This window comes from Neodiprion pinetum, chromosome 6 (genome assembly GCF_021155775.2).
Source record: "Neodiprion pinetum isolate iyNeoPine1 chromosome 6, iyNeoPine1.2, whole genome shotgun sequence".
NCBI lineage: Eukaryota > Metazoa > Arthropoda > Insecta > Hymenoptera > Diprionidae > Neodiprion > Neodiprion pinetum.
Genome location: NC_060237.1, coordinates 13,595,565 through 13,667,653, shown reverse-complemented (window position 1 = coordinate 13,667,653; position 72,089 = coordinate 13,595,565). Strand labels below are relative to the sequence as shown.

Sequence of the window (72,089 nt, the reverse complement as noted above, 5' to 3'; positions counted from 1 at the left end):
ACCTTCGGGAAATTCGACATAGATATGTTCGCATCGAACGTAAATGCAAAGTGCAGAAAATTCGTCTCATGGCACAGAGACCCAGAGGCGTGCGCGGTAGATGCTTTTAACATACCGTGGACAAATTTATATTTCGACGCTTTTCCACCATTCGCTGTCATCCTCAGAACAATTAGAAAAATAATTGCTAAGAAAGCAAACGGGGTGTTGGTTGTGCCTTTCTGGCCAACACAGCCGTGGTACCCCCTGTTTCAGAAATTGTTGGTGAGCCAGCCGATCCTTTTTCATCCAGAAAATGATTTGTTAATTGATAATTGCAGGCAATTCCATCCGTTGCGAACCTCGCTTTCCCTGGTTGTCGGGAAGTTATCGGGAAAGCGTTTGTCATGAAAGGCGTTCCTCAGGAGTCCGTACCGGTTGTGATGGCATCGTTGTCCGAAGGAACCATTAAGCAATACCGGAAGCCATTGAGCCTCTAGTGGGATTTTTGTCAAAGGAAGAGAGCCAACCCTATCAGGCTCCAGTTTCATCTGTTCTCGAGTTTTTAACCGTCTCTTTATCCCACGTAAAAACTTATGGGACGTTAAACTCGTATAGATCAGCCTTAGCGTTAATAGTTATAGGCGATATAGGGTAACAGCCCGTTATGAAGCGATTCTTTCGAGGTGTGGCTCAGCTACGCCCGCAATCAGCAAAATATGAAGAAATTTGGGACCCTGATCCAGTTTTATGTTATCTAAAAACTCTTTGGCCGCACGACACTCTGTCGTTTGAGGATTTAACAAAGAAACTAGTCATGTTATTAGCGTTAGTGACAGCACAAAGAGTGCAAACGCTGTCAAAAATTAGATTAAGCTGTATCGATAAGACTGACACAGAGATTAAAGTCAAGATCATAGAACGTATAAAAACTTCGGGACTGGGGAGAAAGCAACCCTTATTGTGTCTGCCGTTTTTTGAAAAACAACTTAAGTTGTGTGTAGCTACGGTCTTAGACTGTTACATTAAGCGTTCGGCAAGTTTGCGACCTAATAACGAAGATTTCTTACCGATAACATGTAAAAAACCTCACTGCGTGGCAACAACGCAATCTATACAAAGGTGGATAAAGGAAGTGATGGCCAAAAGTGGCATTGATACAAATACTTTCGGTTCACACAGTACTAGAAACGCGGTTACCTCCGCGGCATATCGCAGGGGTGTAGACATCGAAACAATCCGAAAAGCTGCTGGTCGGACGGAAAAATCGAGGGTGTTTGCGCGATTCTATAATCGACCTCTGATAAAAAATATGAAGATATCCAAATCCATAATTACTTGAGTACAAGAATGGCTGTGAGACAGATGTTGTCAATGTCAACTTAAAGTTTATAATTATTATTGTACGCACCAAATTATCCTTAAATACAAATTGCATAAAACTTTGAACAACTACCATTGATCAAGAGGACAAGACCAGAGATGAGTAGGGAGATCTCCAACGCTCGGCTTTTCGTGATACCAGCTAGATTGGAGCGTCGACGTGACACCTAGGCGGCCACGCACCGAAGGTGGCCCATTTCCGACCTGACACCTAGGCGGCCATGCACCGAAGGTGGCCCACAATCGTGTATATATAGATATACTCGGTCCCTCGAGCAAGTGGTTGCCAATCGCATCCTTGTCCCCGCTCGCACAGATGGTTCCAGGAATGCAAGAATTGGGATTTTTTTGTTTCAGTTATGAATGTCAGCGAATAAAAGTATCTCCAGATTTGATAAATCTTGGAATCAATTAGCGGACGCTAAACCAAATTAATTAACTATTCCCAGTCCGAATACTTTTTTTTTTTTTTTTAATATATATTATTTTTTTATTGATATGAAAATATGTGACGCCTGGTATTCTCGAATATTTGTGCACGCAGTCTATGGAAAAATATACGAAGCCAGCTCGATAACATTTATGCAAAATGTGCAATGGGCAAGTGGTTGGGGAAAATTTTTTTTTTCTCGAACTGAATCTTCCAGAGAAGCATCAGCGAATTCCAAGCAAGCTCCATAAACATACCGAGCAAACACGCGCTCACGGACGTAGCTGTGGTGTGGCTGAGTGGATACCACATGAGGATGAATTTTCAATCACAGGTTTTTGAGCGAAGTTTTCCTGTATTTCAGTTAATTACTGCTGCCTTTGTTATAATACTGCATTCAAGTCGTAAACAAAACACTAAAAAATAAGTTAACCACTTAATGTAAAACAAAATGTTAGATCGAGCTTAAAATTTAAGCCGGAGTTACATAAACTAAGATAATTACAAGTGCAACATTGTAAATATTGTACATTTATTGTTCACCTAAATAAATATGGTTTCCTCCTCAAAAAAAAAAAAAAATGAGGATGGAGTGATGCGGGACACGGGTTCGATCGCAGTTCACTCTTTTTATTTTTTTTTAAATTCAATCCCGGCTTTTGTTTTAGTATTTTCGGAGAGAAAAAACAAATGAAAGAAAGAAAATTTCCAGAGCCGGTCGATTTTTTCCTTCTTTCCTTTTGCTTTTTGTTTTACTGAACCCACCCTTTTTGTAGTGGGGGTAACCCAGAAGAGAACAAATAATTGAAACAATAAAATTCCGAGTGTGAATCGATTTGTTCCTCGTTTTTGGCGCCTCTTTTTTAATAAGGAAAAGTTTTGACAGTAATGAAAAATAGAGATTACTAAAAACAAATGTATTGTTTTTTAATAACACCGGCCCACAAAAAAAAAAAAAGTGGTCTGTACTTTTGACCGGACCTACCTATCTTTATGTATTTTGACGCGCTGAATCCGAATCTGGAGTCAGTTTTGCCCGTACACCCTCAAAATTTTGAGTAAATTGCAAAAGACCATAAAAATCGCCAAAAATTAGCAGTTTTGGTAAGAAAAAAATTTGTGGAACTATAGACCAAGTATGATTTTTATGCATTTTGGTCCGCTAAACCCAAATCTGAAGTTTATTCAACCATAAGCCTTTTAAAATTTAATTGGGTCAGTGTTATTAAAAAACAACACATTTGTTTTTAGTAATCTCTATTTTCCATTACTGTCAAAACTTTTCCTTATTAAAAAAAAAACGCCCATTTTATATCAGTCTTGACGAGCATTTCTTAGGAATTCTGAGAGATGCGAGATCGGAACGACAAAATTAATTCAGTAGCAACAATGTATGGACCCCTCTCCTCTTCGGATATTGACAGCCAGTTAAGAGGCTTCACAGTGTTTAGTTTAGTGCCAGCAGCTCTCGAGGTATCAAGATGGTAAGTGAATTACATAATTATTTTACATGCATGCAAAAACCGGCAGGTTTGACGCTCGTCTATTTACTTTATAGATTAAAAAGAGAAAAAATGGGAAGGACCTGTAGTCGTATTTTATACTTTATTTAATTTTCCTTGAATTGTCAAACGTTTTTATTTTTGATTGTATAGGAAGAAGATGTGTGGGGAATTCCATTCTAGTGCCCAAGAATGTAGTACACATTTTCGATCGTTGTAACTTTTTTTTTTTTGGGAAAACATGTTCCTCAATTTCCAAATTTCCTTAATTTTTTGGTATTCAAATCGATTCTTAACAATTTTGCGCACAGGTGGGATTTCTTTAATTATTTTTTCCCTAAACCTGAGGATATTTCCTATCTGAGATCACTGTCGATAGGCGAGATTCCGGAAATCATTAATTACCTTTTTTTCTAATTAAAAAGAAAATCACATAAGGCCACTAAGAGCTCGAAATGAAAATCTGAAAAAATGAGAGATGGTTTTTTGTATTCGAAGCCATTAACGTAAAAAATCCGTTTAACGACCATCCTAATACAGATACATTTTATGTTGGGCATTCCACGTCAAATTTGCAACCCATGTACCTCACCCTCTTCGCTTTTGATAATTGTTTGGTATGATGTTGCAACCACGGTTTTAATCGACTTAAAACAGCGTCGGAATTTTTTGCAGATTTCTTTAGCCACCACTGAAATAGAAAAAAATTGAAAAACCAATTCCGAAAACGCTTCTTTCAAAATTCTGAAAAAATTCACACTGATTTTATAATTAAAAATATGATTCTTGAGCACGAGACGATAATGGGATCTCTACATTTACTATAGTTTTCGCAAGTTTTTAGTTTTCTTGGATCTTTGAATAACTTGAAAAAAAAGAATGAAATGGTATGAACTATATTCAGGCCTTCTGGCATTCCTCTAGATTTCAGAAAAATTGAAATCCATTAATAATAGAGAAATTTATGACCGAATAAATAAATAGCAACTCCAATTCCGGCATGAGAAAAAAAACTTGCTAGAAAAGTAGTGATGTGACTTATGTGATTTTCTTTTTAATTAGAAAAAAAGGTAATTAATGATTTCCGGAATCTCGCCTATCGACAGTGATCTCAGATAGGAAATATCCTCAGGTTTAGGGAAAAAATAATTAAAGAAATCCCACCTGTGCGCAAAATTGTTAAGAATCGATTTGAATACCAAAAAATTAAGGAAATTTGGAAATTGAGGAACATGTTTTCCCAAAAAAAAAAAAGTTACAACGATCGAAAATGTGTACTACATTCTTGGGCACTAGAATGGAATTCCCCACACATCTTCTTCCTATACAATCAAAAATAAAAACGTTTGACAATTCAAGGAAAATTAAATAAAGTATAAAATACGACTACAGGTCCTTCCCATTTTTTCTCTTTTTAATCTATAAAGTAAATAGACGAGCGTCAAACCTGCCGGTTTTTGCATGCATGTAAAATAATTATGTAATTCACTTACCATCTTGATACCTCGAGAGCTGCTGGCACTAAACTAAACACTGTGAAGCCTCTTAACTGGCTGTCAATATCCGAAGAGGAGAGGGGTCCATACATTGTTGCTACTGAATTAATTTTGTCGTTCCGATCTCGCATCTCTCAGAATTCCTAAGAAATGCTCGTCAAGACTGATATAAAATGGGCGTTTTTTTTTTAATAAGGAAAAGTTTTGACAGTAATGGAAAATAGAGATTACTAAAAACAAATGTGTTGTTTTTTAATAACACTGACCCAATTAAATTTTAAAAGGCTTATGGTTGAATAAACTTCAGATTTGGGTTTAGCGGACCAAAATGCATAAAAATCATACTTGGTCTATAGTTCCACAAATTTTTTTCTTACCAAAACTGCTAATTTTTGGCGATTTTTATGGTCTTTTGCAATTTACTCAAAATTTTGAGGGTGTACGGGCAAAACTGACTCCAGATTCGGATTCAGCGCGTCAAAATACATAAAGATAGGTAGGTCCGGTCAAAAGTACAGACCACTTTTTTTTTTTTTGTGGGCCGGTGTTATTAAAAAACAATACATTTGTTTTTAGTAATCTCTATTTTTCATTACTGTCAAAACTTTTCCTTATTAAAAAAGAGGCGCCAAAAACGAGGAACAAATCGATTCACACTCGGAATTTTATTGTTTCAATTATTTGTTCTCTTCTGGGTTACCCCCACTACAAAAAGGGTGGGTTCAGTAAAACAAAAAGCAAAAGGAAAGAAGGAAAAAATCGACCGGCTCTGGAAATTTTCTTTCTTTCATTTGTTTTTTCTCTCCGAAAATACTAAAACAAAAGCCGGGATTAAATTTAAAAAAAAATAAAAAGAGTGAACTGCGATCGAACCCGTGTCCCGCATCACTCCATCCTCATTTTTTTTTTTTTTTGAGGAGGAAACCATATTTATTTAGGTGAACAATAAATGTACAATATTTACAATGTTGCACTTGTAATTATCTTAGTTTATGTAACTCCGGCTTAAATTTTAAGCTCGATCTAACATTTTGTTTTACATTAAGTGGTTAACTTATTTTTTAGTGTTTTGTTTACGACTTGAATGCAGTATTATAACAAAGGCAGCAGTAATTAACTGAAATACAGGAAAACTTCGCTCAAAAACCTGTGATTGAAAATTCATCCTCATGTGGTATCCACTCAGCCACACCACAGCTACGTCCGTGAGCGCGTGTTTGCTCGGTATGTTTATGGAGCTTGCTTGGAATTCGCTGATGCTTCTCTGGAAGATTCAGTTCGAGAAAAAAAAAATTTTCCCCAACCACTTGCCCATTGCACATTTTGCATAAATGTTATCGAGCTGGCTTCGTATATTTTTCCATAGACTGCGTGCACAAATATTCGAGAATACCAGGCGTCACATATTTTCATATCAATAAAAAAATAATATATATTAAAAAAAAAAAAAAAAGTATTCGGACTGGGAATAGTTAATTAATTTGGTTCAGCGTCCGCTAATTGATTCCAAGATTTATCAAATCTGGAGATACTTTTATTCGCTGACATTCATAACTGAAACAAAAAAATCCCAATTCTTGCATTCCTGGAAACATCTGTGCGAGCGGGGACAAGGATGCGATTGGCAACCACTTGCTCGAGGGACCGAGTATATCTATATATGTATACACGATTGTGGGCCACCTTCGGTGCATGGCCGCCTAGGTGTCAGGTCGGAAATGGGCCACCTTCGGTGCGTGGCCGCCTAGGTGTCACGTCGACGCTCCAATCTAGCTGGTATCACGAAAAGCCGAGCGTTGGAGATCTCCCTACTCATCTCTGACAAGACGACGTAGCATAATTAGACGATCAAACGAACTTACCTTAAGTGATGTTCGATCGTGATTATGCTCGGCGTGTTGTCCGAATAGATCAAACCCTCCCTGTTTCTTCCCCCCTTTTTCATCAATTCAAGATGCAATTTGTCGGCTTTCAAATGTAATGGCGTCGGGGCATTAGGCGCAGGGGTTTCTGGGGAGAGTGGCACTGCCATCTAGAGGCGTAGGCGCGAATTTTTGGTTTAATTGAAAAATCTGTGACGGATCGAGCAACTGACGTTACTACCATTGATCTATTCGGACAAGACGCCTAGCATAATCACGATAGAACATCACTTAAGGAAAGTTCGTTTGATCGTCTAATTTTTCCTCATAGATATTTCATTATTTTGCCTTTTTATATAAAAATTTGACCAATTTAAATTATTTTTTTAGGTATATTATTTGGATTTTATGTTTATTATTCAAATGTTGAAATGTTTAAATTGAAGTTTCATTTTTTAAATTTATTTTTTAGAACAATATGGTTTTTACCTGTTATTTATACTTATGGTTTAATTAAAAATATTATATTTATAAATAAAGAATTAACATTGAATTTTAACCAAAATTGATTGGAATTTTATAAAAGACGAATTATTATAATTTTTATGAAAAATTTTTATACATTTATGGATTCATTAATTTTTTATTTTAATAACATTTTAAATTTATTTTTATTATTTGCCTTTTAATTTTTTTATTATTTATTTATATTATAAATGTTTAAATAGCTTAAAATTAAAGTATATAATTGAAGATAACATGATGATTTATTTAAATCCTTAAACATTCAATTTATGAAATTGAATAATTTATTTTCACAATGAAAATGTAATTTTTTTATAAACTATATAAATTAGAAATATAAATGAATTTTAATCATTTAATAAAAAGTTAGAAGCTGTTTCATTTTTTATTTTTATTTAATTGGAATTTGTATTCATTCTTATTATCAACAATAATAAGCCTCTTTTTGGCTTCAATTAATTTTTAAAATAAATTATTTAAGATAAATTAATTAATATTAATAATTTTTGAATGCAGATCAAATGTTATATTTAACTATTATCCTATATTGAAGTAGAGTTATTAATAAAATAACTATGATTTCAGGCCGAAACTGAATATAAAATTTATTTCAACTTTATAATTTTCAAATTCAATTTAGTGTTCCAAACTTTCATTTATAGTATAATCCTAACAATGAAATTAAGATAAAGTATGATGCTAAAAAAAGTCAAATTTTTGTATTTGAAATTGTTAATGTTATAATTATTGGTAATAAATGTTACTTCTACATCAAAAATTAAGAAAATAACTGCAATTAAAAAAAAACGATTAGAAAATGATATACGAGGATATCCTTTTGGGTCAAATCCACATTCGAAGGGCGAATTTTTTTCGAATTCATAAGATGTTTTTTTTGATAAGATTATTGAAATAGGTAATATAATAATAGTAATTATTATAATTATTATTGGGGTATTAAATATTAATTTAATTATTTATACTAAATTTCATTAGACTTATTGATTGGAAATCAATTAAACTTAAATTATATTACATAAATTATATTAGTAAGTTCTTCATCAGTAAATAAAAATATAAAGAAAAAGTTAAATTACATCTACGAAATGTCAGTATCATGCTGCTGCTTCAAATCCAAAGTGATGAAAATTAGAATAATGATTTAAATATACTCGAAATAAGTGAATTATAATAAATGTTGTACCAATTAAAACATGAATTCCGTGGAATCCTGTATCAATAAAAAAAGTTGATCCGTAAACTGAGTCTGCTATTGTAAATGGTGCTTCTAAATATTCGTATCATTGTAAGATTGAGAAAGTAATACCTAAAATGATTGTTAATAATATTCTTTTAATTATTTCCTTTTTTATATTATTTATTAATCTATGGTGGGCTCATGTAATTGTTGCTTCTGAAGAAACTAAAATAATTGTATTTAATAAAGGAATATCATAAGAGTTAAATGGTGTAATATTTTTGTGGGGTCATATTCTCCCAATTTCAATTGAAGGTGAGAGGGACCTATAAAAAAATGCTCAAAAAAAAAGATAAAAAGAAAAAAATTTCTGAAATAATGAATAAAATTATTCCTAATTTTATTCCTATTATTACATTTGATGTATGTAATCCTTGATAAGTTCTTTCTCGAATGATGTCTCGTCATCATTGAATTATAATTAAGATGGTGATTAGAATTCCTAAGATTAATATATTTTTTATTTTGAAATTGAATCATTTAGTAGAACCTAAAAGTAGAATTATTACAGCTAAAGATCCTAATAAAGGTCAAGGTCTGTAATTAACTGAATGAAATGGATGTTGAGGAAAGGATATACTTTTATTTGACATTAATTTACTTCTCTAGAATATAAGGTGATTAACACTATAAAAACATTAGCTTGAATAATTGAAACAGCGAATTCTGAAATTTATAAAGAAATTTGTCTACTAGACTACAAGTAGTAAATTCTCCTTTTTTCGAAAGTTAATTGAAAATTATAATAAATATAAATGAAATATGAATAATGAATTTATTTATCATTTTTTTTATTCCATCAATTATATACATATATATACAAATTACACATAAATATGATTGATTATGAATGTAGGCAGATAAATTAAATAATTTAATGATACAAAAAATAATAATTTGAATAAATCATTTTTCTTTAATTGAAGAGTGAATAATTTTTGAAAATTAAAAATATGAAATTAAACAACTTATCATTTATCCATCTGTATGTTTTATCCAGACGTTTCAATAAGTTCCAATCCTTTGTATAGATGTTCTAAATTACAGTCCATAGAGGTCATTAAATGGCATTTTTGCAATGAATAACATTTTTATTTTAATTAATATGTAAGCAAATGAGTAAAAACTACATAGGATTTTTTTAATAAGTGTATTTATTTTGAAAGAATTTAATGTATCCGAAAATATTTTTTTTTTAAATTCCTCTTTTTTCAAAAGTCAAGTAAAAATTATAATATGAATGAATAAAATATAAATAATGAATTTATTTATCATTATTTTTATTCAATCAATCATATATATACACAAATTATACAATAATATGATTGATTATAAATGTCGGCAAATAAATTCAATAATTAAGTGATGTAAAAATGATTATTTGAATAAATCATTTTTCTCAAATTGAAAAACAATTATTTTCGAAAATTAAAAATATGACATGTAATGACCAATCAATTATCTATCCGTATGTTTTCTTCAGACTTTTTGATAAGTTCGAATCCGTTGTATGAATGTCCCAAATTCCAATCCATGAAGGACATTGAATGGCATTTTTCGAATAAATAGTATTTTTATTTCAATTAATATGTAAGCAAATGATTAGGAAATGTGGAAAATTTTTTTAATACTTATATTCATTTTTAAAAAATTTAATCAAAGTGAAAATCGTTTTTTTTCCTAAATTCTCCTTTCTTTGAAAGTAAATTGAAAATCATGATATATATGCATAAAATATGGATGATAAGTTCATTTATCATTTTTTTTATCCAAACAAAGATATATATATGTATAAATATGTATATATATGTATATATATACATATATATATATATGTAGATACATATATATACACAAATTATACAATAATGTAATTGAATGTAAATGGAGGCAATGAAATTGAATAATTAATTGATAATAATGATATTCAATTTGAGTAAATTATTTTTCTCAAATTAAAGAATAATTACTTTTTAAAAATCAAGAATATGAAATGGAATGACTAATCGTTTATTTATCTGTATGTTTTCTTTAAACTTATCAATAAGTTATGATCTATCGTATAAATGTTCCAAATAACATTCTATAAAGTACATTGGATGGCATCTTTGATTGAATAATATTTTTATTATAATTAATATGTGGGCGATTAATTGAAAAGTATATAAAATTTTTTTGTTGATTGTCTTTATTTTTAAAAAATCTAATTTACGTAATAATTTTTTTCTTTTAATTCTTCTTATCTCGAAAGTTAATTAAACATTATAATATATATGAATGAAATATGAAATATCAATTTTTTTATCATCATCGTTATTCGATCAATTATATATATATACAAATTATACATTGCTTTAATTGAGTATAAATGATGGCAAATAGATTACATTATTTGATCATGTAGAGAATAATAATTTGAATGAATAATTTCTTTTAAATAAGGGAATAATTCAGTTTCGGAAATTAAAAATGTGAAATTGAATAACTCATCATATATCTAGTTGTACGTTTTCATGAAACTTTTCAATAAGTTATGATACATTGTATAAATGTTCCAAATTACAATCCATAAAGTACATTGAATGGCATTTTGTGATTGAATGATATTTTTATTATAAATAACATGTGAGCGAACAATTAAAAAGTATATAGAATTTTTTCAATGATTGTGTTTATTTTTAGAATATTTCATTCGAGTGTTACGTCCCCCAGACTTTATATTCCTTTCCCACGCTCTTAGTTACTTTACGCTTTGTAGTCTACTCTTATCGTTCGCGAGTCAGCAGGTTCTCCTGTAACTCGCGGCTAGCTTGCCTGCTACATCCCGCAAAACCAGGCAGATCTATCCCAGCGCTCAAGCAAGACACCTATCCCTCTTAACCAAGACCATACCTTTTTCCCTTGATCGACTCCGCTGCATTGACCACTAATAAACAATCATATACTCTAAATCGTTTACCTTCCCTTAATACCGATTCCTTTCTATTCTATTCGCTTCCTGCATTGGGAGTAGTAGCACGCGAGTGCATAGTCGACGTGAACGGACCCTACAATAGCCAAATAACACCTTGGCTGGGCGTGGAGTAAGCTCCGATTACCGCTCATCGGAGCCTATGCAGTCTACCCCGTAACATTTTTGTGGCAGCGGTTTTGCCCGTCGACCTACTTGTCAGTGCAGTGCTGCATGTTATTTACGAAAGTGTTCAGTGCTTAAAATTTCTAACGCCGTACCGATCAGTGATAGCCGTGTTACGAACGAACTCTGGGCCACAAAGTACTGTGACAGGCACGTAGAACCTATTCAACTCGCCACGGATACAGGCTCTGCAAAGAGTCCCCAATTTCAATAACTCCGTCACATTTTGGTACTATTGAAATTCATCAATAGATACGACGTCGAATAACTGTGTAGCGAGTGGAAATTCAGTGCGATAGCCAAGTTAAGCCGCACACCGCATCTGAACACATCATCTCTCGAACTGACAAATATCGAATGGACCCTTTTCGCTCATTCGGTCTCCTGCAACCCTGTTAAGACGAGAATCTGGACCCGAAAGGGCATCACCCTAAGACCTGGATTACCACACTTATTTATCAATACGCCACGGAGTACCTCATCTATACCCTCCTCGTGCCGACGCATGACGTGTATCGCCTCTTCCAGTTTCACCTGCGTCCAGCTGCCTAGAACCATGCTGTACTCTGTTTTTGCGTTCACCCTAGCCCTGTAAGTCTACTCTGAGTCTTAGTGTTGAGTTGATATTTTTATTCCTATACTTGCAATACCCTGCTTAAATCGACATGGCACCAACTAACGAAACCGGTTCAAACTTTTGGTCAGTAAAAGATGTCTTGCCGACAATCCCCCCTTTCGACGGCCACAACATGCCCTTTGACTCATTTGTAGAACAATTACGTCACGTAGAGACTCTTATGAAAGCTTCGGATGAAATGACTTTCGCCAAATTTGCGCAATCAAAGGTTACAGGCCCCGCTTCCCAATATTTAATAGGCATAAACTGTAATAACGTCGAGGACCTCATAACTGCCCTTAGCCGAGCATACCGCCTGGATATCCCCAGACGCCAGTTATCTGCTCAATTAGATAGAATTACGCAACAACCATATGAGCGCATCATAGATTACTCGTGCAGAATAAGAGCAATATCAGAAGAAATAAGCACAGCGATCATAGCCAAGCAGCCACCAGACTTAGCAACGCTTCTACTTAACGATCTAAAGAAGGATACCTCTAGATCGTTTATTAGAGGGCTTCGGCCAGAATTGGAGTGAAGAATCCCTACTATCAGACTATTACCAACCTTCGAAACTGCCATTAGCATCGCCGAAGGTGAAGAAGCCGAGCTGATTAACCGTCAGATGCAATTTTCTGCACATTATTTTACCCCCTCTACACCCATGTGTCTGCCGTTACCCCCCCCCCCCCCCCCCCCTCCATACTGCTCCACCAACTCAGGTGCCCACCGCGGCCTCCTCTATCCCCCCCCTGATGTCACTGCCCACACCTGGTTACGTTTATCAACCAGCGTCTCGTACCGAACCCGGAACCTACGCCCAAGCGCTCCATCCGAACACCAGTTCTGCTGACCACGTTAATGCTCTGCCCAGCACTTGTCAATTTTGTAACCACCAGGGTCACTCCATCACGGAATGTCACCGTTTGCAAAGTAAAAGATATTGTACTAAATGTCGCAGAATGGGCCACTTCCACAATGAATGCAACAGGACCAACAGAAATCAAGAACTATACTGCGACAATTGTAATCGCAAAGGCCACACAGTAGACCGATGTAGATCCTGTCCGCGTAATAACCAAGGCAATGCAGGCTCAAATAAACATTTAAACGGGAACATCGCCCGCGGGGAGAACGCGCCCGCGAGCAATGCAAACAACTAGCGTTCCGATCTTCAAGTCATATCCTCATAACAGCTTCAGCTGACCCTCCACTTATTTCGATCGACACCCCCGAGCTAATAAAAATATCTACATTTATTATTGAGACCGGTGCAGACGTCAACTTGGTCAAAGAAAGTTCCGTTAGGCCCCTCGTACGACGAACAACCGACGAACGTTTGACGCTGACTGGTATAACAGACAAAAAGACGCAAACTATCGCAAAAACGGAAATACGTTTTAACAATAAATCCCATACCTTTCACTTGGTCCCTGACTCTTTTCCGATTTCGCACGACGGCATCTTAGGCCAACCATTCTTACGAAAAGAGAAAGCAACTATTTCTTTCAACTTAAACTCGGTGATGTTTGGATCCTCATTGCAAATCCACTTTGATAAATTCGATAAACCCTCGTTCGCGCCCGAAAAAACGCGCGTAATTACAATACAAGCCCGTACCGTGAAAGCCATCCCACTAATAGTTGCGAACCCAACACTGAAGTAGGTTACCTTAAACGCATCGATTTAGGTAACAATGTTCTATGTGGTGAAGCGTTAGTTGAAAACCAGAACGGCATCGCTTACTCGTACGCGTTCAATTGTAACGAATCTGCCGTAGAGATAAGACTCCCAACAGTAACTCTAGACGACTACGACGAGCCACTGATTGCAGTCATACCCAACGCTACGCCCACTGCACCGAGTAACCACCACAGCGATGCCCGCGCCAAAGCCCTCGTTTCGCACCCAGGCCCTCACCTCAGCAACTCATTAAATCTTTCTGCCGCCAAGCGTACATCGCGACTGACTAATAATCTCCCCTCCTGCCCCATCCAGTCCACTGACTTCGCGCAACTGCAATCCGATCCTCCTATCTCTGACGACAGTACACCCTGTCCCGGTGCCGCAACAGTGCTCTTGACTGACAGTAGGTCAGAAAGATTGGACGTCCTAAAGAGCAGCTTACATCTTGATCATTTGAATGAGACCGAAAAACAATCTATTTAACCTCGTAACAGAATTTAACCATCTGTTTATCTCCCAGGTGATAAATTAGGCCACACCAATTCATCTCATCACACTATCCCCACGACGGACAATACGCCTATTTATACCAAACAATACCGTTTTCCCAAAATTCACAAAGACGAAATCGAATCCCAAGTTGATGAACTACTCAAACAAAATCTTATTAAACATTCCTCATCTCCGTATAATTCCCCGGTGTGGATCGTTGCAAAAAAAACCGAATAGTGATGGCAATAAACGATGGCGTATGGTAATCGACTACAGAAAACTTATCGAAAAAACAGTCGGCGACGCATACCCCATGCCCGATATCACGGAAATCCTTGACCAGCTTGGCTCAGCTAAATACTTTTCCACATTTGACCTTGCTTCCGGGTTCCACCAAATTCCCATGCATCCGGATAACAGCACGAAAACTGCATTTTCGACACCTAGAGGCTATTATGAATTTTCTCGAATGCCCTTCGGGCTAAAGAACGCCCCCGCCACGTTTCAAAGGCTCATGGACCAAGTCCTCCTAGGCCTACAAGGCAACGAGATGTTCGTATATTTAGATGACATAGTTATTTACGCTCGAAACTTGCAAGAACATGAAATTAAATTTCGGAAATTAATAAAGCGACTAACCGCTGCTGGTTCAACTCTACAGCCAGACAAGTACGAATTCTTGCGCAAGGAAGTCGTTTACCTCGGACACCTCATAACTGAGTCAGGAGTAAAACCTGACCATGGTAAATTGATAGCTGTAAAAGAGTATCCTGTCCCCAAAAGTCCCAAAAATGTTAGACAGTTCCTTGGCCTTTTAGGTTATTACCGAAGATTTGTTCCAAATTTTGGGAAAATTGCTAAATGCCTTAACAATTTAACGAAGAAGGATACCCCTTTCATCTGGACGTCCGAACACCAGTCTGCCTTTGAAACCTCACGCGATTGTTTATGCAAAGAACCACTTCTACAACACCCGGACTTCAACAAACCATTTACGCTCACTACAGACGCGTCAAAATTCGCAATAGGTGCAGTTCTCAGTCAAGATAAAGACGGTGCCGACCTACCGGTAGCATACGCATCCCGAGCCCTCAAGCCCGCTGAATTAAACTACTCGGTACCTGATGAAGAATTCTTAGCCGCCTACTGGAGTATGAATCACTTCCGCCCCTACATCTATGGTCAGAAGTTGACTTTAATTACAGACCACGAGCCACTCAAATGGGTAAAAAGCGTCAAGAAGCCTAATTCCCGTTTATGACGATGGAGCTTAGAACTAGCAGAGTACGACTTCGATACGAAATACAAGTCCGGAAAATCTAATACCAACGCTGATGCTCTGTCCAGGAACGCACCGCCCGACACCGCTCAAATTCTTCCTATAGATGCAAAACGCCCCCGTCCAACGACTGAAGCCTCTAGCGATAAACCAAAAAAACGCACTAAAAAGACTTATCAGTACCCCAGACACCCTTGACAGACCACAGACGAGTCCACCAACCCAGCTCCGCTGAAACACCCTAAAATCTCACAACCGCGTAAGATGATATACTCCTCTGATTCCTCTGATTCCTCTGATCTCTCCGACGATGAGTTCAGCGACAAAGAAACTCCATTGCTCAAATCCCCCCTCGTTACCCCGGCACCGATCCCAGTACACCGCCATCCTAAACGCCATCGCGAAACAAATTCTTCAACAAATCCTGGGCTTCATAAAAGACCATACCTGAGCTATTTTTTAGATTCTCCCTTTAGCTCGGATGACTTACAGACCCCAGAAACTGAATCAGGAACCGATGACTTTTGTCCAGCCACCGATTCACCGGGCCCTTCTTATAGCGATTTCCTCATAGAAAGCGAAACTTTTCCTCTCATGCGTAATAGACGTATCAAAGAAATAAAAGCTGACTTTTTACAGCAGAAGAATAACTTGGCTCATTGCATATTGGCTGACTGCCAAATGTCAAAAGGAATTGCTTCAGAACTGACAGAACGTAAATTCATAAACGGCGAACAACTTAGAGAATTCGACCCGACTGTGACTGACGTTATTTCTGTGGTACATGGAAACCGGAAAATCTATAACCTATTTACAAAGTCCAAATACAGTGACAAACCTTTGCCCCACGTTTTATTTTTGACACTTTGGTTAACTTTAGGAAAACCTTGCAAGAAGATGGCGTAACATCCGTCTCGATACCATTGATAGGTTGCGGACTCGACAAATTAGAATGGAGCGCGGTACGCAGAATGATCCATTATGTTTTCAAAAATTCCAAAATAAGAATCACCGTTTGCCGCCTCGACTCTCCGCTTCCTGCCACCGTGCGCCCCTGCATTACACCCCCACCCGTTTATACTAACCTCCCTGACCCTGTCCCTTCCACATCTGGATTACCCCCCCGCCGCCATCTGCGAAAGGAATCGGAACGTCCGACTAAACCTGCAGCACCTCGTCCGATTCCACCTCCACCCCCACCCACTGACGTCATCATGCCCCCCCCCCCCCCCCCCCCCCCTGTCGGGCCTTCGCGTTCCGCTAGGAGATACCCCCCCCCGCTACTTCCAGGCCGACGAACCCTTCCTTACACTTCTATTCCCCTCCCCCCTCGCCCCTCCCGCCCACCTCTGATAACGACGACAGTTCCGACTTGCTCACGGACACTGAATACCATACGTGCACTCAACAATTCGACTCCCATATGGAAATTACTAACCATAACCATGACAGTGCCCTCAACACTAACGATGATCAAATTAATGACCCTCACGGTTTCGCATATTTTATTGACAACTTGGACGACATACCAGTATCGGACAATGTCAAAGATACCAATGATGGACTTTTGATGCTCAAAACCAACTATGCGCACTTCATATCGACAGACTGCGCTTGGATCAAGGGTACACCAGCCCAACTTGCCGGCGAGAATATCGTTGACCCAAAAATATTAATGAGGCCTCGTCCGCGAAAATTTGATATCATTGAATCTAAGCACAATAGTCGACGTATTTTCACCCTTATATTGAAAACAAAAGGCTCAGATAAAAGCAACCTATACGATATTTTCAAGCTATTGTCCAAACTGAAAACGGCTTCAGCCGATTCAAACCTAAAGTCTCTTGCCCTCCCGATAACCGATGACAGTTAAGACGCTCTCGATCCTCGCGTTATCCGAAAACTTCTATCCTATATTTTCGCAGACTTGGAAATTCAAATCATGCTTTGTCGAAACACGACTGTCATCCCAGACGAATGTCTACGAAAAGAAATAATCAAAGAATGCCACGAATCGTTAGTCGGCGGTCATCAAGGTTTCACTAAAATATATAACCGCATTAGACAGAAGTATTTTTGGCCCTGTATGAAAGAACAAATCCAAGATTCCATAAGAACTTGCGAGAGTTGCCAAAGAAAAAAATTGGTCGGAGTAAAAACCAATTTGCCAATGATGATAACGGACACGCCTGCCGATGCATTCGACAAAGTGGCATTATATATTGTTGGACCTCTACCCCTCACTAAATCGAACAACAAATATCTCTTGACGATACAATGTAATTTGACAAAATTCCTGGACGCCATCCCTTTACCTGATGCCACCGCCAAAACTATAGGCGCAGCATTCGCAAAAGAACACATTACACGTTACGGTGCTCCTCGAGCAATACTTACAGACCAAGGACAGAATTTTATGAGCACAGTCATCAAACAACTTTGTAAACTTTTCAAAATTAAGCAAATACGAACCACAGCTTACCGCCAGCAGTCGAACGGATCTCTAGAACGTAGTCACCTTGTTCTCACTGAGCATATCAAACACTACACAGATGCTGGTAAAGACTGGGACGATTACATCCACTTTGAAATTTTTTGTTATAACACCGCAAAGCACGGAGGTACTAACTTCACCCCCCATCAACTAATTTTTGGCTATCAAGCCAGACTCCCAACAGACGCGAACCCTGCCAGCGCGTATACTCGTTCCTACGATTCCTTCCTTCTAGATTTAATCGCTAATCTATCCAGCATACGAAAACACGCCGCGTCCAACCTACAACAAGCAAAGCATCCTTCCAAGACGTATTACGACCGTAACATCAACAGCCAAACTTTCGAAGCAGGCCAAAAGGTCTATCTACTAAATGAGACCCGATCCAAATTCGACGACCATTATAAAGGAGTGTATACGATTAAGCGTATAATTAACAATATCAACGCTGGAATTTGGATTACCCCCCGAAAAACTAAAATCGTTCATTTCAATAAATTAAAATTGGCACAAGAAGAAAGCAATTAAAATTTAAAAAAAAAAAAAAAAATCAACAGCCATATGCTGCCAAATTGCCCTCGATCGCGTTACATTACGTCTTATACTCTTGCATATCGTTGCAGGTGCAGTGCTCTCGACAGCAAGACAGACGATTCGACTAACTTCGCGATTAAGCAACTGAATCAGAACCCGGGAATCTTCTTCGAACAATTGCAAGACCTACGTACATATAACAAAGAATGGACTTTGCTGAACTACATAGACCTCCAATATTTATTCGACCGACTTGATCAAACATCAGAATTCTTAACCATAATAGAAGGAAAATGCTCTGTCGCCAAAAACTACTGTTTCACCGGCGACCATTTTCAAATGTTGGCTGATAGAATAAAAACCATGAAACTATACCAAAACCGAATAGAATATTCAGTTGGCCATCGCACAGGCGAATCCACTCACTCCGAACTTGCTAAATTAGCCCACCATCGCGGAACACAAGGCGCGATTAATTTCATTAGTAGCATATCAAAATTCTTATTCGGCACCCTAGACGTAAAAGACGGAGAATATTTTAACCAACAAATTGACAACTTGTACAATGACAGTAGACACTTGGCATCTCTGCTTAACAAACAGACAAATATCGTACAGTCAACGTTGGGTGTCTACAGGAAAGAAATCAACAGCATGATAAGCTACGACCGCGAATAACATAAATTACTCACGGCCCTCTCGACTGATACAGCTATTTCAAAAGCCTTAATCGCCAACAATACCTTCAGAATGACTTTACTCAACCGACTAATTGACCTGGACCGACACTTGAACGAATACGAACTTGACCTGTCCAGTTTAATAAACGCTATCCTCTTCGCTCAAAAATGTATCGTCGACCCTAAAATTCTATCACCAGAACAAATTATTTCCTGTCTTAAACATATCCAGTCACTCAGACCACAAATAGAGTTTCCTATTTCAATGGATCTAAATTACGCTGAAGAACTGATTCGAATCTCTAGAATCGACATAGCGTATTACGAACCCAGACTGCTTTATGTGATATCTACTCCGTTGCTCAACTCCGAGGCTGTTGACCTGTACCGACTGCTTCTCGTCCCCGTTAGACAGACATACGACTCTGCAGATAAAAAATTCGCTTACATTCAACCTGGCGGCGACTACATAGCTATAGCACTTAACCGAGCGTCGTACTTTCAAATCTCGGAATCCAAATTCAGTAAATGCATTTTATCCCCAGGAAAATTCATATGTAAGTTGACACAACCGCTTTTCCGACCGTCGACTCACAAACTCTGCAAGGTAGACCTTTTTTTGAACCCGTCCAGAAAAATTTCGAAACAATGTGATATCAGACTAACCGTATTCGATGGAACCTACTGGACGGAATTATCAACATCTAATTCTTGGATTTTCTCATCTTCCACTCCTGAGACCCTTCATACTCTCTGCCCAAATGACCAGACCTCTCGTGTCACACTTTCCGGTTCAGGCATTATCACCCTAGACGACCTGTGTACGGCTAGTACTTCTGAACTCACTCTCAAAACTTCGAAACGCTCACAATCTACCGAGACCCTCTCCTACGTCCCCAAAGTTACTTTGGATCTCACTCAAGTATCCCTCAGTCTTGATTCTAATATTTCCACCGACTTATTCCTTGTTGCCATCCCTCCCCTTCGCAAACCATCGCATATTAACCCCCACGATCTTGCAGTCACCAGCGTTTCCCTGAATGATCTACTGGAACGCTCAGCTGACCTAAGCAGACATTATCGCACGCGAGATAACATGCAACGCCTCACTACCAGCCTTGGTTATAGCGGCATCGGCCTCGCGTCCCTCTCAGTAGCTTTCTTCTGCTACAAAATCTCGTTATGTGGCAGAATCTCAAGGCTGTACTCTTGCTGCAAATTCGGAAGGACACGACATATCCCTCACCCGCGTCGTACAAAACCCCAAATTCCTATGCGCCATGCCATCCACCACCCGCACCTAGAAATAATACCATTTCCCGAAAACCTGCCTCCTCGCTCTTCGTCGCTACTCCGGACCCAATCGGAAATTGAAATGACGGAACTAGGCATATCTAGGCCGCGTAAATTGCTCCCCGAGCAGAGCCTTAACAATAGCTCCGAATCACTCGAAGTCTGGCGCTAAGCCCTCCGCTATTAGCAATCATATTCTTTCATTGCCTTATTCTGCCCATAATAATCTGCAGCCGTAATATAATCATCAGCACGTTACATGAGTTTCGTCTATAATATACACAATATCTATCATATATACCACCACATTTATAAGATGTCATTTAGCAAATTTTGTTCAAATGTATACTAACCCACTTAAACGCGCACTAACATCTAGGCGCTATATTTTAAGATTCTTCTTTGTAATATTCTGTAAGTGATTCAGTACGATAAGATGTCATTTATAAATTTTGTTTTGTTCAAATGTATACTAACCCACTTAAACGCGCACTAACATCTAGGCGCTAGATTCTAAGACCTTTCTTTGTAATATTCTGTAAGTGAGTCACTACGTTTCATGGCATTCCGCTTCCTTCCGAACATCCTATTTCGTACCCTCGCCGAATGTTCTTTCCCAAGGGGGGGGCGTGTTACGTCCGCCTGACTTCATATTCCTTTCCCACGCTCTTAGTTACCTTACGCTCTGTAGTCTACTCTTATCTTTCGCGAGTCAGCAGGTTCTGCTGTAACTCGCGGCTAGCTTGCCTGCTACATCCCGCAAAACCAGGCAGATCCATCCAAGCGCTCAAGCAAGACACCTATCCCTCTAGACCAAGACCATACCTTTTTCCCTTCACCGACTCCGTTGCATTGACCACTAATAAACAATCATATTCTTTAAATCGCTTACCTTTCCTTAATACCGATCCTATTCTATTCCATTCACTTCCTGAATTGGGAGTAGTAGCACGCGAGTGCATAGTCGACGTGAACGGACCCTACAATAGCCAAATAACACCTTGGCTGGGCGTGGAGTAAGCTCCGATTACCGCTCATCGGAGCCTACGCAATCTACCCCGTAACACGAGTAACGATTTTTTTTTTGTAAATTCTTCTTTTGTCGAAAGTTAATTGAAAATTAAAATATATATGAATGGAATATGAATAATCAATTCATTTATCATTTTTTCTATTCCATCAATTATGTATATATGCAAATTAGACATTATTGTAATTGATTATAAATGTAGGCAAATAAATTCTATAATTTATTGAAAGAAAATATGATGATTTGAATGAATCATTGTTCTTAAATCAAAAAATAAATAATTTCCAGAAACTGAAAATACGAAATTAAATAACCAATAATTTATCTATCTAAATGTTTTCTTTAGGCTTTTAAATGAATTCTAATCCATTGTATAAATGTTACAAATTACAATCCATAAAAGGTCATTGAATGGCATTTTTGCAATGAATAATATTCTCATTTCAGCTAATATGTGAGCAAATAATTAAAAACCATATAGGGATTTTTTTAATGAATGTATTCATTTTGAAAAAATTTAATTTATCCAAAAACATTTTTTTTTTTCAAATTCTTCTTTTTTCAAAAGTTAACTGGAGATTATAATATAAATAAATAAAATATAAATAATAAATTTATGTGTCGTTTCTTTTATTCGATCGATCATATATGTATACAAATTATACAATAATATGATTGATTATAAATGTCGGTAAATAAATTCAGCAATGTAATTATGTAAAAATGATGATTTGAATGAATCATTCTTCTAAAATTGAAAAATTATTAATTTTTAACAATTTAAAATATGACATGTGATAACCAATCAATTATCTATCCGTATGTTTTCTTCAGACTTTTCAATAAGTTCTAATCCATTGTATAGATGTTTCAAATTACAATTCATAAAGGTCATTGAATGGCATTTTCCCAATGAATAATATTCTTATTTCAATTATTATGTGAGCAGATGATTGAAAACTATATAGGATTCGTTCAATCATTACATTTATTTTTGAAAAATTTAATTTAACTAGAAATTTTTTTTCAAATTCTTCTTTTTTCAAAAATTAGCTCAAACTTATAATGGATATGAATGATATATGAATATTGAATTAATTTATCATTTTTTTATTCAATCAATTATATATATATAAAAATTATACATTGTTATAATTGAGTATAAATGTTGGCATATGAATTAAATAATTTGATCATGTGACGAATAATAATTTGAATGAATAATTTTTCTTAAATAAGGGAATAATTAATTGCTGAAAATTGAAAATATGAAATTGAATAACTGATCATTTGTCTATGTGTATGTTTTCTTTGAACTTTTCGATAAGTTCTAGTTCATTGTAGAGATGTTCCAAATTACAATCCATAAAGGTCATTGAATGGCATTTTTTTAATGAATAGTATTTTTACTTCAATTAATATGTGAGCAAATATTAGAGAAATATATAAAATTTTTTTATACATTTCAATAAAATTTATTTTTCAAAGGTTCAATAAACGTGAAAATACTTTTTTTCTCCTAGATTCTTCTTTGTTTGAAAGTGAGTTAAAAGTTATATTATTTATGTATAAAATATGGATAATAAATTCCTTTATCATTTTTTTTATTCAAATAATGATATATATGTAAATTAATTATACAACAATGTAATTGAATGGAAATGAAGGCACTCAAATTGAATAAAAAATTGATATGAATGATAATTAATTTGAATAAATCATTTTCCTCGAATTAAAGAATGATTACTTATTAAAAATTGAAAATATTAAATTAAATAACTGATCATATATCTATCTGTATGTTTTCGTTAAACTTTTGGGTCAGTTCTAATCTATTGTATAGATGTTCCAAATTACAATCCATGGAGGTCATTGAACGGCATATTTTCAATGAATCATTTTTTTTTCTTAATTAATATGTGAGCAAATAATTAAAAACTATATAGGATTTTTTTAACGAATGTATTCATTTTGAAAAAATTCAATTTATACGAAGATATTTTTTTTTTTAAATTCTTCTTTTCTCAAAAGTTAATTGAAAATTATAATATAAATAAATGAAATGTAAATAATAAATTGATGCATCTTTTTTTTTATTCGATCAATCATATATATATACAAATTATACAATTATATGATTGATTATGTGTTCAGTCAACACTCAAATTGCCCGGGCGAAGCGAAGTTCGGCTTACTCGCAGCAAGAAGGCAGCACTAAGCAGGGCATAGATCACCCGCCAATCGATAGCCAATCAATAAATTTATAGTTTAAATTTATTGACGCTTGCGCATTTCGCTATTCTCTGACGTCACTCGCTATGAATTTTCTTATTGGCTCTTAGCTAATGGACATGCGCAGTCATTCTCACGGAGCAGAAGACGCCAATTCTCCCGGTTTCTCCGGCATTGTTGTTCTTACTGCTACCTCTTGTTCACCTCGTGTTTTTTTCTTGTCGCTGGTTCATTTAATTATTCGGCTATTGATAAAAATAGTTGTGACCGTGGTGTTTGGTTAAATTTTTTATTGAAGTTACTGTAATAATTAATGTGTGAGAATTCGCTTTGAAGGAATTATTAAATTATTTGTGAATTTGGGTGCATTCGCTACCACGTGTTGTTCTTGGCAACCACGTGCATTGTACATATCGGGTAATTCGCTAACTGTGCATTGTGTATCCAATAAATCGAATTATAATTTTTTTTGCTAAATTTAGTGTGTTCAGTTTTTATTGTGACAACCTGTATCAAACCAGATCCCGAGTCTCCTCTCCTGTTACTCGCTAAAACATTATGAATGTCGGCAAATAATTTAAATAATTTCATGATATAAAAATGATTATTCAAATGACTCATTTCTCTTACGTTAAAAAATAATTATTATTAAAAATTAAAGAGATGACATGTAATAACCAATCAATTATCTATCCGTAAGTTTTCTTTAGACTTTTCAATAAGTTCTAATCCATTGTAGGTATGTCTCAAATTACAATCCCCAAAGGACATTGAATGGCATTTTTCGAATGAATAGTATGTTTATTTCAATTAACATGTGAGCGAATGATTAGGAAGTACGAAAAATCTTTTTAATACTTATATTTATTTTTTAAAAATTTAATCAATGTGAAAATCCTTTTTTTTTTCCTAAATTCTCCTTTCTTCAAGAGTAAATTGAAAATCATGATGTATATGAATAAAATATGGATGTTCAATTCATTCGACATTTTTTTTTATCTTAACAATGATATATATATGTATATATATGTATATATATGTATATATACTGTGACGTGGTATTTCGTACCCCGTCACTTTATTTAATTATCGCATTTCCCTAGGAGCAGATATCGCTAAAAATAACGAAAGCACGTCTGAGGCCAATACTCCAAAAATGAACGGCTAATTATCTTTAAGTTGATTTCTCTCTACTAAGCTAATGGTATGCTATTTTCTAATTCTGTAATGCTCTACGAGAACCATCCGCGAGACCTTCGCGTCAAGATACCAGGACACTGCCTGATAGGGGTCACGTACCAGCTCAACATCGACCACAACCGACTACAGACGAACGAATACCGCTGAAACCACTCCCGATGGATGCCTATCTAGTTGTCGAACAGGGTCGTGCGTGATGCACAAACAGCACCTCCAACTATTTGAGACTTATCGGCCAGGAGCCGAACCACGAACGAATGCTTCTACCGCTCGGATGCATCGTCAGGCGGCGTACAGGGCTGTGCGTCAAAAACACAAGAAAGCCTCCCGTCGACGATACTTATCAGCCTGGAGCTGAACCGACCCTAACATCTACTAAGTCGTCGACTATCCAATAGAAGACGGTTTTCTCTTCACGAACCGTCTTATCGAAGGACTGCGGCGTGGAATAGGCTAATGATATGCTGACCACGTGGATCTGGTGGATCTAGTGTGGGGATCCGGGTTGAGGGCCATCACCACCAGATCGTTCCGGCATGAGGGCTTCGATGAGCGAGGGCCGGGATGCAGCGCCGACGAAATAGCTACAACGGGGAGTACCAGTAAAGCAAGGAGTGAGTTACAGTCTGTCGCAAGTCCAGGAGACCGGTGACGTAACATTGCCGCACACCTCAATATCGCAACACATGAGCAGTACGACCCCCCCCCTCTCACCAACGATACCGCATAGCTGAAGGAAAACATCTCTAACCACCTTCCGACGTCCCGATACCCCGATACCTGTCGTCGAGGGAAAAGAAAAACGAGCGGCGAGGGATTATCGCCGCCTATCCGTGGACCAGGCCACGCGACCTGCTGGTCCAATTAAAATACCGCAAATTTGAGGAAGAATCACGTGACAGCAGCTCGACGAAAATCAGGATCATCGCTCATCTCGTCGCTCTACGTTCAGTTACTAATAAGAGCAGACGTGCTTTTAGTGACCGCTCTTTTAGTAACCGCTCTTTTAGTAACTCTACTATCAGTTTTGCAGTTGATCAATCTTACATTCAGCTTTCGTGAATCAGACTAGTGTCCTTGTCATCGCTAATTACCGCTACCTTATCGCATCCTCTCGCACCTGTTATATCTTCTTTTAAGTAAGTGAGGTTCCTTTTCTATTTTGTGAAGCCACGAGATTACTTGCAATATATCGTACCTTTACCTTTATCTCTTTCTCTCTTTACCTTGCAGTTGGTCTGCTTGAGCCACCTGGGCTCGTACCTTATTCTCTCTTATCTCTTATCTTGTCCCTTTTTCTGTCTTATTGCAAGTAACTTCGCGACTGATTGATTCTTATTTACGCATTGTAGTGACTATTGCTTATTTTATTATCTTTCTCTTATGGAAAATTTGAATGCCTAATATCGCTGTCTAGCAGCGCGTTCCGTTGAAGGATCAATTTTTATCTTAGCTACTGTAGGATTTTGGAAAAACGGCGACAGCGCCACGAGCGAGTGCGAATGATTTGTGTGTGTGTGCGAGAGTGCGTGTTTGAAAAGATCGCCGCCAGAGAGCGCGCGAGAGCCACGAGGCAGTTGACACGAGGCAGTCGAAGAGTAAAGTCGACGTCGCGAAATTAGCATCGTAAGATTCTTTGTTCAATTCAATAAAGTATTTTCCTCTTTTTTCATCAACCCCCATGAATTCGTCATTACCCGCGCGTATGTTCCAATAACACCAGGAACAGAAATTAATCCCATACTACTGAGCATTGCTATTTTGTTATATTTTCTCTGATTAGTTTCTATCTGTCTCTTTACCTATTACCGCTGATTATCGTATCTTAGTGAGTGTACCGCGGGAGCGATCTTACATCGCTGCGCGGTCCTGCTCGTCGTTCATTTGACATTGGAGTATTGTGTCGTATCGCATAACATCTTTTTCATTATTTTCTTCGCTAATATCGGTGATCGTAGTTGTCCGTAGTCTATTTGGTTTGCCGTACGTTGCATATTAATTATCTTGAATATTGTTTGCCTTATCTTGAATTACCTTTTATCGTACCGAATATTATCTCTCTTTCTCTCGCACTTACCGCAAACTAGAGACTACGTATTATCTGTTATTCTCTATATCTTATAATAATTTTCTATTTGACCTGTCGCTTGAATTTACCTTTTAATTCATAATTCCCTGTCTGCCTATTTCTGATCATTCTGGTAATGTGATAACTATTACAATTGTTGTATTTCGCATGTGTTTATAATCGCATCTTATATTTTATGATTTATTTGCTTACCGCTTAATTTAAGTACAGTATATCTCTTTCTGTTCTGCCTATCTATCATAAAACCGTGTTAATCATTACTTTTAGTATCGCGAGCTTGCGCATATTTCCCGCTTATTCGGAAAACGTTCCGTTATTTGTTAACTCTTTCGCTTAACCTTTCTCTGGCTGTAAATATTCTTAATTATCGCATTTATCGTAATTGTATCGCAATCTTTTCAGCTACTTGCTTGTCATTAAGCTTATCGCTTCTTGTTTAATATTTGATATTATTCCTGCTTCACCTGTTTCTTATTTTATCTATTGGATTCGACTCCGCCCCTCTACCATTATCTTGTCCCTCTGAGCGAACTGTGCAAAACCGTCGTAGAACCTGACCTTACCTTTATCTATTACCTTTACCTTTATCTTTTTGTCTAATTATCTATTTTTGACGCATGTGCGTCTGGCGCCCAACAATCGTATCTTTCTCTCTTAGTATCTCTCTCTATCTAATCATTCAGGTTGGTGACTGCGCCGTAGGGTAACCAATTATCGTTATATCGTTTCACCCTCAACTGTATGAAAAAAATTGGTTACAATACACATATATATGTATATAGATTAGACTGGGCCAAAAAAATTGACTATTTTTTTTTTTGAAAAATATATTGAGAATATCATTCAGTATGGCAAAAAAAAAATTCATGAAATTTTGAGCCCTTAATATTAACTTTAAGAGGTCAATCACCGCTATTTTTGATTTTTAGTAATAACTTGATGTTTTACGTCAGAACTGTCGAAATATTGAAGTAAAAAAATTTATGTTCACTTATCCCTTTATAAAATTAAATTCCCTACAAAAAAGGTCTGAATATAGATTTTTGTCAGACAAGCCGTTTCCGAGTAATTAAGCTTAATAAATTGATATCATTTCTCGAGAATTAATGAAATTTTTTTTTTGTCATACTGAATGATATTCTCAATATATTTTTCAAAAAAAAAAAAAGTCAATTTTTTTGGCCCAGTCTAATATAGATACATGTATATACATGAATTATACAATAATGTAATCAATTATAAATGGTGGCAATTGAAACTAATAATTTATTGGTAATAATCATGATCAATTTGAGTAAATTATTTTCCTCAAATTGAAGGATAATTACTTTTTAAAAATCAAGAATATGAAATTAAATAACCAATCATTTATCCATCTGTATGTTTTCTTTAAACTTTTCAATAAGTTAAGATCTATTGTATGAATGGTCCAAATTACATTCCTTGAGGTACGTCAGAGAGCATCTTCGATTGAATAATATTCTTATTATGATTAATATGTGAGCGATTAATTAAAAAGTATACAGAATTTTTTTGTTGATTATCTTTATTTTTAAAAAATACAATTCATGTGAAAATTTTTTTTTTTCAAATTCTTCTTATTTCGAAAGGTAATTAAAAATTATAATATATATCAATGAAATATGAGAAATCATTTTTTTAATCATTATCTTTATTCAATCAATTACATATATATACAAATTATACATTATTATAATTAAGTATAAATAATGGCAAATAGATTACATAACTTGATCACGTGAAAAATAATGATTTGGATGAATTATTCTTCCCAAACTGAAGGATAATTACTTTCTAAAAATTAGAAATATGAAATCAAATCACTAATCATCATGATCATCTAACCGTATGTTTTCTTTGAACTTTTCGATAAGTTCTAATCCATTGTATAGATGTTTCAAATGACAATCCATAAAGGTCATTGAATGACATATTTTCAATGAATCATTTTCTTTTTTCAATTTATATGTGAGCATATAATTGAAAACTATGTAGGATTTTTTTAATAATGATATTTATTTTCAAAAAATTTAATCCGACTGAAAATAATTTTTTTTTCATTTTCTTTCTTCCAAAAGTTGATTGAAAATCATAATATGAATAAATAAAATATAAATAATTAATCTATTTACAATTTTTCCTATTTAATCAATTTTATATATATACCGGGACAATCTCTTGAAACTATACGTATAATGCGCATGCGCGAGTTTTATCGGCTGCTCGGGCAGGTTGGCCACTCCGAGTTTCAGCTGTCAAACTCTGTTTCTGGCGGCGTTGTAGTTCATACGAATTTTTGAGGTAAGAATCTTAAACAGTCGAGGTAGTGACTCGGAAAGTTGATGCTAATGCTCTTTGAAAATTGGCTTTATTCGACTAAAATGAGAAATCTGTTTGAATGTTGGGTGCTTGGAAGAAACGCAGCAGGTAGGTGCGAACACTTTATTCAATCATTTTTATTATTTCGTACATTAGAAATAACAATGGAATTTTTATCTATCAACAGGTGATACGACTAAAATAATTACATCTCTGATATTCACTGTTATCTGCCCATTCAATTTGTCAGACGTACAAAGATCATCGCCACTTTCAAGCAACTAAGCAACTTTCTCACTCTTTTGTGATTTCAGGCGGTAATATTGAATTTTATGACTTTCGAAAATGAGAAATTAAACCGAGCGTTCAAGAAATTTAAATATCTCACTATCTGTAACGGAACTGTGAATCTTTTTTTTCTTGAAAATAGTTCAACAAAATTTACAAATATTCGATAGTCAATGTATTTTTTCCGATTAACAAATTATTGCTACTACTATTTGAAATTTCCGAATAATTATCAGAATTCATTTCGCAAATTTTCAATGATGTTCAATTAAATAAATGGAGGGAACCTAATACTCAAATTGAAAATTCAAGTAATATTAGATTTATTAAAATGATTTCTGTATTTCATGTAAGTGCGGTTCGAAACAAAGAAAATCTAATCGAAAGCGTAGAACTCAGGAACGTAAATCACATCCTGTGACACAAGTTGAAAATCAAGTTTCTCAAAATGCGCCTCAATGTCACAATTAGCTTCAAGGACAATCATGTTTCAGAGTAATGTCAATTTTAAAGTAATGTAAAGATTGTGTCCCTTGTTCCATCAAAATAAATGAATATCTAATTTTTAACAAAGTTTATGAAGATTTTTTTCCAAATAATGTAATCCGATACAATATCTTGTTTATAGTCCTCCGAACATCACCTTCTAACAAGGATATTTGGAAAGAGTCCCTTTGTTGCAGAAACCATTATAAAATTCTTGGTTTTCAATCCGGGCTATTGAATAACTCTGTGTTTCAGGTTCCGTTTTCAATCTCAAAATGGGATTTTTTTTGCTCCAGATAATGCTAACATGAAATGCAGAAATAATTGCGGTACATGGAGATTCACAAGCTTTCAGTCTTAGCGTAGGACCCTATAAAGAGTGTAAAATTGAATTTGGTTTCAAGTTATCGTGCAACTAGCTAGCCAGATGACACCGTCAACTAAGATTAAATTTAAAGACATTTTTAACTGAACTTATTTAACAGTTCTAGATTTAGATTGATTCAGTATGCCTAGCAAAATTCAACCCTACAATCTAATTGAGGACTTGAAAAACTACTTATCTGAATTCAATGCCAAAGAGAGTAAAAGTAAGCTTCAAAATAAGATACCAAATCAAATGGTATAAAGTTTGTAAAACAATGCTGGTCAATAATAATGCTTAAATTACAATGGTGCACAGAATGATTCCTCGGTAGAATGAATTGGCAGCAACGGTTAAGTAATAAACTTATCGCTATTGGCTCGATCAAAGTAGAATGATGGGATAGAAATTTAATTTTGGATCAATTAAATTTTTTCAAAATGAATACATTCATCAAAAAAATCCCTATATAGTTTTTAATTATTTGCTCACATATTAGTTGAAATGAGCCATTATGATCTGTAGTATATCCCGCTCTTCAATTTTGCCTCAACTGATGTTAAGAAGGTGGCGATGGCCTGATAAAATTCACTCTGGCACCTGATGTCTGACGAAACAACCAGGTTCGATGGTTCTAATGATTACACCGCTCGAGAAACCAGGATCCTTGCCACCTAAACGTTTTGACCATCAGGTAAGGCATAATTTTCCTCATGTTAATCAAAGTTTAAACTTCGAGCCTGCTGAAAAAAAAACCAATTTTATCATTGAATCCATGTTAAAATATTGTCATTGTCAAAGATCACGTAATTGGAAATTTACGTACATGCTTCCATGCCTGACAAATTTAGTCCCGCTTTGACAATGAATTATTTCGTACCTGAAAATATTAGAAGCTATTATTATCATACAGGATCTTTCGATATTTTTCAAGGCAAAAGAAACGGCAGCACTTTTTGAAAGGCCACCAATGGCCAGACGAGGGGTGATCAGAAGAGTGGAGATTGGTCTCCCAGTGTTATCGGACGATTGTCTTGTAAGTTATTGTTTGGTTTCCTAATTTTTCATTAATGGCATGATTCACACTGTAATATTAACTGTTGTTCTTTTTCTCTTTTTATTCTTGTATATCTGGTGAACCCTCTTTGTTAACGGAACATTGATTGCTGTACAATGGAGCTGCAAAAACTTTGTCAACTAATCAATGATGTCGGCGAGGGTTTTTGTGAGTATTGCGTCGGGTACGTTTTCTGTTAATAGCTACTCTTTGTCCTCCTAAGCTTCGTGTTTAACATGAATAATTTCTTTATTCCTTGTTACTCATCTCTTTTATTTATTTCATGTTCATCGGCACTAACTACTGACTTCTGGAGCACTACACCGTAACGAATCTACTCTGGAAATACCTTCTACTGGGTCTCAACCATTCATTTATTTTTAATTTTATGTAAATGAAGAATCTGTTTACAATAAACATTGTTTTCACTTACCTACCTCTATTTGTCCAGATTCCCACTTGTTAATGACATTTCACGTTGAATGTCAGATTTCTTTTTTCAATAAATAACACCCAATTTCTGTATCATTTGATATTTGCTTTTCCGTTAAATTCTTTATTGCGTCGGTTGAATATCTTCCGAAATCAACCACGGTATTGCTGAACGATACTATTCTTCTTAGACAATTCACGCTACGTAAAAATAAACAGCAGCATAACCTCAATCCATGGCTTTACGCGCGAGAGAATTACAGCTTTTGTTTCATTTTGTGTACGTTGGCGCCTTGCTTAGCAGATGAAAACATCACCGCGGCGCGATTTCACCGACCAATGAGATTAAATTATTTGGCGCATGCGCGTTATATGTATAGTTCCAAGAGATTGTCCCAGTATACAAATTATACATCAATATAATCGATCATAAATGTGGGCAAATGAATTGAAGAATTTAATATTATAGAAAATCATTTTTTGAATAAATCAATTCTCTTGAATCAAAAAATTATTGATTTTTAAAAATTAGGAATACGAAATCGAAAAGCTAATCATTGATCCATCTGTATGTTTTCTTTTCAGACTTTTTAATAAGTTCTAATCCATTGTATGAATGTCCCAAATTACAATTCATGAAGGACATTGAATGACATTTTTCGAATGAATGGTATTTTTATTTCATTTGATATGTGAGCAAATGATTAGGAGATATGATGAATTTTTTCAATATTCATGTTTATTTTTAAAAAATTTAATCAATGTGAAAATCCTTTTTTTTCCTCAATTCTCCTTTCTTCGAAAGTAAATTGAAAATCATGATACATGTAAATAAAGTATGAATGATAAATTTATTTATCATCTTTTTCTATCTAAACAATGATATATGTATGTATATATATGTATATATACGTATATATACATATATATATATATATAGATACATATATATACACAAATTATACAATAATGTAATTGAATATAGATGGAGGCGATTAAATTGAATAATTTATTGATAATGATGATACTTAATTTGAATAAATTATTTTTCTCAAATTAAAGAATAATTACTTTCTAAACATCAAGAACATGAAATTGAATAACTAATCATTCATTCATCTGTATGTTTTCTTTAAACTTTTCAATAAGTTATGATCTATTGTATAAATTTTCCAAATTACATGCAACAAAGTACATTAGATGTCATCTTTGATTGAATGATATTTTCATTATAATTAATATGTGAGCGATTAATTGAAAAGTAAATAGAATTTTTTTGTTAATTATCTTTTTTTTTAAAAAATCCAATTCGTTTAAAGATTTGTTTTTTTTTAAATTCTCTTTTGTTCAACTCTCCCGCCCTGTTTCGCACCGGCTGATCAATTATCAGCTCAGCAGAACGATTGACTCAGCGCCTGGCTAAGAGGAGCGGGGTCGCCGCTGCCACGGGCCGGTGTGCGCTCTCGCTCTCACCTATCTAGTCTCTCTCACTCTAGTTCATAGCATCTCGCAGTGTTTACATGGAGCAATTATTACAAATAATATGTATAATAATATATATATATCGAACGTAAAATAATATATCTAGTTGTGCCTTTACGACTCAGTTTAAGTTAAGCCTACCCGCTAGATCCCAGTATTCTACAATCTATCAAAATTTCTACAAAGCGGTCCTTCGAGCCGGATCCTGGCTGGCTTAACCTATTTACGTTGTAACTTCAACAATTAAATAATTCAGTGAATCAAAAACAGTGAATTTGTGCGCGTACCGACGCCGACACATTGCGGAGTACCTCGTATAGGTACTGCGTTAGTGGAAAGGGTGTTTGGGACCCATAGTGCGAAAATCACCCTGCGCGTGCGCGCATCCACTCTATTAAAATATTTCACGCCTCTCTACGCATCCTCTAGGCCGCTTCAAGGCCTACGTACACCTTTATGCCTCTCTACGCAGCATCTAGGCCGCTTCAAGGCCGACACGCCTCTACGCATCATCTCTTGGGCTGATTCAGGGCCCACGTACAGCATCATCCACGCAACCGCTTCATCATCTAAAGAATCCACGTAAATTGTCCGTTCATTCCTTTCATACTCTCTTCACGTTGCTAAACCGCAGCCCTTTCTCGCATTGATTTTCTTTCGATAGCTTTCAGACATATTCCAAAGATGTCGTGCAACAGGTATCTTACGGCCTAAGAGATTCTCCTCAAGTACGTGAGAGACCTTGTGCAGGAGGTCGACGATGGAGTCATCTCCGTGTGCAACGTATTCGACGCCGAAGCTAAGCTCGAGGCTCTCGAACAGAACTGGAGTCAAATTCGAGAGACCTACGACAAGGTACTCGGCAGCAAGGATCTCAACGCCGAATTGCCGTACTTCAAAGAGTACGTCTTCACCACCACGACTGCGCTATACGCCAAGGTGAAAGGCGCCCTCAAAGCTCGAATCAACGAGCTTGAGCCTCGCCGGCTCCACAACTCAACGCTAAACGTATCGGCTACAGAGCCCACAGCGGTTCGTCCGCAGCTACCGGTCATCAAACCGCCACACTTCCACGGCGACATCCTTCAATGGACTTCCTTTAAGACAAAGTTCACCTCCGTAATGACAAAAGCGGGCGCGGACAATGTGGAGAAAATGCACTTCCTCCTCCAGAGCGTCCACGGCCCAGCAGCGACTCTCATCGAGAACGTCGACATCACCGACGGCTCATTTGAGACCGCATGGAACGCTCTACTCGCTCGCTATGAGAACAAACGTGTTCTCATCACCTCTCAGCTCAACAAGTTCTTCGGCATGCCCAAGATGACCTCCAGATCTGCCAAGGAAGTCAACAGCATCCTGAACACTACCACCGAGGTGTTGAGCTCACTAAAAACTCTTGGATCGCCAACAGATCAATGGGATCAACTAGTGGTGCATTTCATCTCACAGCGTCTCGATTCCAAGACACGTGAGGACTGGGAATTGGCGCTTGGAGCGTCGACCAACTACCCAGCCTTCGAACGCTTGAAGAACTTTCTCCAGGGGCGCGCCAGAGCGCTCGAGTCCATGGAAGGACGTACTCCAGTCACTCCAAGAGACTCCAAACCTGAGAAGAAGAAGGTTACTGTTCACAAAACGTCGCCTGTAAACGTTCACACGGCGAGCGTTAACACACGGGCTCCTGCAATGCTGTCCAATACTCAATCTACCGCAAAGCCCTCTCCTGGCAACACGTCGAGACCTCAGAGTCCATGTTCCTGCTGCGCAGAGAGCCACTTGATCGCGAGCTGTCCAAAGCTCCACGACATGGCGCCGGAGAAACGTTACAAAATGGCGACAGTCCAAGAGACTCTGCCTCAACTGCCTGGGAACACATCAGGTTGAGAACTGCCGCAGCCAACGTCGCTGCCGCCAGTGTAACGCGTCACATCACACGCTCCTCCACGCGGCCCTTCAAGCAGATGACGAACGAGGATACAGCAGCTCAAGCAGCGGTTCGCAAAACTCGATGACGTCACAGCCGAGTACCAATCTCTCGGCATGAATAACCGACTCTTCAACTTCCACGCAGCGGCTCATTCACGCATTTTCCGTCGCTGCGTCACTCGTCTTAACGCAACAAACACGCGCATCGCGCCAACCAGCAATTGCGCCACGAACTACGGTGCTACTCGCTACGGCGCGTGCTCTTCTCATCACTCCAACACGCATCACGCATCCAGTACGATTGCTCATCGATCCTGGACCAGAGCTTACGCTCATCTCTCATCAATTAACCTGCACGCTCAACTTACACGCAAACAACGTCCACGTACCCATCATCGGAGTGGGCAGCGTGCCTTCCGGACTCACCCGGGGCACTGTCAACTTTACGCTACGCTCAATTCACAGCAACGAAGCCGCCGAGCTTCAAGCTCATGTTCTGCCGAAGCTCACGGTAGAACTGCCCACACGCAACATCGAGACCCAGGCATGACCCCATATCACGGGCTTGGAGCTCGCTGATCCCGGTCATCTCTCACCCGGCAAGATCGACATACTCATTGGCGCCGACTCCTACGGCTCGATCTTAAAACCCGGAGTAAGATCCGGCACGGCTGAACAGCCAATCGCCATCCACACGATATTTGGGTGGGCGATACTTGGACCTATAAACGATCCATCTCACGCTACGCACGCCCATCAAGGGCACCTCATCACTAACGAACATCTCCACAATCTAATCTCTAGGTTCTGGGAACTTGAACAAGCTCCACCTTCACAGGCTGAGACTCTAACCTCTGACGAGGTAACCTGTGAAGCCCACTTCCTCTCTACGAATTTACGCGATAGCCAAGGTCGCTACAGCGTGCGCCTGCCATTCAAGGTGGACCCCACGACGCTCGGGAACTCCAAGGGCATCGCACAAAAATCGCTCGAGCGCCTCCTCAAGCGCCTAGCCAATCAACCAGAGCTCTGCAAGCTCTACAAGAATTTCCTCGCCGAGTACGAGGGAATGGGACACATGATTGAGGTTGAGGACCACGATCCGTCTCCCCAGGGCTATTATCTACCTCACCACGGCGTTCTCAGGAACGGCAAGATCCGAGTCGTCTTCAACGGGTCGTGCAAGACGACCTCAGGTCACTCACTCAACGACATACTCCATACAGGAGCCAAAACGCAGAATGACATCTTCGACGTACTACTATACGTCAGAAAATACCGTCTCTTATTCATCACCGACATCGTAAAAATGTTTTGGCAGATTCGCGTACATCCCGAGGACCGGAAGTTTCAACGCATACTATGGGTCGAGGCTGACGATCAACTCAAGACATACGAGCTGGCTACTGTCACGTATGGCGAGACGCCAGCTCCATTCCTCTCCGGCCGCGTCGTCCAACAACTCGTCTTTGACGAGGGTGAACAGTTCCCGCTCACTATCGAACCCTTGAGAGAGGGAAGCTACGTGGACGACATCAGTGGCGGCGCAGACGATCTTCATACCCTCAACGCAATCGCTACACAGGTCGAAGGCCTGTGCCTCAAAGGATGCTTTCCATTATCAAAGTGGAAATCGAATCATCCCGACTTCATCAAAACCAAATCCGAGTCTCCGTCCAGCACCGAGTCTCACGAGTTCCACGAATCCACCACCAAGATTCTAGGACTCGCCTGGCAATGCGCACCTGACGTCCTCAGGTTCACTGGCCACACGCAACCCGGAGCAGCGATCACCAAACGCACTATCCTCTCCGAAACAGCTCAACTCTTCGATCCACTAGGACTGATTTCTCCAGTCATCGTCCGAGCTAAGATCTTGATGCAAGATCTATGGTCACTCAAAGTCGGATGGGACGACAAACTCATGCCTCAGATGATTCACCGCTGGACGACGTTCAGGGCGGAACTGTCTGAACTCTCGAGCCTAGCAATCCCTCGCTGGCTCCACACTACTTCTGACACTACGATGACCGAGCTGCATGGCTTCTCCGACGCATCACAGTCAGCCATGGCGGCAGTGGTCTACATCAAGGTCAAACACCCGCATCAGGCAGCTGAAGTAACTCTGGTGTGCTCCAAAACACGAGTCGCGCCACTCCAGCGCCTCACGATCCCCAGACTCGAATTATCTGCCGCCCTACTAATTGTAAAACTCGTCACGCGCGTTCAGGAGGTACTCAAGCTCTCAGAGGCCCCTGTCACGCTATGGACTGACTCAGCGGTATCTCTAGCATGGATCAACAGCGACCCAGTGCGATGGAAGGAGTTCGTCAGGAACCGAGTCCAAGAGATGCACCGCACAGCTCCAAACGCAACCTGGAAATTTATTCCCGGTAAACAGAATCCAGCTGACTGCGCCTTACGAGGCGTAACGCCACCTCAACTCATCACACACAAGCTCTGGTGGTCTGGACCAGACTGGCTAGCTAGAAGTCCGCGACAATGGCCCTCCTTCGCCTCTACGGACGCCAACGCCGCCACCTCGGAACTCAGCCCCAGTGCTGTACACACCGCATCCACCACGCCAAACTTACCATTTGCGAGATTGCTCAGATACAGCTCTCTCACGAAAGTTCTACGCAGAACTGCGACTGTCTTTCGAGCAGTCGCTAGGCTCAGGAGAGTGCCGGACTCCAACCTCAGGACATCGCCGCTCACTCCAGCCGACTTGCAAACCGCTCTCATGTTTTGGATACAAGCATTCCAGCAAGCTTACTTCGCCGGCGAAATAACTGCCATCTCTCAAGGCAAGCCGCTCGCTAAGTCACATCCTTTCACCAGACTTACTGCGCGCCTGGACCCGACCGGCCTACTGCGCGTAGGCGGACGGCTGCAAAACTCACAACTGGATGAGGACGCCAAGCATCCACCAATCTTGCCCAGATTATGCCGCTTATCAGCACTCATCATCTCGGACGCCCACGCCCGCACGCTGCACGGCGACACCCAACTGACGCTTAACTACATCAGGAAGCGTTGTTGGATACTCGGCGGTCGTGCTCCAATCAAGGCATTCATCCATCGCTGCGTCACGTGCACCCGGATACGCGGCGCACGCGTACAGCAACTCATGGGCCAGCTACCTGCAAAACGTGTGACACCATCTTTGGTGTTTGAACACACGGGCGTCGACTACGCTGGGCCCATCTCACTCAAATTCTACCAAGGACGCGGCACTCGCACCTACAAAGCCTGCCCACACGGCACGAAATATGTCAGAAATATTTCCGAAATGTTACAACATTTCAGATTCATTACATAATTTCGGGAATATTTCTGAAATGTTTCTGAAATATGTCAATTGCAATATAACATTCCCAATATTTCGGAAACCTTACAGAAATATTTCAAATGCAATACAACATCACTGGTACCTTTGAAACGTTTCAGAAATATTTCAAATGCAATATAACATTTTCGATATTATAAATATATTTCAGAAATATTTCAAATGCAATATAACATTCTCGATGTTATAAATACATTTCAGAAATATTCCAAGCGCAATATAACATCACCGGTGCTTTCGAAACGTTTCAGAAATATTTCAAATGCAATATAACATCATTGGTACCTTCGAAACGTTTCAGAAATATTTCAAATGCAATATAACATTTTTGATATTATAAATATATTTCAGAAATATTTCATCACCCAAACTTTCGAAACGTTTCAGTAATATTTCCGTTTATGTGTGTATACATAAGTAGTTTTCATAAAATTTGTCATTTTTCAAATTTTCCATAATGGACATGTGCATAAAGTTTTTCAATATTTATACCTTTCATAAAGTTATGGATCTTTAATAATTATGCATACTGAGCTACGTCCAGTCAAAAAGACCGAAGTGAAGACTTTTTGACGGAATACGAATTGGGCGTCATAATTCTCATTTGTCTTGTTGAATCTACCAATTTTCTCGAACAATATCTCTTAAGGGACAACACCACTGTGACGGCTTCAAAAAATCGATTTTTTGAAAACCATCTAGAAAAATCTAGAATACATTCAAGAATAGAATGCCGTTGGTCCCAGGTCGAAAAAATAATTATTTTGGGAGATATAGGAGATATGGGAGATGCCAAAGGGACTCGTGAGAATGGGTCCGAAAGTGTGGTCCACACCGAATGCGTGTTTACTTTAAAACCAGTATAACATTGACCAGATACTTCCAAATTCCAATGTTTAGAATATTCAAGTATTGGAGGTGGTGGTTTCGAACGCCTTAAACGGATACATAAATATTCGTTATTTACGTCTGAACTATATAAGAATAAACAAGCAGTGTTTATATTTTAACTAAACAATTAATCAACAATTAACATTCCTTTTTGATTCCTGGGTGACCGGTTTACACTAATTGTAATATTATAATATTTATTCACATTCTTAGTCTACGTATGTGTTTATTAAAATTACCGTCGTACTTATATTAATTCAAATTAACGCGCCTTATTTATTCGCGTTTTATCCGCGAGGAAGTGCTGAAAAACCCTAAAAATATGGCATCACGTCGCATACTCGAGCGCACGTGCTCGAGCGTCGCGCGCCAATTTTTCGCGCATCACCGTCGCGCAGCGTCGTGCACTCTTCCATCCTTCATTCTCGAGCTTTCTTGTTCTTTCGCACCGCGTTTCACAGGTCGTTAGATACCACGGATCTCTTGAGAAAATTACAGAAACCCACGTGGCAAGAAAAGTGGATATTTGGTAAGTAAATGTTTAATTTCCAATAAATGTGTAGAGAATTAGACCAAAAAATATCCTTAGCTACTTGGCATAATTACATATTTACGTGCATATTTGCTATGTACGCGGTTCTGCAGTTTACTTGCTAAATCGGCTATCCTTGGCCACCACGTGTTGAATGGTATGCAATTGAAATACCGGCTTATGTGTGAACAGAAAGTACTATACTGCTTATAATTTTTTGTCAAGCTGTGAATTAAATAAAATAATTACGATCGTTGACTTCCCAACTATAAAACATCTATAATATTAAATCTTTTTATAGTTTACTCAACAAGGTTATTTCCTAACCGCAGTTGACCTCTCACGAGTGAGTAGTCGTTTGCTTTTCCATAGAATTGAAAAAATCATGCTACGTATTTGAAGGATAACTTTTTGTCAGAATAACTTTTTCTTTGAAGAATCATTGTGATCTGGATGAACTAAGAGTGTTTGACCAAATATTTAGAAAAAGTCAGAAATAGTGGAAATTGTGTGTGGAAATTTCTGGTTTTTTTTTCTCATATTTTTTGAGTAACAGATCTTCGTTTATCCAAATCAGAATGATTCACCAAAGAAAAATTCGTCCTGATAATTATCCTTCAAATTGTGCATAATGATTTTCCCCCTTGATGGAAAATCACACGATACGGCATAATTGCCTTATGCAGTATTAAATTATGCATATTCCGATATTCGTATAGTGTCGCGATTTATTGATAAAGGCTGATTTTAATTTATACTAAATTGTTGATCAATTGAACCTTAAAGATACGCCGAAAGTTATCAAACTTCGGTTTACTTTTTACTAGTTAATTACTGATTGAGGCCTGTTTATTTAAAACTGTACGTTTTTAACATTTTAACTATAATTATTATAGGCTATTATTATGCATTATAATTATTTTTCACGCTATACATATAGACGGGCCCTAATGAAACACTTAGTGTATCTCGCTGGCCCAAATAGAACAAGGCTATTTCACAAAAAGCTGTATAAGGCATGTACAGAGCTCTGTATATACGTCCTATGTCAGCTTCAGTTTTATGCACATTCCTATCATTGTTGATTATAAAATAGCAGAATATACTCTCACAAAACATTCTGCTTATACGTTATTTCAATCTGGCGTACACCACCTTGAGCCTCGTGTAATCTAGCTTCAGTTAGAAAGATATCAGACTAGCGTGGAGACCGCCGATCAGTAATTACATGTTATTTGCTTTGAATCACACTCATGTATTTACAACTAAATCTTGAAACATCTGTAATAATTGCAGGAAAAGGTTGAGCAGCTGACAGTCAACTGTGTATTCAAAATATACAACATACGTTTTAGGTAAGACTATTATTAACCAATCATTTAGTTTATGTTTGATCAAATGATTGGGTAACCAGCTACCATTCGATTAGCAATCACACTAATCTAATATCAATAGTGGCATTACGTCCATATTTTCAGTGTATATTTCATGTTAAACAACTCAACTTTGTAGTCAACTGTATAGTAGACCCTGACAAACATTAGTTCTCAGACTGTTTTCAGAATAAACTTTTATTTTCCTGCACATCAAATGAGAAATTATTGACTGACCTTTTGTTATTCAAAGTTTTATGTTCGCAACATTGAATATTATACTTTATTATACTTGTATTATTTATGATATTTGATTTCAGAAAATGACACGTAAAAGAAAAAGTAACGACTGCTATTCAGATAGACATAAGCGTCGACTCGTTGAACAACAAACTAAATTAAGTATTATTAGAATGAAGCACGTTGAGCACGTATAGTACGAAATGTAAAGTCGTGAACCGAACGCTTTTTTTAAAATATACATGAAAATAAGTATAGTTTTTTCTCGATTTAAACTTATTATTATAATATTATAATAATTGAATTATTTTTAAATCAATAATGCATATGAAAATATAGGTTATAATAATTAAGCTGATACAGGGCAGTCTTTTGCTATTTTTTCAAATTCTTCTTATTTCGAAAGGTAATTAAAAATTACAATATATATCAATGAAATATGAGAAATCATTTTTTTAATCATTATCTTTATTCAATCAATTACATATATATATACAAATTATACATTGTTATAATTGAGTATAAATGATGGCAAAAAGATTATATAATTTGATCATGTAGAGAATAATCATTTGAATGAATAATGTTTTCAAATGAGGGAATAATTAGGTTCTGGAAATTAGAAACATGAAATTAAATGACTAATCATATATCTAGTTGTACGTTTTGATTAAACTTTCCAACGAGTTATAATGCATTGTATAAATGTTCCAAATTACAATCCATAAAGTACATTGATTGGCATTTTCAGATTAAATAATATTTTTATTTTAATTATTATGTGAGCAAATAATTAAAGACTTTATGGGATTTTATTAATAATTATATTTATCCTAAAAAAATTCAATTCATCTGGAAATATTTTCTTTTAAATTCTTCTTTTCTCAAAAGTTAATCAAAAGTCATAATATAAATAAATGAAATACAAATATTAAATTTATTTATCATTCTTTTCATTCAATCAATTATATGTATATATACAAATCATACAATAATATAATTGATTATAAATGTAAGCAAATAAATCAAATAATTCAATGATATAAAAAACGATTATTCAAATAAATCGTTTTTCTTGAATTAAAAAATAATCAATTTTCAAACATTCAAAATATGAAATTGAATATCTAATCATATAACTATCTGTATGTTTTCTTCAAACTTCTCGACAAGTTCTAATTCATTGTATAGATGTTCCAAATTACAATCCATAAACGTCATTGAATGGCATAATTTCAATGAATCATTTTTTTTTCTTTAATAACATGTGAGCAAATAATTAAAAACTACATAGGATTTTTTTAATAATTATATTCATTATTAAAAAATTTAATTCAACTGAAAATGATTTTTTTTCTGATTCTTTTTTTTCAAAAGTTAATTAAAAATTATAGTATAAATGAATAAAATATAAATAAGAAATTCATCTATCATTGTTTTCACTCAATCAATTATATATATATACAAATTATACAATAGTATAATTAATTATAAATGTAGGCAAATAAATTGAATAATTTAATGATATAAAAAACGATTATTCAAATGAATCGTTTTTCCTAAATTGAAAAATAATCAATTTTCAAAGATTAAAAATATCAAATTGAATAACTGATCAATTATCTATCCGTATGTTTTCTTCAGACTTTTCAATAAGTTCTAATTTATTGTATGAATGTCCCGAATTACAATCCATAAAGGACATTATATGGCATTTTTCGAATGAATAGTATTTTTATTGCAATTAATATGTAAGCGAATGATTAGGATGTATGAAAATTTTTTTTAACATTTTTATTTATTTTCAAAAAATTCAATCAATGTGAAAATCCTTTTTTTTTCCTAAATTCTCCTTTCTTTAGAAGTAAATTGGGAATTATGATATATATTGTAACGATTTAGGCGTTACGTTAATAAAATATGGATCCGCGAGTTTACTTATTATCAAATCAAAGGCGTGAACAAAAATATCGTGATAAATGCTTTTAATGCAAATACGTGTTTCTTGTTTAAAGTCTGAAACAAGACTGTTTTTACAATAATATCGGTTGGCGCAGCAACCTTATTCTTTTTAAAGACATAAGAGGTTCATAAACGTCTTTTATCTATGCTGACTACTAGATCATTAAAGAGGGGGCAAAACGGGTGATTTCACCCTTTGTAACACTACTCCCCCCCGAGGAAAAGAGTCGTCCCGACTCGGCAAAGATAAAACAATTATAAAAGTATTCTAGTAGTCAGTGCTCAAAGGTGAGTTGGAGCTGTGGCTCTAAAATTTAAGAACTCCCTTTTTTACTATCTGGCATTTGCCCACAGTCTCAAGGTAAACCACAGAAAACCTTGAGCAGATAGTTGAGCGTTAAATAATCTCAAAAATTTATGTGCCATGTTTTATAAAGGTTAGTGTTATTAAGTGTTATGTGGCTTCATGAATTCAAAGTTTTCCGCAACGGCCCAGATTGATGTCGGGAAGAAATTCGATTTTCTTCATGAAGGATCCCTCCGAAACAGGTTCGGATGAAAACATCAAAACGGGAACCGACAATTCCAGGGCCAAATAAGACGAAAACAGACTTCTCTTCATAGGAAATAAGGAAATCGGGGGGTGACTGAATCTAGAGCTTCTTCTGAGACAGCACACCCTAGAGTTTGGAGGACAAATGTGAGTGGTGGTATAACAATTCAAATTCACTGAGTGAATTTGGGAGAATACTTGAATAAAATAAATTGAATATGTATTCAAAAGAAAAGAAACGATCTTATCTGAATTATTTCTGCGTCCTTCTTCAAAATAAAACCACCAGTCATCCTCAGGAATCGGGGAAGATTGGAAGGAAAGGGCTGTGTCAAATAACCTGAAAAAGTGCTCACAAAAACTGACACTTAAGGTTAATAAAATGTGAAAATCAAGCAATCGCTCATCGACCTCGAAAAATAATCGTGGCTCCTTTCACATTAATAAACCAAAGCATATCCGACACAAAACTCGATTCCAGAGAAGAAATTTCTAGAAAGAAACAATCAAAGAAAACAAATTTCAAATTGATTAGCAACCCAGAAATAACAAATCATTATCAGACTTCCGTAGTAAGAAGAACCATGTCAAAAATTCATAATTTAATAAACGCGGGAATATTAGCTCAAACCTTTGACTTTCTTAATTTTAAAAATTTATCAGAAGAAGAATTAGAAAACGAATTCCAGAATTCGTGGAAAAAGTTTTCTTGTGGGTTTTTCGATTTTCGAATCGAAGAAGGAAAAATTGGTCTTCTGTGCACGTCATGCTGCACCCGCAGGTAAATGAAAAAACAAACACAAGAAACAACCCCTTATTTAAATAGAAATTTAAATTGAATTTTTTTTTTTTTTTTTTATTGTGAAAATTCCAGTCCTGAACATCCGCGAGGTGAAGTTGACCTCCACGTAACCTTTCTGAAGGACAATACTTCCTGCATCGTTTGCAAGGATAGTCTTATCCTCGTTGAAAAACCGACGGAAGGTTGCTCCGAATGTGAAGCCGTAAAAATGGAATTGAAAACAATTATTAAAACCGCATACCACTTCCAAATTATTTAGTTTTTTTTTTTAAACTATTCAAATATTCTTGAAAATACAAATAAAATAAAATTAAATTGAAAGGTTTAACTTTATCTGTGTGTCATTGCAAAACAAAAACTAGAATAAACTTGGTCGGCTGTGGATTCTGCATTGATAACCAAAACAGGAGCCGATAAAGAAGAAAAGGTTTGTTTTACTAGCCAATCTTCATGAACCTCATGGATAGTTCTGAGTAGCTCTAAAGAAATACTCGATTCTTCCTCACGAGAACGGGAACTAACACGAGCAAACGAAGTTTCTGGGGAAACTCGCAAATAAACAATCAAATCTACTCTGAGCTCAGACGAGCGAATGAGAAAATCAAAATTTTTTGTCAATAAATGAGATTCGAAGTCGCGAAAATTACCTAATCTTCGACGAGCTTCTACAAAACAATTGCTACTGAATATCGATCTTTCCATCACCTTTACAGGCAATGAAGTCGTCTGCAGATGTCTATCTAACATAACCATTTGAGCGAAATGCTGAAAATAATAGCAATAACGATCTGGGTTCTGATACATCAAATCTAAAAGATTAATTCCAGCTACATTTCGATATTCTTCAAGAGGTTCTAAAAGTGTACAGACCTGGCGATCTGCTAAAAACCTCTTGGTGAAAGTTGTTTTTCCGCATCCGATATTTCCTTCAATAATAATCGTAAGCGGTCGAGTTTTACTCGAATGAATTCCGAAAGGTAAATTTTTCTCCCAATTGATAACCGACTGTAAAGAAGGCCAAATCGATCACAGTCGTCAAGGGTGTTCGTTTGAAGATCTAACCTCGAAGGACGTTCCTGGTCTTGGAGAGACTGTTCCAGGTTGATCTTCTTCAAATGGAGCAAGACGATCCAAGTGAACCACTTTCTGACGCGAATGAGGAGATCTTCGGATTCTATAAACAACATCATTTATCCGGTTAACCACTGAGTGAGGGCCTTCCCAATTTCTTTGTAGCTTTGGACATCGTCCTTTCTGTCTTCGAGGTTGAAAGAGCCAGACAGAATCTCCAGGATTAAATTTTAAATCTCTGGCTCGAATATCATAACGAGTTTTTAATTTATCTGAAGCCATAGAAATTCTATTCCTAGCAAAGTGATGAATTTCTTCTAAACGTTGTTGTAATGAAAAGGCATAATCTGTTTGATGCTGTCTTTGCACAGGAACAGGGCCTTTCTCTAAATCTGACGGAAGTCGAAGATTTCTTCCAGTAAGCATGAGGGCTGGCGTCTGTTTCGTCGTCTCATGAATCGCAGATCTGTAAGATAAGAGGAAGAAAGGGATCCAGGAGTCCCAGTCTCTCTGATTCTGCTCTACGAAGGACGACAAATATTGTAGCAAAGTTCGATTCAGACGCTCTATCATGCCGTCAGATTGCGGATGCAAAGGAGTTGTACGAGTTTTCCTAACCCCTCAAATCTGAGTAACCTCTTTCATTAAGGTTGACTCAAAATTTCGGCCTTGATCAGTATGAAGTTCTAGAGGAACTCCGTGTCTACAAATAAATTCTTTAACGAATGCCTGTGCTACAGTAGAGGCTTCTTGATCAGCGAGGGGAACCACTTCAGGCCACTTAGTAAAATAATCAGCAATAACCAAAGCATATTTATTTCCAGAATGGGTTATCGGGAGAGGTCCAAGAATATCCATTGCTATTCTTTCAAATGGAGCTCCCACGTTGTAAATTTGAAGAGAGCTTTGTCCCTTCGCTCGAGGTCCTTTCTTTGCCGTGCAGATTCGACATCTTCGACACCAATCTTCAACGTTCATCCGGCAACGGGGCCAAAAGTAGAAGTTGCGAATTCTGCCTGGAGTTTTATTTGAAGCGAAATGTCCGCCTGCAGGAGAATCATGATGAAGAGCAAGAATCTCTGGAACTCGTGACCTGGGGACCAAAAGTTGCCACCTGATTTCTTTCAAGTCTGCAGATTCCCATTTCCGGTATAAAATTCCATCAATTAAAAGGATAGAGTCCCATTGAGCCCAATAAATTTTCAAATCTGGCTCGGCTAAAGATATATCCTGCCAGTCTGGGCGAGTTTCTGCTTCTTTCCAAGATTTCACTTGATTCAAAGTGTCGTCCTCTTGTTGCGATTTTCTCCATTCCTCCTGGTTATTTTCGAAAGAAATCTTCCGTACTGAAAGAGAGGGGTCACGATTTTTCTCTAATCGTGCACACTGTTTACACTCTGGCATTTCCTCGCAGGGTCTTCGAGAGAGAGCGTCGGCGTTTCCATGATGAATTCCTGCTCGATGACGAATATCAAAATCGTACTGACCGAGCCTTTCTAACCATCTAGCTACCTGACCTTCGGGAGATTTGAACGAAAGTAGCCACCTGAGAGAAGCATGATCTGTACGTATCAAAAATCTCCTGCCGTACAAATAATGGTGAAAATGTACTACGGTCTTAACAACAGCTAAAAGCTCTCTACGAGTGACACAATAATTCCTCTCAGTTTTACTCAAAACTCTGCTGAAATAGCTTATCACTCTCTCTTGACCTCCCTGAATTTGTGACAGAACCCCGCCTATTCCTGAAAGAGATGCATCCGTATCTAAAATAAAAGGAATTTCGACCTCTGGATAAGCTAAAATCGGCGAAGAAATAAGATTTTCCTTTAATTTCTTGAAAGCCTCTTCGCATTCCGGGGTCCAGTCAAAAAGAATCTTGATTCCGGTCAAATGATGGAGAGGCTTAGCTATACTAGCGAAACCTTTTACAAATCTTCTGTAATACGTACAAAGGCCTAAAAAGCTTTGAACTTGTTCTTTATTCTTAGGTGTCGGCCAAGAAGAAACCTTCTCTATTTTGGATGGGTCGGTCTTCACACCTTGTGCTGAAACGATATGTCCGAGGAAGCCTACTTCTTTCTGGAACAGATGACATTTTTTCGGGCTCATTTTCAGACCTGCTTGCTTCAGCCTAGCGAAAACTTGTCTGAGATTTTGAACTTCTTCTTCAAAGTTCTTGCCAAAAACGATTATATCGTCTAAATAAACGAGGCATATTTTGCCCGTGAGCCCATGGAGAACAGCCTCCATCATTCGTTCAAAGGTAGCCGGGGCATTACTCAAACCAAACGGCATAACCTTGAACTGCCATAATCCTCCTTAACCCGTAACAAAAGCTGTTTTTTCTTTATCTAGAGGATCCATTTCGACCTGCCAATATCCGCTCTGAAGATCTATGGTGCTGAACCAAGTTGCACCAGCTATCAGGTCGAGGGTCTCGTCGATTCTGGGTAGAGGGTAAAAATCTTTCTTCGTTATATCGTTCAGCTTCCTGTAATCGATACAAAATCGTTTGGATCCGTCCTTTTTGTTAACAAGGACGATTGGTGAAGCCCAGGGACTAGACGATGGCTCAATCACATCGTTCGCTAACATGTCTTCCACAAGCTTCTTCACCTCTTCTCGGGCGTTGAGAGCGAGTCTTCGAGGAGCTTGTTTAATTGGTGAACTCTCTCCGACGTCGATCTTGTGCTTGACAGAAGTACATCGGCCCTTATCACCACTATCTTTGGCAAAAGAATCTTTAAATTCTAGCAAAAGAGATTCAAACGATTCTTCCTGAGCTGAATTTAACGAAATCGAAGATTTCTCAACAAGGCTCCGTAAATGAAGAGGAAAATGTTGTTGCAAATCATCTTCCGACAGTTCTATTTCTCGAATTCTAGGAGGAGTCCAATAAATTCCATTCCTATTTGTACAAAGAGTTATTTCGCGATTGTTTGAAGCTAGTGAATTTCTCTTAGTCGAGATAACACAGTTATGAGCTGTAAGAAAGTCTATTCCCAAAATACCTTCATCCTCTATATCTGCTATAAAAACCTTATGTGGAGAGTCGATACACCCAAAAAGGTTAATTTGGACAGTAGCCTGTCTCAAAACCGGGGTCGTCTCTCCAGTGGCTGTTCGCAGAGAAAAAGAGGGAACAATCTGGTCATCGGATTTAAAGAGATCCGATCGAACTACGGTTACTTCCGCGCCCGTGTCTATTACCCACAGACAATCGACGCCATTAACAGTACCACGCGCGTAAAGACCAGACTGTCGCAGACTTCTAATTAAAAACTGTTCTCTAAGAGGGCTTTCACTACCAACAATCTGCGATGATTTCCGCCCTGACAAATCATCTGAAACTAGTTTTTTGAGTGAGTTCCTGTTGAAGAACTCGATTGAGGATCTGCTTCCCCTTTTTCTATATTTTTCTTACGCCAATTATAAGAATTTGGATTCGAGCCTTGCATCGGCTTTCCACTAATTTTTTTTAATTAAAAAACAATGATTGGCGTCGTGGCCTGTTTTTTTACAAAATATACAAGTCAAGCTAGTTTGACTTGTCACAACCACGTTTTTATTTATACGCTCGTTTCGACGGTTTTGAAAAGAACCTCGATTTCTTGATTTAAAATTGTTACCGTTATTTCTATTTTTATAATTTTGAGGTTTTGGCTCCTCCGAGTATTCAAAACTCTGTCTTCCTGAGGTGTTTTCAGACACCTCAATCCGACGAAGTTTGCTTAACCCAAAATATTGCTTTCTCATTGCCTCCACCTCGAGGGCTTTGGCGGTTGCCTCCCGCAGAGAAGTGAGGCCCGACGTTCCAACGGCCATTTTAATTTCCGGATCATTAATCGCATTCAAAAAAGCTTGCGTTGCTAATAAGTTACGAGACGGCTCGTGATCCGGCAAAGCTATACGAGAAAGCCGTTCAATGTCCTGACTAAGAGACGCAAGGTCTTCGTCTCGTCCTTGTCTTCTCGTCTGTAATTGTGCTGTGTACAGTTTTGTTAAGTGGTCATTTCCGTACCTCAACTTTAATGCAGAACTAAGTTTTTCATAATCAGAGATTTCTTCCTCAGACAACGCTGTTAAAACGTTCAAAGCCGGCGTTCGAAGACAGGAGGCAAGACTGTGGCCCTCATGGCGGAGTCCCACTGATTATGTTTAGCAATTGTATTAAACTGGCGTTCGTAATCTGCCCATGGAACTTTTCCGTCAAAAATTGGTGGTTTTAAAGGATAAAGAGGCTTCTCATTAATCTGAGAAGCAACCTCAGGAAATCCTGAATTATTTAATTGATTAAAATGAGAATATTGAGGTCGAACTTGAGGCAAAGACTCGGAAAAACCAACCTCATTATTTACTCTCCTTCTACTAATTGGAGATTCAACTACTTCCCTAGTAAAAGGCACAGACCTTGAATCTCGAACATCCTGGATTCGTCCTGGATGTCGGACCTGTCGAACAGCGGAAACGGGAACAGGAGAAGGAACAGGAGAGAGAAGCGGCGTAACGACTCTGGAACCTCGTGGAGTGACAGCCGGTTCTCCTGAGCCATTCACCTGATGAACAGCCTGAAGAGCTGCCACAGTCGTCCGGAACAGTTCGTGTAGACTAGTTTCGGATCGTTCTTGTGCTTCTCTATCAAGCCTGCGCTGTTCCAGCTGTTGTTCCTGTTCTCTTCTTCGCTGTTCCAACTGTTGTTCTTGTTCTCTTTTTCGCTGTTCCAACTGTTGTTCTTGTTCTCTTTTTCGCTGCTCTTGTTGATCAAGAAGCAGCTGAAGAAGTTGCTGTTGTTGGCGCTCAGCAGCCTCTTGCTGTTGAGACATGATCTTCAGCAGATCAATTTGAGAGATTGTCGAAGGAATTGGAAGAGGGTCCACTGAAGGCGATGGAATTGTTTCAGGGACCCGCGGATTCTCCATAACAAAAGGTTCTTCTCCGCTACTTTCTCTTCTTCTTGAGCGCGTCAAACGACTGCTACTCATAATTAAAGTTCGCGCACTGAGTTGATTCAATTAATAAGAACTCAAGATCCCGCTTCTGACACCAATTGTAACGATTTAGGCGTTACGTTAATAAAATATGGATCCGCGAGTTTACTTATTATCAAATCAAAGGCGTGAACAAAAATATCGTGATAAATGCTTTCAATGCAAATACGTGTTTCTTGTTTAAAGTCTGAAACAAGACTGTTTTTACAATAATATCGGTTGGCGCAGCAACCTTATTCTTTTTAAAGACATAAGAGGTTTATAAACGTCTTTTATCTATGCTGACTACTAGATCATTAAAGAGGGGGCAAAACGGGTGATTTCACCCTTTGTAACAATATGAATAAAATATAGATGATAAATTCATTTGTCATTTTTTTTTATCTCAACAATGATATATATATGTATATATATATGTATATATGTATATACATATATATATAGATACACATATTTACACAAATTATACAATGATGGTAATGAATATAAATAAAGGCAATTAGATCCAATAATTTATTGATAATAATGATTATCAATTTGAGTCAATTATTTTTCTCAAATTAAAGAATAATTACTTTTTAAAAATCAAGAATATGAAATTGAATAACTAATCATTTATCTATCTGTATGTTTTCTTTGAACTTTTCAATAAGTTATGATCTATTGTATAAATGTTCCAAATTACATTCCATAAAGTACATTAGATGGCATCTTTGATTGATCAATATTTTTATTATAATTAATATGTGAGCGATTAATTGAAAAGTATATAGAATTTTTTTGTTGATTATCTTTATTTTCAAAAAATCTAAATCATGTGAAATTTTTTTTTTTTCAGTTCTCCTTATTTCGAAAGTTAATTAAAAATTATAGCCAATATAAATGAAATATGAATAAAAAATTTGTTTATCATTTTCTCTATTTTATCAATCATATATGTATACAAATTATACGTAAATATAATTGATTATCAATGTAGGCAAATAAATTAAATAATTTAATGAAACAAAAAATAATAATTTCAATAAATCATTTTTCTCCAATTAAAGAGTGAATAATTTTTGAAAATTGAAGATATGAAATTAAACAGCTTATCATTTATCCATCTGTATGTTTTCTTTAGACTTTTCGATAAGTTCTAATCCATTGTAGGAATGTCTCAAATTACAATCCATAAAGGACATTGAATGGCATTTTCCGAATGAATAGTACTTCTATTTTTTTCAATATGTGAGCGAATAATTGAGAAATATATGAAGAGTTTTCAATACTGACATTTGTTCCCAAAAAATTCAATCATTGTGAAAATTATTTTTTTTTTCAAATCCTTCTTTTTTTTGGAGGAAATTGAAAATTATAATATATATAAATGAAATACGGATAATAAATTGATTCATCATTTTTTAATTCAAATAATGATACATATATGAAAATTATACAATATAATTTAGAATAAATGAAGGCAATCAAATACAATAATTCATTGATATGAATAATAATTAATTCGAATGAATTATTTTCCTCAAATTGAAGAATAATCACTTTCCAAAAATGAAAAATACGAAATTAAATAACTAATCATTTATCTATCTGTATGTTTTCTTTGAACTTTTCAATAAGTTCCAATCCATTGTATGGATGTTCCAAATTACAATCCATAAAGGTCATTGAACGTCATTTTTTCAATGAATAATATTCTTATTTTAATTATCATGTAAGCGAATGATTGAAAACCATATAGGATTTTTTCAATCATTATATTCATTTTCGAAAAATTGAATTCAACTAAAAATTTTTTTTTTTTAAATTCTTCTCGTTTCAAAAGTTAGTTCAAACTTATAATATATATGAATGAAATATAAATATTAAATTCATTTGTCATCTTTTTTATTCAATCAATTGTATATATATACAAATTATACATTATTATAATGAGTATAACTGTTGGCAAATAAATTAAATAATTTGATCATGTAACGAATAATAATTTGAATGAATAATTTTTCTTAAATAAGGGATTAATTAATTTCTAAAAATTAAAAATATGAAATTAAATAACTGATCATTTATCTATCTGAATGTTTTCTTCAAACTTTTCAGTAAATTCTAATTCATTGTAAAGATGTTCCAAATTACAATCCATAAAGGTCATTGAATGGCATATTTTCAATGAATATTTTTTTTTCCTCAAATAATATGTGAGCAAATAATCAAAAACTATATAGGATTTTTTCAATACCTATATTTATTTTTGATAAATTTAATTCGACTGAAAATGATTTTTTTTTCTGATTCTCTTCTTTTCAAAAGTTTATTAAAAATTATAATATATATAAATGAAATATAAAAAATTGATTTTTTTATCATTATCTTCATTCAATCAATTATATATATATATACAAATTATACTTGTAATAATTTGATCATGTAGAGAATAATAATTTGAATGAATAATGTTTTTTAAAAAAAGGAATAATTAAGTTTTCGAAATTGAAAATATGAAATTGAATAACTAATCATATACCTATCTGTACGTTTTCATTAAACTTCCTAATGAAATATAATACATTGCATAAATGTTCCAAATTACAATCGATAAAGTACATTAAACAGCATTTTTTGATTTGATAATATTTTTATCATAAATAATATGTGAGCTAATAATTAAAAAGTTGATGGAATTTTTTTGATAATTTTATTTATTCTTTAAAAATTTAATTCAGGTTAAAATTTTTTTTTTTCATTCTTCTTTTTCCAAAAGTTAATCAGAAATTATAATGTATATAAATGAAATATGAATAATAAATTTATTTATCATCTTCATCATTTAATCAATTATATATATACAAATTATTCATTATTATAATTGAATACGGATGGAGGCAAATGAATTGAATTCTTTGATGATATAAAGAATAATAATTCGACTGAATTATTTTTCTTCGATTGAAAAATAATTGATTTTTAAAACTCAAGAATACGAAATTGAATAACTTATCATTTATCCATCTGTATGTTTCCTTGAGACTTTTCAATAAGTTCTAATCCATTGTATGAATGTTCCAAATTGCAATCCATAAAGGTTATTAAATGGCACTTTTTTGATAAATGATATTTTTATTTCGATTATTATGTGAGCAAATAATTGAAAAACATATGGGATTTTTTCAATAATTATATGTATTTTTGAAAAATTTGATTATTGTAAAAATTTTTTTTTTCAAATTTTTCCCTACTCAAAAGTTACTCAAATATTCTAATATATATTGTAACGTTTTAGGGCGTTACGTTAATAAAATATGGATCCGCGAGTTTACTTATTAAGTCGAAGAAATCAAGAGCGTGAATAACAAGCCAAAATCAAAGGCGAAATTAAAATGTTGTGAAAAGCTTTTAATGCGTAATACGTGTTTCTTGTTTAAAGTCTGAAACAAGACTGTTTTTACAATAATATCGGTTGGCGCAGCAACCTTATTCTTTTTAAAGACATAAGAGGTTTATAAACGTCTCTTATCTATGCTGACTACTAGATCATTAAAGAGGGGGCAAAACGGGTGATTTCACCCTTTGTAACAATATCAATGGGATATAAATAATAAATTTATTCATCATTTTCTAATTCAATCCATTATATATACATACAAATTAAACATGATTATTATTGAGTATTAATGTAGACAAAGTAATTAAATAATTTAGTCATTTCGAGATTGATAATTTAAATGGATAATTTTTCTTAAATTGAAGAATAATTAAATTTTGGAAATTGAAAATATAAAATTGTATAACCAATCACATATCTATCGGTATGTTCTCTTTAAACTTTTCAATAAGATATAATCCATTGTATGAATGTTCTAAATTACAATCCATAAAGTACATTAAATTGCATTTTTTGATTGAATAATGTTTTCATTCTAATTATTATGTGAGCTAATAATTAAAAAGTGAATAGAATTTTTCTAATAATTATGGTCATGTTTGAAAAATTTAATTCAAGTAAAAAATTTTTTTTTTTTAAATTATTCTTTTTTCGAAAGTTCATTGAAAATTATAATATATATAAATAAAATATAAATAAAAACGTCATTTATCATTTTTCGTATTTAATTATTCATATATATATACAAATTACACAATAATATGATTGATTATGAATGTAGGCTAATAAATTAAATAATTTCATGATATAAGTAATGATAATTTAGATGAATCATTCTTCTCAAATCAGAAAATGAATGATTTTCAGAAATTAAAAGTATGAAATTGAATAACTAATCATTTATCTATCTGTATGTTTTCTTCAGACTTTTCAATAAGTTCTAATCCATTGTATAAATGTTTCAAATTACAATAATAACGGTCATCATGGCATTTATTTAATGAATAATATTTTCATTTTAATTAATATGTGAGCAAATAATTAAAAAATATAAAGGATTTTTTTAATAAGTAAATTCAGTTCTAAAAAATTTATTTCATGTAAAAATTTTTGTTTTCTTGAATTCTCTTTTTCTTGAAAGTTAATTAAAGATTATAATATATATGAATAAAATATAAATAATAAGTTTATCTTCAATTTTTTGTATTCAATTAATTATATATACACAAATTATACGTTAATATAATTGAATATAAGTAGAGGCAAATAAATTGAATACTTCAATGATTTTAAAAATAATTGAATAAGGTGAATCATTTTTCTTGAATCAGAGAATAATTGATTTTCAAGAATTGACAATATAAAATTGAATAACTAATCATTCATCTATCGGTATATTTTCTTTGAACTTTTCAATAAGTTCTAATCCATTGTATAGATGCTCCAAACTACAATTCATAAAGTATATAAAATGGCATTTTCTTAATGATTAATATTTTTATTTCACTTAATATGTGAGCAAATATTTGGAAAATATGTGAAATTTTTTTCAATACTTACATTGATTTTTGAAAAATTTAATCAATGTGAAAATTATTTTTTGTTTTTGAATACTTCTTTTTTTGAAAGTCAATTAAAAATTAAAATATATATGAATAAAATATGCATAATAAATTTAGTCATCATTTTTTTCATCTAAATAATGACATATATATATAGAAATATATATATATATATATATATATATATATATATATATATATATATTCATATATATATACACACACAATTCATACAATAACATAATTGAATGTAAATGAAGGCAATTGAATTGAATAATTGATTGATATAAATAATAATTGATTCAAATAAATTATTTTCTCAAATTGAAGAATGATTAATTTTTAAAAATTGAAAATAATAAATTAAATAACTCATTATTCATCTATGTGTATGTTTTCTTCAAGCTTTTCAATAAATTCTGATCCAACGTATAAGCGATCCAAATGACAATTCATAAAGTACATTAAATGGCATTTTTTAATGAATAATATTTTCATTTCAATAATATGTGAGCGAATAATTGAAAAATATATAGAATTTTTCCAATAATTATATTTATTTTTAAAGAATTTAAATCATGTGAAAATCTTTTTTTTCTAAAGATCTTCTTTTTTCGAAAGTTAACTAAAAATTATGATACATGTAAATGAAATATAAATAATTAATATTTTTATCATTTTTTTCATTCTATCAATCATATATATATACAAATCATACATAAATATCGTTGATTATGAATGTAGGCAAATAAATTAAATAATTTAATGATACAAAAAATAATAATTTGAATAAATCATTTTTCTCCAATTAAACAGTAGATAATTTTCGGAAATTAAAAATATGAAATTAAACAACTTATCATTTATCTATCTGTATGTTTTTTTCAGACTTTTCAATCAGTTCTAATCCATTGTACAGACGTTCCAAATTACAATCCATGAAGGTCATTGAATGGCATCTTTGCAATGAATGATATTTTTATTTTAATTATTTTGTGAGCAAACAATTGAAAACTATATAGGATATTTTCAATGAATATATTTATTTTAAAAAAAATTAATCTATCCAAAAATTTTTTTTTTTTCAAATTCTTCTTTTTTCGGAAGTTAATTAAATATTATAATATAAATGAATAAAATATGAATAATAAATTTATCCATCATTTTTTTTATTTCATCAATCATATATATATACAAATTATAAAATAATATAATTGATTATAAATGTAGGCAAATATATTCAATAATTTAATGATACTGTTACGGGGTAGATTGCGTAGGCTCCGATGAGCGGTAATCGAAGCTTACTCCACGCCCAGCCAAGGTGTTGTTTGGCTATTGTAGGGTCCGTTCACGTCGACTATGCACTCGCATGCTACTACTCCCAATGCAGGAAGTGAATGGAATAGAAAGGGATCGGTATTACGGGAAGGTAAACGATTTAAAGTATATGGTTGTTTATTAGTGGTCAATGCAACGGAGTCGGTGAAGGGAAAAAGGTATGGTCTTGGTTTAGAGGGATAGGTGTCTTGCTTGAGCGCTGGGATGGATCTATCTGGTTTTGCCGGATGTAGCAGGCAAGCTAGCCGCGAGTTACAGGAGAACCTGCTGACTCGCGAACGATAAGGGTAGACCACAGAGCGTAAGGTAACTAAGAGCGTGGGAAAGGAATATGAAGTCTGGAGGACGTAACACGCCCCCCCCTTGGGGAAGAACATTCGGCGAGGGTACGAAATAGGATGTTCGGAAGGAAGCGGAATGCCATGAAACGTAGTGACTTACTTACAGAATATTACAAAGAAAGGTCTTAAAATCTAGCGCCTAGATATTAGTGCGCGTTTAAATGGGTTAGTATACATTTGAATAAAAAAAAAAATTCATAAATGACATCTTATCGTACTGAATCACTTACAGAATATTACAAAGAAGAGTCTTAAAATATAGCGCCTAGATGTTAGTGCGCGTTTAAGTGGGTTAGTGTTCATTTGAACAAGATTTTCTAAATGACATCTTATAAATGTGGTGGTATATATGATAGATTTGTATATATGATAGATATTGTGTATATTATAATTTTCTGATCTCACCGACGATTCCGTGACAGTTTGATCCTCTTTCTCTGCAGTTGCGAAAGAATCTTCTGCTTCCATTTCGTTCTTCGGCTCATCCTCCGTTTCAGTTTTGAGTTTTTCCTTCACCTCTTTCGTGACAAGTTTCGTGCCTCAAGAAACATTGACTAATTCATGCAGCGGGGTTACCACAGCTTTGGAGACATCCTTCATTGCTTCCTGCAGCGACTCTTTTCCCGTCTTGAGGATTCTTTGCTTACGATGAATCGCATCACTCGCGATACGATGCAAGGCTTCTTTTTCCTTACGAATTTCCTGCATGTTGAGACAACTAGTTCTGGAAAGCTACTGTTTCGTCGCCTTCGAAGATCGTGTATCTTATTCTTTTGTCACGTTCATAAAATTGTCAAATCCCTTCCTATACCGAACATTATCGAACTCTCTATCCTTGTCGATCACTACGAACCCAAATTTGTCACCGTTTCAGCATGCCGTATACAAGGCTTTGAACTCCACGCACGACATATCGGTGTTTACATGATCGTTGTACACATGTCTCAGATTCATCTCGTCTTGCTTGAATAAGACCAGCAAGTTTGTGTTGTCGCGCACGCGATGCTTAGGGATTCGAGCGTACGTCTGACAAAGATGGAAACAGTCTACATCGTGATGTCTACCCATACAAATGTACGCGCGTATGTTATCCTGCTTCTCGCATGCTACGTCATCGAATACCGTGATCGAGTTAGGTTGCGCCTCGTTTTGTGCAATGACGTGCTTGTGCTCGTTCAAGGGGAACTCAACACCGTCGACATTTTGGAGCACTTGACTCAGAAACTTGTATTTCGGTTGATTGAGAGATGTTGAATGAACGTACAGGTTTTTGAATCTCAAACCGTTTGAATGCGTTATAAACGCGAATAATGCGTTGCTTTTGCCACAGTGAGATGATCCGCAGAATACCGCACGTATACTACTCGGCAACAATTCGCCATGTCGTTTTTTCCGTTTTGTACTCTACTGCTTAAATTTGTCGAAATTCATCACGGGCAATTTGGTCAATTGTGTCTCGAACCTCATCTCGAACGTGACTGGCTGGATTTTCTATAAATGCATCGTTTATAATAACTTTCTCTCAGTCGCAGAGCGGACATGATTGTGCAAACACGTGATCGTAAGCGATCGTCAAAAAAGCGATCAAGTGGGAAAGGTTTGGTCAATAGCATTATCAACAAACTTCCGATCGAGTTGCATGTTCCCGGTTACCAATACTGCGGTCCTGGTACGAAGTTGACGAAAACACTCGCGAGAGGCTATTCCGGTATCAATTCTCTCTTTGCAGCGTGTGAGGATCACGATATAGCGTATTCGAAAAATCGTGAGAAACTTGAAGCTAGAAGCGTTGCGGATAAAAAATTAGCCGAAAAAGCCTGGAAACGGGTTCTCGCAAAGGACGAAAATTTTGGTGAGAAGGCAGCCGCTTGGGCTGTAGCTAACACGATGAAGGTGAAAACAAAGTTAGGCATGGGGTGTCGAAAACCAAAGAACGTCTGCTTGAACAAAATATGAGCGGCAAAACAGTCTATGATTCGGAGCTTCGACGCGAAAACGAGCATCAAGTCTGCACTCAAAGGTGCTCGAGAAACTGTGAAAAAAGTAGGTGGTAAACATAGTGTCAGATCACCGCGCGTTCTATCGGTACCCTCAAAAGTTGGCGGATTTTTGGTTGGCGGAGCGCGGCTAAACGAGAATAGGAGGAAAGCAAACGGCATAACAAAACGATGGAAGTGATCGCCTTAGGTGTAGGTCTCCATCTCAAACCTTATAAAAAGGGTTTCGGTCCTCATCTTTCAAAAAACTAAATGTAAAGCTATCACGCTGAGCGTTGACTAACTGGGATTTGCTGAAGTATGCAAAAATCATGAAAATTTCATACTTCCGAGGTGTCTTTATGCGCAACGAAATGCCCAAAACCGGACCACATGAAAACGAGACAGCTGTAGTCAATCTCAACGATAAAGATGACCCTGGGACACACTGGGTTGCATATAAGAAACGCAGCAGCGATGTAGTTCACTTCGACAGTTTCGGTCATCTTCAACCCCCGTTAGACCTCGTGAAATATCTCGGTGTTGGTAGCGTCAAGTACAACGACGAAAGGTATCAGGTTTACGGTACATTCGATTGCGGACACTTGTGTCTCAAATTTCTAAATGATGAGCTATATAACATGACACGTAATTTAATAACGTCAGTCGAGCACTTGCAGTCATGGATGATTCGTTTACATTAACGATATCGAGAACGTCTTCGATTCTCGAAGCGCAATATTTCCCCCCGATCGAACTTGCTCTGAACAAAGACTATGTTTTCGGTCTCGTTGAACTGTTAACCTTCAATTTCATTTCCAACGTTGATGTCGGTCAGAATAAAATATACGTAGCCAATAAGGTAGTCACTATATCTACTGGCAGCTACGAAATTGAGGATATTGAAAAGTATGTTCAAGACGCGTTAAAAAATACCAACATTAAAATCAGCATAAAGTCTAACAATAATACGTTATGCAGCGAAATCAAATGTAACCATATCGTGAATTTAGAACCTGACGATTCTATTAGTCAGCTTCTCAGATTTACACTGCGCGTATTGGCAGCTAACCAAACTCACCATTCGGACATGCCAGTAATCATTCTCAAGGCCAACGTGTTGCGAGTCGAATGCAGCATTACAACGGGCGCCTACGTTAACCAGCTCAAAGTGCATACTATTCACGAATTTTTCCCTATCGTTTCACCGGGATATAAGATCGTGAAAGTGCCGTCGCACGTCATTTACCTTCTGATCACCGTCAAGAAAATAGAACACGTACAGCTTTGGTTAGTCGATCAAGACGGAGATCTGGTTAATTTTTGCGGAAAAGTTATAACAGTGAGACTGCACATCAAATCGCAATGGAAGATGGGTATTGTACATAACAGATTGTCCAAAAAGAGTTATATTAGTCAGTTAGCATGTCCCGATCAAGTCAGTCATCGATCAATTCCCGAACCGCTAACACGTCGAAACGTGGAGTTCCTGATAGCTTCGGGTGCAAAGCTGATACCTTTTAGTAAATGAATTTCCGTTGTTACGTCCAGCATACCACTTCTCTCTATTTTTCCTACTCACTAACTCTCCCATAGTTCTTACATCAATCTCATGGTCTCTGTCCTATCCTCTTATCTCTACGTAGTCTCACGCTATCTACTATCGCGCTTACTCATCAAATTCCATTCCCTACCTCTAGCATTGTCGCACCTTTTCTGCACCCGTACGTTTCACGTCTCGGAGGACACTCCCGCTCAGGAGTAATTCTACTCACGGACGTAACATTGGTGGCAGCGGTGGCCTTCGCTTTCCGGAAATCCAGTGATACAATTTTAAGTGTGTGCTACGCATGAAGTGCCATCTGATAAACCGGTTCCGAAGTGTGCAAGCTCAGTGATGTTAATACAAAAGTAATACCACTGTGTGATAGTGTTGAAGACACTCTGAAAGCCATATTCTACGTTAACGCAATCAACGATCTCTGATTCACACGAAGTCACAGAGAAATCCGTATCTCCAAATCGATATTGTTGAAAAACTATCTCCTGCTGCTACTACGACGACATCTTCATTCTTCACGACTTCTAGTACAACACAACGCACACCGACGTCATCACCGCCTACAGACATGAAATCGCTGGACCAACATCCTCACGGAAGAATGCAACATTTTCTTCCGTTCCTCCTCTTCATCTTCACTTTGTCAGTCGACAAATCCTAGATTGAAATTTACAACATGGCTACCGAAAGCACTTTTCCACACCTGCCTCTTGAAGATGCATTAGCTCTGATTCCCACGTTCAATGGCACTAATATGCCCGTATCCGAATTCATAACTAAAGTAGAATGCGCAAAACAAGCTGTCTTAGCCAGAGAACTGAATTTATTCTCCACACTCGTTCGCACGAAAATCGAAGGCGACGCGAGTGAATATATAGGGTCAGATAATCCGGATTCTCTTCGACATTTGCTAGACTGCCTAAAACAGGCCTACGCGTCTAAACAACACCTCCCAGATATCCAGCTAGACCTCGCACAATCGGCACAAAGGCGAAACGAGAGCGTTCTAGATTACAGTGCTAGAATAAAATATCTGTTAAGACAAGCGTGCGAATCAATAGATGCCTCGAAATCTATCAGTGATGCTCAAGTGCTGAAGGAAAATATCAAAGAAACCGCAAGACTAAGATTTATCAAAGGGTTACTAGACGAATTAGAAACGAGAGTAGCTCATGAGAATCCACAAACCCTACAAATGGCTATAGACACGGCCACCAAGACTGAAAAACTATTATCAGATAGACTTGAACTAGCCTCATATCGTGATACTAACTACGGAATACAAAACCATATAAAATGTAGTATATGTAAATTAACCGATCACATCGATAAATATTGTCCTGGACAACCTTCCGTATTAGTAGTGTTTAGATACTGCAAAAAGACAGGTCATAGTATAGAAGAGTGCAGAACGAGGCAGCGCAACAGCACAACTTGCACGCAGTGTGGTCGCAAAGGCCACTCAAACGATAATTGCCGCTCAAATCGGTCCCAATATCCCCAGAATCCAAAAATCCACCAAGATTCAAGAGTTTCCCAAAATAACACTAATCGTCAACAACAGAACAATCCCAATACCCAATATCGAGCAAGAGACCCGACAAACCAACCTTTAGACCAGATGCGAAATGACAGTCAACGCTCACAACAGTATAACACACCAAATCCTTCACGATCGAACTTCAGAGTTAATTACGTAACACAAGACTACTCAAACGAGAATTGCGATGCAGGCGTCCACCCGGAAGTTTTATACGAAGCAAAGCAACATCGCGAATATTCAGGCAACGCGTGCCATTTAACCCTTAATTGGCACCGTGGGTCCAGTGGACCCGAGCGATTTTTCGAGCTCGATTTAATTGTACTAAATTTTGAAAAATGAACCAAGTGTCGATATCTACCGTTAATTGACATCACTAACTGTAACTTAAGTCGGTTAGTACAGCGTGGCAAGCGTCAGTGTGAGTTCAGTAGTCGCTCAAAGTTGACCTCTCGAAAATCCCGGGTCCAGCAGACCCAGTGTGCCATTAACGCGTGAAAAACGGTTTTTTACAAAAAATTTTTTATACTGTATTTCAGTTTTTTTCATCAATCTATAAGGTAAGTGTATCATATTTGATGAAATAATTTTTTTTTGATGTTATGACTTACATTTTTTTCATATAGATGCCGTACAATTTACGGCAACGTTTCTTGCGAGACGAATTAGTAGAAACACAGTATGACGAAGATAATATTGGTGGTGAACAGTAAAACTGAAAGTTGTGATGGTTCTGATTACGAGCATGAAGGAGATACTGATTCTACGGATGCAGAAGAAGAAGATGAACTCGAGGAGGAATTAGAAAATGCACCTCCAACAAAGCAAATGCGTTTGAGAGAAGAAGAGGAAGATGCGCTCGATTCTACACCTCTTGCTGAAAGATTACAAAATCGCCAACGCAAATCTCGTGAAAGACCACAATCGAAATTGTAGAGAAAAAAAGAGAAGATGCGGTTTCTGCTCAGAAAAAAAAGATCGCAAAACTAGCCTCGCTTGTGCCGTTTGCCATGTGGCCATGTGCAACGATCACCGATCGCCTTTGTGCCGCAAATGTAAATTTGATGAATGAATTTCGTGCCTAACTTTTTGTTAAGTTCAATTTTATATATTCATAAGTTACTTTGTGTGTATTTTTTGATAAATAATTGAATAAAATTAAATAAATTAGCTTCAAACATTGGAAATTGTGTACTTAATAAATACCTAAAAAAATCGATATTCAATGTTCCAAATAAATACCTTTTTTTAAAGTTCGGCTACAATACTAATTTTTTTCTTAAAGCCTAGTATCTCAAGAGTATTACCCTAAATTTTTAGCTCTTAATATTAAAATTTACATGACTTATGAATTTTTAAGTGAAAAAACCCATTTTTTTCTTTTTTTTTTCAAGATTTTTTTTAACATATTTGAAAGTAGTTAATCGTTACAAAACCAATGACATCTTAAAAAGGATATCAAAAAGTAGTACGGAAAAAATTTTCAAGTAAAAATATCTAATACAGGCTGAGGAATGTACGTTTAAACACGCTCGGGTCCAGCAGACCCACTGTGCCAATTACGTTCGAGCGCGGAAGAGTGCCAATTAAGGGTTAAACGAGTTCAGGGACGGCCGCGCGGACGCATCGACCTCTCTCAAACCGGAGCAGCGTCCAAACCAAACGTCAGCTTTGTACAAATAGAATCTGGCCCTCCACAGATACGAACACAATGCCCGCAGTCTTTGAATGGGTACGTGACACTGATAATAGATACTGGCGGTAATATTAATTTGTTGAAAATCGATAAAATCGACCCAAGAGTCCAAGCCACAAAGACGGACATTAGGCAGATTTCAGGGATAACGGAAGAATCCATCAGAACAATAGGAAGTTTCTACATCGAGTTAGCTAATACACGCCACGAATTCCATCTGGTCGATAACTCCTTCCCTATCATCGAAGACGGTATACTGAGTGCAGACTTTTATCTCTCGCGAAACCGGCGTTATTCCCTTGAATAGGCATAGAACCAACACAAAAACACCACCGCGTATCCTCATAACATCTGTCACACAAACACCGAAGGTTCGAATAACCACCGGTGAACTCACACGACAACCCAGCACATTTATAGTTGACACTGGTGCTGATGTAAACATAATTAAACTCGGAGCAATACATCCGCATGTTCCGTGTAAATTACTCGAAGGTCAGATCCACGTTACCAGTGCTATACATAAGCCAATAAAAGTAGTAGGAACAACTGGCATTCGAATCGGTGACAACTTTCATATATTCCATATAGTCGACGATCTGTTCCCGATACAAGAAGACGGAATCTTAGGATCGATATTTTTACGGAACGAAAATGCAACGATATCTTTCGATACAGAAAAAAAAATACCGAACACTACTAGCAAACCATTGAAACTCCTAAACGAAGACTACATATTGATACCACCACGAACGGCTCAGGTGATTGCACTAAAAATTTCGAATCCCTCGGTAAAAACGGGATTCATTGAACAGTTGGAAGTAGGCGCTAACATATTCCTGGGACAGGCCCTGGTTACCAACCAACAAGGGTTTGCTTACGTTTATGCAATAAATTCCAACGAATCAGCTGTGGAAATAAGAAGACCAGTCGTAACACTAGAAGAAGTCAATGAACTCGCGAGCACCGCCACGCTCAGTGCAAAAACACACCTAACGCATACAATTACTGCAAGCAGCGGACAGGTCTTACTAGCACAGGTCTTCCACGAAAAAAAAAGGATCGAGAATCGCGTTCTTCCCACGTCACCAAATTACGATTCGAGACGCCTTGAGATTTTGAAAGAAAACTTACGATTGGATCATTTGAACGACGAAGAAAAACAATTAATAGTTAATCTTGCTATCGAATTCAACCATTTATTTTTCCTCCCGGGTGACACCCTGGGACATACAAACTTAGTCAGCCATACGATCCCTACTACCAATGACGCACCAATTCATACCAAACAATACAGACACCCAAGAGTATACAGAGACGAAATACAAAAACAAGTGACCAAACTCCTTGATCAGAACATTATCACACATTTTTCATCTCCTTACAATTCTTCGGTCTGGATCATCCCCAAGAAATCAGATGCCAGCGGCGAAAAGAAGTGGCGAATGGTCATTGACTACCGGAAACTAAACGAAAAAACCATTGGCGACGCTTACCCGCTACCAAATATCGTCGATATCCTAGATCAGCTAGGCTCCGCAAAATATTTCTCAACGTTCGACCGGGCTTCCGGGTTCCACCAAATTCCAATGCATCCCAATCACAGCGCAAAGACCGCTTTTTCGACTCCTCACGGCCATTTCGAGTATACTAGAATGCCATTTGGCTTAAAAAATGCCCCATCCACCTTTCAACGTCTGATGGATCAGGTTCTATCGGAATTACAGGGTACAGATATGTTTGTCTATTTGGACGATAAAGTCATTTACTCCCGATCCTTGAAAGAGCACGAAACCAAATTTCGGAAACTCATGAAGAGATTGTCTGATGCGGGACTGACCCTGCAGCCAGACAAATGTGAATTTCTGCGTGAAGAAGTAGCATACCTAGGTCACGTCATCACTCAGAATGGATTGAAACCCAATCCAGAGAAGATATCAGCAATGAAAAACTACCCAGTTCCCAAGAATCCTAAACCGATTAAACAATTTTTAGGCTGGATAGGCTACTACCGAAGATTCATTCCTAACCTTTCAAAAATTGCTAGACCTATTAATAATTTGCTGAGGAAGAATAGCCCTTTCCTATGGACAGCAGAACATCAATTTGTGTTCGAAACACTACGCGATAGTCTGTGGCGAGAACCGATACTGCAGTATCCAGACTTCGAAAAACCCTTCATCCTAACAACCGACGCTTCAAAGTATGCAATAGGAGCAATACTTAGTCAAGACAAATATGGCGAGGATTTACCAATCGCGTATGCATCGAGGGTGTTACAAAAGGCCGAAATCAATTACTCGGTGTCCGAAAAAGAATTCTTAGCAGTCGTTAATGTCGTCAAACATTTTCGTCCTTACCTTTACGGTAGAACCTTCACCCTGGTAACAGACCACGAACCACCAGAGTGGATCAAAAACGTACGGGACCCGACTTCTCGTTTAATGCACTGGAGACTAAAGTTGGAAGAATATTCGTACGTCACAAAACATAAAAAAAGGAATAGCGGACTCCAACGCAGACGCGCTTTCCAGAAATCCACCTGTCGACAATTTCCGAATTCTACCTATTACCTCAAAACGGCCACGACCCGATACAGAATGCTCATCTACTGACGCCCACAAGCGCGCCAAAGTAGCTCACCAATACCCAACACGTGCTCGCGAACAAGATACTCTGTTTTCGTCTATTAGCACTCACAAACTCACCAAAATAGCTCACCAACATCCAACACGTGCTCGCGAACCGGATACACTATCTTCATCTACCGGCGCTCACAAGCGAATGAAACATGTAGACCAGCACCCAATACGAGCGCATGGATCTGCACATGAATCCACCAGCACTTCCCCACGAAGACGAAACGAAGCATTACAAGACACTTCGACTTCTACTGTTACCTCTGACTCAAGTGCCAGTATGACTGACAATAGCACCGCAACGGAGGCACCGATCGTAGTCGATAAAACGATCAAGCAAACTACGGAACGAGTTCAACCACTCACTTTATCTAAATCACACCAAAACTCCGGTAAGCCCCAGGGTCGTAGTGTTAAAATACGTGAAGACGGTCCGACACACTGAATAAGCCGACACCCGAAGCCACTATCAGTAAAGGACGACATTACGCCCCTCGATTCACGGAATTCGTAACAGATCTTAACCACCTACCATTAACGCAAAGTAAATTTATCCAAGAGATACGCGCCAATCTCCTCGACAGACAAGATAACCTAGCCCACTGCATCTCGGCAGACTGCAAGACATCACGAGGAGTCGCGGGACAACTAATCAATAGGAAAATAATCACCCGAGATCAACTACAACAACTAGACCCTGAAGTAAGGAACGTATTGACACTGCCACATGGTAACCGCCTCATTTACAATCTAGTAACCAAAAAATGCCGCAACCAGAAACCAACTGAAGAAACACTGTTCAACGCCCTAGTAAATCTAAAGAATTGCTTAGAACAAGACAAAGTCAAATCGCTCTCGATTCCAAGACTAGGCTGCGGCTTAGATGAGTTAGACTGGAACCTTGTTAATCGGATGATCCATTACATATTCAAAGACTCCGACATAACGATCACCATTTGTAATTATCAAAACCCGACTTATGACTCGACATCTTCTGAATCTGAAGCAGACGCATCAACAGCCAGAATCCCTGGTCCCCCTTTAACTCGTCGGCCAATGCGTCAGACCGGCACTGGGTCAGCTCCAAGACATGCTCCGGTTTCTCCTCCCTCGCGCTACCCAACTGATATCTCGGAGAGTGACTCCGTGACACATGATCCGGAGTCAGCTGTTGAAGACAAGGATAGCGATGCCGCCGTTGTACCTACGGCAACGCTACCACCTTTAGGCTCACAACGTCGTGACAATCCCGAAGAGCGAAAACCGGCCCGCCCCCATATTGACAATGGCAACTTTTGTCGCTTATATTACTTCACACAAAATCAAAATGACATATTACCAACACCCAACGTAACCGAAACTAATGACGGACTTCTCATGTTGTGCGACAATTACGCTCATTTCGTATCAGCTAATTGTAGTTGGACAGAAGGACTAGAAAAACAGTTGATAGACGGAAATCTAATAAGCATGGAATCCTTTTAAAACCAGAATCCAGAAATATCCGACGTAATTAAAACTCCGTTGAAAATCAAAAAATACATATTTACCCTCGTAGTGAAACCACGTCAATCAGACCCGGGCAGACTTGACGACATTTTCTACACGTTAGTTAACTTGAGGATTATCTTGTCCGGACTAGACATTCGGTCCATATCATTCCCCATGTCAGGACCAGGAGTTGATGATATGCTACGATCTATCTTCAAAAAACTCATTTATCACATTTTTGCGGATTCAGACATTCGAGTAACACTTTGTAGAAATACTGCAATTATACCAGACGAACGATTACGCGAAGACATGATCAAAGAGTACCACGAGTCACTGATCGGAGGACACCAAGGCGTTACAAAAATTTTCAATAAAATAAGAGAAAAATATTTTTGGCCAAATATGAAAAAGCAAATTCAAAATATCATCAGATCTTGCGGCAGTTGCCAGAGGAAAAAACTAGTCAGGATCAAAACAAAATTACCCATGGAAATCACTGACACGCCCGCAGAGGCCTTTGACAAAGTAGCCCTAGATTTACTTGGTCCACTCCCTGTTACGAAATCGAATAACCGCTACCTTTTGACGATCCAGTGCAATCTGACCAAGTTCTTAGACGCCATTCCAATTCCCGATACCACGGCACAGACGATAGGGACAGTATTCGCTAAAGAATACATCACGCGCTATGGATCTCCACGAACTATACTCACTGACCAGGGACGAAACTTCATGAGTACCGCTTTTAAAAAAATATGCAGGCTCTTCAAAATTGAACAACTACGAACAACCGCCTATAGACCGCAATCAAACGGCTCATTAGAAAGAAGTCACCTCGTAATTACCGAATACATCAAACATTACACCGAAGAAGGTAAAGATTGGGATGAATTCATACGTTTCGCCATTTTCTGCTATAATACAGCGAAACACGACAGTACACATTATTCACCTCACCAGCTGATCTTCGGCTCGGAAGCTAAACTACCGACAGATGCGATACTAAGCAACACATCCACGCATACATACGATACATTCCTCCTTGATCTAATAGCGAATCTCACAGACATCCGTAAACGCGCCACGTTGAACCTGAAACAAGCTGAACAGAAAAGTAAAGAACACTACGACAGAACGATTAACCCACAACGGTTTGAAGTAGGACAAACTGTCTACCTATTAAACGAAACAAGGTCAAAATTCCAAGATCATTATAAAGGCCCGAATGTAATCAAACGAATAATAGATGACGTTAACGCCGAAATGTACCTTACGCTGAACAAAACTAAAATAGTTCATCTCAATAAACTGAAAATCGCACATACATAGTACAATCCTACATTCACCCCTTCAATAGCAAACACAGTACAACCGGCAATAACCAGACGCGATCTGCTCAGTAATCATGCTTTAGCAAACTAAGTAGAATACGTATATCATTACAGGGCCAGTGCGGAAACCACCGACCACGATGAAATACCGTACACAATACAACAGCTTGACGTCAATCCCGGCATCCACTTTGAACAAATAAACAATCTACGGACATTGAACGAAGAATGGACGCTAATCAACTATGTGGATCTTGGTAACATGTTATCCCAGTTATTAAAAATTACAGACTATTTGAACAAAATACGCGAAAAATGTACTACCTTAGCAAGTAGATGCGAAACGAGTGACCATATAGAATTGTTAGCCAACAGAATAAGTACAATCAAAGAATACCAGAAGCAAATAAAATCATTGATTGGTCATCGCACAGTTAACAAAGCGCACCGGGAGCTGGCCAAGTTGGCAACACAACGCGACAAAAGAGGAGCCTTAAACTTTGTGGGAAGCCTCTCCAAATCACTTTTTGGAACACTAGATGTAGTAGACGGTGAATACTTGAACCAACAGATAGATAATCTATACAACGATACAAACCATCTAGCAATCCTGCTAAACAAACAAACAAATATAGTGCAATCGACACTAGGCGCATATTGTAACGAACTAGATAACGTTGCATCCCACAACGAATCACAAGACCGCATATTGGCAACCCTAAGCAACCAAGTGACTATCTCGGGAAGATTCATGTCCACAAGCAAGACTGCAATCTCACTTATTAGACACCTCATTGACCTGGACAGATACATGAATAATTACGAACTTGATCTTAACAACCTAATAGACGCTATCCTCTTTGCACAACAAGGAATAATACATCCAAAAATATTATCTCCAGAACAACTGATTTCAAGCATCCAACACATTCAATTGCTGAAACCTCTTCTAGAATTTCCCGTTCCCATAGACGCCGCATACGCTGAAGAAATAGTCCGAGTATCGAAAGTAGAAATCGCATATTTTGAGCCGCGATTGATTTACGTCATCTCAATACTCATATTAAATAGAGATACTTTCAATTTATACCACTTGCTACCCATACCAGTTAGACAATCCTACGACACGATTTCCAACAAGTTCGCATACATTCAACCCAGTGCTGACTATATAGCAATAACACTAAATAGAGCGTCATACTTCCAGCTATCCGAACCGAAAATTAACAAATGTATCCTAATGCAAAACAGATACATTTGCAGACAAAGTCAACCACTATTACACAGCGGAATCCACAAGCTATGCGAAGTCGACTTGTTTCTCCACTCCTCACAATCAGTAACAAAAAATTGCGACGTTAGACTAACATCTTTCGAGGGCACATATTGGACGGAACTTTCCGTCACAAACGCTTGGATATTTTCTTCAGCAAAACCAGAAACCGTACACACATTATGTCCGAACGACCACACCTCGCGAATCACCATTTCAGGAGCCGGAATATTACGACTAAATAACAAGTGCACCGGTCACACAGGTGAGGTAACACTCTCCACAACTAGGTATTCGACCTCATCTGAAACCCACTCATACATCCCGAACTTTACCCTCGATCTGGACCGGATATACAAAAACCTTAATTTAAATGAAACCACAAATTTATCCTCAATTGCAATCCCCCCACTCCACAAAACCTCGCACATAAATGTACATGCCTTGGCCAATATCGGACTATCGCTGCATGATATCGTAAAACAAGCAACTGATATCAGCACACACCACCGCACACAGCGCTATATGTTTCACATCAAAGACGCTCTTGCTTACAGCGGTGTAGGTTTACTGTCTCTCGCAACCCTATACTTAGTCTACCGTCACTCATGC

General features: G+C 36.9%; 4 protein-coding genes and 1 long non-coding RNA gene across 5 annotated transcripts; 3 read left to right on the top strand and 2 right to left on the bottom strand.

Annotated features, from left to right (window-relative positions):
* The first annotated feature begins 24 nt into the window (after window positions 1–24).
* Window positions 25–479, top strand: LOC138191141 (uncharacterized). The gene is made up of 2 exons (XM_069137142.1): window positions 25–264; window positions 321–479. Exons 1-2 carry the CDS (start codon window positions 25–27, stop codon window positions 477–479), a joined length of 399 nt encoding a protein of 132 aa, XP_068993243.1.
* Window positions 480–8,282: 7,803 nt separating this feature from the next.
* Window positions 8,283–8,887, bottom strand: LOC138191092 (cytochrome c oxidase subunit 3-like; the record flags this gene model as incomplete). The annotated part of the gene is given in 2 exon segments (XM_069136993.1): window positions 8,283–8,715; window positions 8,717–8,887. Coding segments are annotated over 2 exon segments (594 nt in total), but the record flags the coding sequence as incomplete, so codon positions are not given.
* A 26,725-nt stretch (window positions 8,888–35,612) lies between these two features.
* LOC124221679 (uncharacterized) lies at window positions 35,613–38,899 on the top strand. The gene is made up of 3 exons (XM_046631905.1): window positions 35,613–35,645; window positions 35,723–36,088; window positions 36,182–38,899. Exons 1-3 carry the CDS (start codon window positions 35,613–35,615, stop codon window positions 38,897–38,899), a joined length of 3,117 nt encoding a protein of 1,038 aa, XP_046487861.1.
* Window positions 38,900–40,161: 1,262 nt separating this feature from the next.
* Window positions 40,162–42,332, top strand: LOC124221971 (uncharacterized). Its single transcript, XR_006883902.2, has 3 exons — window positions 40,162–40,346; window positions 41,646–41,704; window positions 42,043–42,332. It is a non-coding gene; the product is annotated as an uncharacterized lncRNA (long non-coding RNA).
* Window positions 42,333–44,174: 1,842 nt separating this feature from the next.
* LOC138191100 (uncharacterized) lies at window positions 44,175–51,488 on the bottom strand. Its single transcript, XM_069137004.1, has 2 exons — window positions 50,764–51,488; window positions 44,175–44,838 (listed from the first exon to the last, which is right to left on the bottom strand). The coding sequence occupies exons 1-2, from the start codon at window positions 51,333–51,335 to the stop codon at window positions 44,397–44,399; spliced, it is 1,014 nt and encodes a 337-aa protein (XP_068993105.1). The 5' UTR covers window positions 51,336–51,488; the 3' UTR covers window positions 44,175–44,396.
* Between the last annotated feature and the right edge of the window lie 20,601 nt (window positions 51,489–72,089).

Bases quoted from the DNA above. Each gene is read 5' to 3' on its own strand.
- LOC138191100 (XM_069137004.1), bottom strand. From the start codon at position 51,335: ATGAGTAGCAGTCGTTTGACGCGCTCAAGAAGAAGAGAAAGTAGCGGA. The intron at 44,839-50,763 runs GTCTGTGCCTTT...CTTAAGTGTCAG, and splicing joins CAGGATGTTCGAGATTCAAG to TTTTTGTGAGCACTTTTTCA.
- LOC124221679 (XM_046631905.1), top strand. From the start codon at position 35,613: ATGACGAACGAGGATACAGCAGCTCAAGCAGCG. The intron at 35,646-35,722 runs GTTCGCAAAACT...ACTTCCACGCAG, and splicing joins ATACAGCAGCTCAAGCAGCG to CGGCTCATTCACGCATTTTC. The intron at 36,089-36,181 runs GTAGAACTGCCC...TCACCCGGCAAG, and splicing joins ATGTTCTGCCGAAGCTCACG to ATCGACATACTCATTGGCGC.
- LOC138191141 (XM_069137142.1), top strand. From the start codon at position 25: ATGTTCGCATCGAACGTAAATGCAAAGTGCAGAAAATTCGTCTCATGG. The intron at 265-320 runs GTGAGCCAGCCG...TGATAATTGCAG, and splicing joins CCCTGTTTCAGAAATTGTTG to GCAATTCCATCCGTTGCGAA.